General features: G+C 33.2%; 1 protein-coding gene and 1 long non-coding RNA gene across 2 annotated transcripts; both read left to right on the forward strand.

The window, feature by feature from the left end:
* Window positions 1-19145: 19145 nt before the first annotated feature.
* On the forward strand, window positions 19146-19610 carry LOC105776088 (ethylene-responsive transcription factor ERF098). Its single transcript, XM_012598559.2, has one exon. The coding sequence runs from the start codon at window positions 19146-19148 to the stop codon at window positions 19608-19610; it is 465 nt and encodes a 154-aa protein (XP_012454013.1).
* A 20806-nt stretch (window positions 19611-40416) lies between these two features.
* LOC128034133 (uncharacterized) lies at window positions 40417-41267 on the forward strand. The gene is made up of 2 exons (XR_008190243.1): window positions 40417-40561; window positions 40999-41267. It is a non-coding gene; the product is annotated as an uncharacterized LOC128034133 (long non-coding RNA).
* Window positions 41268-72089: the final 30822 nt, after the last annotated feature.

Consider the following 72089-nt stretch of genomic DNA (forward strand, 5'->3'; position numbering starts at 1 on the left):
TCATATACATTCCAAATCAACTCTAAATTCAATTCCAAACATGTAAATTGCTTTACTTTACAATTCAATCCTTTAATATCCATTTCAACATTTATTTCAAATCATGCCAACATACATATATATAATACAAACATAAGTAGTTATCAATTGAAAAGAACCTAATACGAACTTACCTAAATGAGACACCAATAAATAGCACACCTAGGACTACTCTGTAATTTCCCCTTTTTGCAGTTATCAATTGGTTGGTCCGTTTCTTGATCTATATAACAATTTAATTCAATTAACATTTCTAAATACCTTAAAATGATCAAACTTATGCATATGGACCCTTAACAACATTTTAAAATATTTTCCTAAACTTTTACCTTTTATTCAAATTTGTCCCTAAAATAGAAACTTAGACATTTATCACAATTAAGCCAAAACACTTAGGTTGAATTTACCTTTATTCAATTGCAACACATAATTAATGAAAATTTACAATATTTTCATGGTAATTGCAATATATTATCATTTTAGTCCCTAAACCTAAAAGTAACCAAAATCTCTTTACAAAATAATCCTATTTAACAACCAAGCTTTAAAAACTATCATTTAACTTCAAGAAAATTTAAAATTAATTAATGAAAAATTGTATAACCTTTAACAACTTTACGAATTAGTCCCTAAACTAGCTAGATTATGCTACAACGATCTTAAAAACATAAAAAATACTAAAAAGGGGCTTGAAACACCTCTCATGCAAGAAGGTTTAAAGCTTGGTCGATCCTCCCTTAAATCTTCAATGGTGTTTTCAGTTTTACCAAGAAACAAAGAAGAAGATGATAACTTTTTACTTATTTTGTTTATGTTATTTATTATTTAATTACCATTTTGCCCTTATAACAAACATATATTATAAAAAAATGCATATACATAATTTTCCACTTAAACATCTATGGCATAATTTCCATTTAAAATCATTTAATCATGCCTTTATACCTATTTAGCAGTTTTAAATTAATAGAGATTAACTTTTGCAACTTTTACAATTTAGTCTTTTTACCTTAATTAACTATCCAACTGTCAAAATTATTGGACCAAACTTTAACACGACACTTTAATAACCTCTTAAATATTAAATAAATAATATTTAATGACCCACTGGTCAGAATTGTGGTCCCAAAACCACTTTTTTGACACCACCAAAAATGGGCTGTTACAAACCATATACGAGGAACTTCAACGCTGTAACTTCAATTTTTTATTAACTTTTGTTTTGTGAGCTTGTTTTTGCGTGAGCTAGTAGCAATACAAGTGATTGGTTAGGAGCATGTAAATAGGATTCTATGTTTAAACTATAAATTTCACTCGGTAGAAATCGATTTTAGGTTGTTTAATATTAGACTAATTAGTTCATTATGTTGCACTATGAATAGGTGATAATGTGTTAGGTACACCAAATGACAAATAGGTACATAAAAAGTATATGTGTTTGTTTGAATAGAGGTTGTTAGAGTGTTAATATTTAGTTAATTGTAATCCATGAACCGAGACACTTAAGGATGACCTAAGGTATTGTTTCGTAAACAATTCAGAGCAAAAAAGCTGACCCTAATTCAAAATCCCTAGTACCTTAATTTTTTAGCCTAAAACAATTCAGAGCAAAAAAGCTGACCCTAATTTAAAATCCCTAGTACCTTAATTTTTTAGCCTAAATCCCTAATTCTTTCGATCGGGGTATCATCAACTTAAAGTCAAAGAGGCTGATGTACACAAGACAGCGTTTACGACTCGTTATGGTCACTACGAGTTCTTAGTGATTCCATTTTGACTGACGAATGCACTGGCAGCTTTTATGGTCTGATGAACTGAGTGTTCCAACCTTATTTGGATCGGTTCATAGTGGTTTTTATAGATGACATCTTGGTGTATTCAAGAACTGAGGATGAACATGATGCACATCACTAAGTTATTCTGTAGATTCTGAGGGAGAAACAATTATACGCCAAGTTCAGCAAGTGTGAATTCTGGCTACGAGAGGTAACATTTCTGGGCCATGTGGTATCTACTGAAGGGATTAGAGTTGATCCTCAGAAAATTGAAGTTGTTCTAGATTGGAAGCCGCTTAAGACGGTATATGAGATTCGAAGTTTTTTGGGTCTGGCAAGGTATTATAGACGTTTTGTTAAGAGGTTTTCATTGATTGCTGCATCTCTGACTAAACTGTTGCGTAAAGGGGTACCATTTATCTGAACTAGTAAGCAACAAGAGAGTTTTAAAAAAATTAAGAAGGTTCTGACGAAGGCCCATATCTAATACAGCCAGAGTCTGGGAAAGAATTTACTGTCTACAGCGATGCATCACATGTCGATTTGGGATATGTATTGATGCAAGAGGGTAAGGTAGTAGCGTACGGATCTCGTCAGCTTAAAACTCATGAGGTGAATTATCTGACGCATGACTTGGAATTGGCTACAGTAGTATTCGCACTAAAAATCTGGAGGCATTACTTGTACGATGAGAAGTGTATTATTTACACTGATCACAAGAGCCTTAAGCACCCCCTCACTCAGAATGAGCTGAACCTTAGGTAGCGTAGATTGATTGAGCTACTTAAGGACTACAACTGTACTATTGAATACCACTCTGGCAAGGCCAATGTGGTAGCCTACGCACTGAGTCGTAGAGCTAGCCAAACTTTAAGTTAAACCAACGTGGGTAGAGCAAATTAAGGGTAAACAGATAGAGGATGAGTCGTTGGGACTTCGTTTCTGACAAGTTGAGAGTGGAAATACCAAAGATTTTGGACTGAATAGCGAAGGGGTACTCTTTTTTCGTGGGAGAATCTGTGTACCGAAAGAAACTGAATTGAGGCAGTCTATACTGTGAGAGGCGTATAGTAGCCCTTATGCTATGCATCCCAGAAGAAATAAGATGTACCGCGACCTTCGTGAGTTATACTGGTGGCCAGGTCTTAAGCGAGAGTTTACTGAATTTGTGGTTAAGTGTTTGACATGTCAGGAGGTTAATGCTAAGCATTAGTTGCCTTCGGGCTTGTTGTAGCCAGTCAAGATTTCGCTTTGGAAGTGGGAGAGAGTGACTATAGACTTCGTTAATAGGTTACCCCCCACACCTACTAAGAAGGATTCTGTATGGGTTATCGTGGATCGATTGACCAAGTCTGCCCACTTCATACCGGTTCGTACTGAATACTATCTGTAGAAGCTGGCTAAGTTGTATGTGTCTGAGATAGTGAGACTGCATGGGGTACCGATTTCGACAATATCTGATAGGGATCCTTACTTCACGTCACGATTCTAGAAGAAGTTACACGAGGCTTTGGGTACAAGACTGGACTTTAGTACTGCGTTTCACCCCCAGACATATGGTCAATCGAAAAAGGTGATTCAAATACTAGAAGATATGTTAAGGTGTTGTGTAATTGATTTCTGAGGCTCTTGGGAAGACTATTTGCCTTTGGCAGAGTTTTCTTATAACAATAGCTACCAGTCTAGCATACAGGTGGCACCTTACGAGGCATTATATGGTCGTAGCTATCGTACTCTTTTGTGTTGGACAGAGTTAGGCGAGCGGCGTGTTCTGGGCCCTGAATTGGTTTCTGATACTAAGGATAAAGTTAGATTAATTTGGGATCGACTGAAGGCGGCATCTGACAGACAAAAGTTGTATGCAGATTTGAAGCGTAAGGAGATTGAGTATTCTGTGGGGGACTTTGTCTTTCTTAAGGTCTCACCATGGAAGAAGGTACTAAGATTTAGACGAAAGGGCAAGTTGAGCCTAGGTTTATTGGGCCTTATCGCATATTGAAACGTGTGGGACCGGTTTCCTACCAACTTGAGTTACCTCTAGAGTTGGATCGGATTCATGATGTGTTTCACGTCTCTATGCTGAGGCGTTATTGCTCTGATCCCACACACATGATTTCAACTGAGGAGATTGAGGTTAGACTGGACCTAACTTTTGAGGGTAAACTGGTTCAGATTTTAGATCGTGATGTGAAAATTCTGAGGAAGAAGTCTATTCCACTGGTTAAGGTGCTTTAGCACAATCACAGCTCAGAGGAGGCCACGTGGAAACCCGAAGAGGTGATGTGACAACAATACCCTCATTTGTTTTGATCAAGTAAATTTCGAGGCTGAAAATTTCTTTTAGGGGGTAGAGTTGTAACACCCCAAAAATCCAAGTAATTATTTTTGTGTGTTTGTTGCACAAATATCTATTTGTTTCAGTGGTTAAGTGTTTTGGGTGTGTTTGGGAGTGTCTGAAAAGTCCTAGGTTCAAGCCTGGACTTGTGCAAAAAGGTTTGTTTTTAGGGAAAAACCCTTGCCTATAGTTAGTAGGCTTTTAAATTATTGTAGGCAAAACAAGACGCAAAAAGCTTGCTGGTTTAGGGGGTAAGTGGCATGTTAACTATGCCAGAGGACTGAGGTTCGAAGCTTGGTGGAGGCAAGAGAGTATTTATTTTTCTGCTGTGCCGTGGGAGGTGTTGTGGTTTGATTGAAATAGTGAAGTGGTTGAGGGGAGGTGTGATCAGATAGAGAGATTTGAGGAGATATTTTAGGAGAAAATCAAGGGCTGAGGGAAGAGGGAATGTTGTGCCAAAAGTGGACTCTGTGGCACTCAAGAATTCGGCTAGAGGGGTGCTTCTCATTTTCTTCTCGGTTTTTCTTTGTTTGTGTTGTTCCCTCTGTCGAAACCTCTTCTCCTCATTTTAGGGTTTTTTGTATTGTTGTTTTCCTCTCTTTTGCTTGAAGCCAAATGTGGTAACGGTGTTGCACATTCTTTCGTTTCACTCTTTGATAACCTTTCTCTTTGGTCAAATGCACCTTCCTTTTTTTTCATCTCCTCTTCTCTCCCTCTAGTGTTGTGCTATCGATTTCAAGTTTTGACCACTGCCGAAACCATTCCTCTTCTTCTGCCGATTGAATTTGCTCCTTTTTTTTCGGTAAATGAGTATAGCACTCGAAGTTTCAAATTTTGAGTTACTGAAGCGGGGTTTGTTTAACTGTTGTTGACAGCTTTAAATCGAGGGTGACGGGCTTTGCTAGTGTTGAATCCTTCCACTATTCGATTCTCTTGCTCTCTTGCGGTAAGTTCTATAAGCACATCATTATTTCTTTCTTCTTCTGCCTTAAGTGATAACTGATAGCAATTGTATGGCTGTTAAGGAAGGATTCAAGGAATTCCCAATCAATCGCTAAAGACTAGATTTGTGGGAATCACCATGGTTCAATTGAAGGTTGGTGAGTGCTTGAGCGACTGTTCGTGACGAATAGAAACAAGGTGTGTAAACTATGCCCAAAACGTAAACCGACAAAAGCTGAAAATCATGGCAATTGACGCTACACGAGCGTGCGCTCGCTCGTGTGGTAAACCGAACGTAAATAAATATGGGCATTAGACTATTACGGTCACCATGAGCGATTTCATGGTCTTAAGTCGTTTTGGGCCACGATGGGCCGAAATGGGCTGTGTGGGCCCAACAGGCTTGTGGACCCCACAAGAGCGTATGGAGAAAATTGGGCCAAACTGTGTAATTTCATGACCGAGACCAATTTTGGGCTATGTGGGCCACACGAATGTGTGGACCCACATTATGGGCCTTGGGCCCAATTTCATTGTTTGATTGTTAAGGTTGCACGGGTCGCCCGAAACGACTGTGGACCTATTGATGGGTCGGTAAGTAGACCTAGACTCCCAAATTGATATGAAATGACTGTTATGTTATTCCCTATGTTATAAAATGACTGTATCTTTTATGTTATGTATGACTGTATATAAGCATGCCACTGTATATATATATGTTGCATACATGTATGATATGTTGCATAGGAATGAGATTATTATGATTGGCGAAAGTGCACTGTACTGGCAGTTCTGCTGCAAATACTATTTAGTGCCGCAACCGGTGCTAATTTTGGAGTGTAAGAATAGGTGGGTGATATTATCCCCACATAGAGTGCTGGGCTGGACGGAGTGGAGTGTAGAGGCTGGTTGGGTAGGATTTCTGATTGTATTTTTGAACTATTACTGTCACTGTAATGGGCTAAGGCCCACACTAATACTGATATTGTAATAGGCTAAGGCCCAACTGAATTGAACTATTATTGAATTCGGCTTAGGCCTAGAGTGTACTTTCCTAGGGCCTGATTGGCCATTTTGCTTATATGGGGTTACACACTGAGCATTCGTAAACTCACTCTGTTTATCTCACACGTAATCCCCAATCTTAAGGATTGGCGCCGTGAGAGACTCGAAGGTGACCACAGAACCGCACCTGCTTCTATACTGGATTTTTACTGATAATAATTTAACTTGGGTATTTGTTGTAATAAGGCCTCTTTAAATTGTTGACTTTTAATTTGAGATTTTATTTTTTTTAAATCTTACTAATAATAGTAGGACGCAAATTTTTAAAAGATGAATGTTTTTCAAGACACCACATTTTCGTAAAATACTGTAAAAGCTTCCATGTCAAACAGTGTTTTAAATATAGCAACAAACTAATGTAATCAACAGACTGCTAAAAAAAACTTGAGTTTTCAATAACGAGAATTAATATAGAACGGGATATTTTTTTCAATGAAACTATATTTTCGAAAAAAAACACTTCAATGTGACATCGCCAGATACAACCATAATGTCTAGGCTGATTTTGGGGTGTTACATTTAGTGGTATCAGAGCCATGTTCAAAATCCGGCTGTGGTTTTTTGGGTTTCTTCTAAAACTTAGAATTTTCAAAAAGAACTGTTCTAAACGATTTGGAAGTATTTTGAAATATTTATACTGAATGTGTGGTACACCGAGTCTCCAATGTCGATTCTATAAGTTCTCTAAAACTGTTATCTGTTTAAAATTGAAACTACTATAGATAGACCGTACTGAAACACTTAGGTTAGTGTATACTGGTACTGTAGTAAAATCGATAAACACTAAAAGATATTGCGTCATACGAAAATAAACTCTGAACTACTGAAACTGTTTCCATAAAACATCTGCTAGTAACTATTGAACTGTAAACTGATTCATAAAACTTTTAATTCAGATAAGCGCGACTAAACGATGAGCGCATGAAGTACTCGCGGACAGGGTACTAGAGGCCGAGGTAGAGGCCGTAGAGGGGCTCGAGCTGAGTCCTCTTCACTGGACGGTATGCCAAATCTAGACACTAGCGAGACACCGGTGTCGCATTTCATTCAGACTGGGTCACAAGACCGAGCGGCTAGAGATGACGCTCTGTCTCAGGCCATGTTAAGGATTTTAGAGAGGGTCGTTGGGCCAAATACTGGATTTGGATGCCACGGGTCGGTTACGAAGTGACTTCGGTCTAACGGGGCTGAGATTTTTAGGGGTATTGCTGGAGTTGCCCCTAAAATGGCTGAATATTAGATTGAGGCAACAGAGAGGATCATGGATGACCTCGACTGCACCCCGAAAAGAAAGTAAAAGGGGTCGTGTCATTGTTACGAGACGAAGCCTATTAGTGGTGGCTTATAGTTAAAGAGGGTACTCAAGCTAACCAATTGACATAGGAATTCTTCAAAACTGCTTTCCAAGGGAAGTATGTGGGCGCTAGTTAGGTGGATGCCCGGAGAAGGGAGTTTCTGAATCTAACTCAGGGGGATAAATCAGTGGCTGAGTATGAAGTTGAATTTGGGATTGAGCTCCTACCGGGTACAACTCTGGTGTCCATCGCTCCCTATAGAATGGCACCAAAGGAGCTAGTAGAGCATAAGGCTCAGATTCAAGAGTTACTAGATCGAGGGTTCATTCACCCTATTGTGTCTCCATAGGGAGCACCAGTTTTATTTGTGAGAAAGAAGGATGGATTCATGCGTATGTGCATTGACTACCGACAACTGAATAAATTAATTATTAAGAACAAGTACCCTCTGCCGAGGATTGATGATCTATTCGATCAGTTTCGAGGAGCTTTGGTCAATGATGAACCAGAATGGAATCCATGAGCCTTAAAACATAATCTCTTGATCCGATTTTCTTGGTCCCTATACAAACTTAGACATCAGACCATTAATATTCAGGGTTAGGTAGATGCAATATGGTGGTTTCAAAATAAAGAACAATAAGAGTGAACCTAAGGGATAATATTGTATGGTGAGTATAAGAATCTTGCAAACTAGTGCAAAAGTAGAAAATCGAAAAATTATCAAATGTAAAAAATTTAAAAAGGCTAAAATAGACAAGCGAGAAGTTCTCGAGAAAATAAAAAGCAGAATGAGTGAAGAAGAAATAAAAGAAAGAACGAAAAGAAAAAAATACTCATTATTGGACAAAAGCCTCGCTAAGACTATTGTATCCACTAATATTGTATTATACCTTAGGAATCGGAGAGAAGAGGTAGGTGAGAGAAGGGGGTATAGGGAGGGAGCTAAAGGGTCTGATTGAGGTCAATATAATGTGCCGAACTTCTTTCGCGCTTAAACCGTTTTGTTGTTCCTATTCTTTAATTTCAAACATGTAATGACCTAAAAGTCAATAGAGTCGAAAACGGTGGTTTCAGAATATTGTTTCCTGATAATAGGATCAGTGAATATTTTTATTCATATTTACGATAATATTATAGTATTATATTGAAGTTTGGTCTAAAAATTTTGGTTTGTTGAAAGTTAGATGAGGTACAAGTGTATCAGTCTTATAGTCGGTGGTTTCAAAAATTGAGGTATTGGGACCTTGTTTTCGTAAACCAGACACGTAAATATTTTTAATTAAATATTTACAAAGTTAAGCTAGTAGAGAATTAAATTTTTATAGGTAAATTTCATGAATTAGGAGTTATTAAGGTACAGAGACCAAATTGCGTAGGTGTTAAAAGTTGAATTATAGATTGAAAGAAACTAAAAGGGACTAAAGTAACAAGTGAAAGATTATGGTTAAAATCTTTAATTGTTATGTTATTAAATATATATGCTATATAAATTAAGTTAAATAATGATAATAAATAATAGTAATAAACAACAAAACCATCACATGCAAGCATTAAAAAAGAAAGAAAAGAAAAGAAAGAAATAGAAAGGGAGACACACGGCTAAGGGACCTAGAGGTTCAAATCCAAATTGGTTAGTGCAATTTAGTTATTGTCTTGTAATTTTTATGTTTTTGGAATCCCAGTACTTAGAACTACCCGACCCATGTTATATTTTTTGTTATTGTTTAAGATTTTAGATGTTGTCATTGTTGAGTAGTTTAAGTATTAGGGGGTAATTTGATAGATTTTAAAGTTAGAAGTGAAAAAGGACTAAATATTGAAGTTAATAGTTGATTTTGAGTAATAGGGACCAAATTGTGAAAATTTTGAAATTTAAGGGTAGAAATGAGAATTAGGGAATTAAATTCTGCTTAGAGTGAATTTGACATTAAAATTTGGTGTTAAATGTGGAAGTTAAGTTAGTCCCGACTTTAGGGTCTAAATTGAATAAAGTGTAAAAGTTGTATAAATTAGCAATTAAACGTGAAATTGTTTGTGTATAAATGATATGTATGGTTTATTTATTTCCGTAGCTAACGTCAACTCAAATTCCTCAAAAAAGAAGGGAAAAGGCAAGGTCGTCGACGAATAGCTCAAAAATTACGGTTTGTGTTTCTATAATCTGAACTATTTCAATTATTACATTTGTGTGTTACATTGCATGGTAAGTTATAAGGTAAGCTACAAAATTGATTTGGCGAGATATATTCAAATGGTTGGATTGGTTATTTGTGTTATGGACTAAATTGATTAAATGTGGAAATATTGAATATTATTTGAAATGTGAAAGTGATTTTGATATAGAAATGAAATATATGGTTATTTTTATTGAGTATGAAATAAAAGTGAGATGACTTATGTTAAAACTTTTATGAAATTATGAAAGTTACATGTTTCTTTGCATATCTTTTATTGCATTTTAATCTTATATATGAAAATTTCATATTATATTTATATATTTAGATTATAGAAATATCACTAAGTTATACTCAACATACGGTTTTGTTTTCCGTGCGCAGGTTAGGTACTTTTCAAACTATCGTCGATTCATCATCCAAAATCGACCCGAGCTCAAGTGTGGTGATGTTTATTTTTTAATGGCATGTATCTAGGAGGCCTTTTGGTTGATAGTGTGAAGATATTTTGGATTTCAAGTGAATTGTTGTTTATATATATATGATTGAGGTTGAGATTATATTTTGGTATGTAGCCTAGTTTAATGTTTTGATATGAGTTTATTTAACTCAAAGCTTGATAGCCTAAGTATCTAAGTGTTAGTTCAATATTGGAAAATTTGGTAGGGAGGAAAGTATTGATTGGTTGATGCATTATTGATATGTTTGAATATATAAAATGTGGTACCAATGAGGGTACATTGGTTAGGAACTTAAGATGGTTGTTTTGGTATGAATTGAGCATGTTTAATTGTGTTTTGAATAGGTTAAATGGCTGGTGAAATGGTTGCTTAATGTCGCTCTGTCACACGACTGCGTGTTATACACAGGCAACACACACAGGCGTGTGCTCTAGTTGTGTTGTAAAATAGTATAGGTGCAGCTGTCTAAATAGACTGACACATGGTCTGCGACACGGTCGTGTGAAATCATTTCGAGAGGTACATGGCCCAGGCACATGAGCGTGTAGGATAGTCACATGCCCATGTCAAGAGCCACATGGTCTGCGACAAGGCCGTGCAACCCATGTCAGTGAGTTACACATGCAAAAGCATGAGCTGAGACACGACCATGTGTCCCAACTTCAAAAGTCACACGGTCTGGGGCATTCCACACGGCCCTGTGTCCCCTGTTTCTATGTATTTTTTATATTTCCCTAAAACTTTTAAAATTATTCCAAATTAGTCCTTGATTGTTCATAGGCTATTTTTAGGGTCTCGTAAACTCATATTAAGGACTGTAAGAGTCAATTTTACTCTGAATTAGTATGATATACGATGATTCATTATTAAATTGTATAAGACACAATTATGAAAATATTAAATTAGCATACTTTGCTCTAGTATCATAAGATGTTAATATTTAGCTAGCACCATTTCTTGCGATGAAATAAATGTTTTGATTGGTTAGTAATGCCCATAACCTTAATCTGACGATAGAGAGGGGTTAAGGGTGTTACAGAACCAGCCTAGGCCGCAGGAAGTTACAAGCCAAAAAGACCTATGTGAACTAAGTGATACTGTTCGTGGATGAAAATCAACTGAATGTTGACATTTCTAACTACTTATATTCTTTGAGCATAAATGTAAATTTTGTGTACCTATTTCGATGGGTCAATGTACTTTACATTCTTGAATTGTTTACTTTGTAACTTTGTGAACTAATGTGTGTGATATTGAACACCTAGAGTAAATTATATATCATGTTAGAGTTACTTATTTATTCACATTGTTCTGTGTACATAGCTCTGAACTAATATTGTCTTTGTGGCATGCTGAAGCACAGTTTAGTTATTATATTGTTGCTTGAGGACAAGCAACGACTTAAGTGTAGGGAAGTTTGATCAGCCACAATTCGTTGTGGAAAATTAAGGTATTTTCGGCACTTAACAAGCTTGTTTTTCGAGTGTTTTTATATGTTTTTTTATATTGTTTTCGTTTTTATTATATTAAGTTCAATTTATGTAAAATAAGCATTTTTACACAATTTTGAGTAATGTCATGATCTAATGGGCCACTACGGACCTAGGAATGATTTAAAAACTTTATATAGTGTGTAGGACACTGTTTCTGAGCTGAGAAAATGAAGGAAGACTATAGTGTCGTGACACTGAGGAGTGGTGTTGCAACATCTATAACACCCCTCACCCATCTTTATCACCGGATTAGGGTTACAGGAAGTCACAATAATTAACAAAATGAACAAAGATAGTTTCAATTCAAAATTTTACTTTTAAATCAATCCTCATTCAATCAACATTGCATTCAAACTTAAATGGGACTTAAATCGAGCCTACAAAGCATTAAAAGTAATTGAGAAACAACCAAGGATTAAATTGAATCAAAATATTAAAATAGTGTAAAAACTAAAAACAAGGGTCACACAACAGTGTACCCAAACTGTTTGACAGGGCTCAGCCCGTGTGGAGCAGAGACATGGCCGTGTGGCCAAATTGTGTAACAACCTATGCCCATGTAACTCAAGGTCACACGGCCGTGTTGCTAGGCCATGTAACTCTTTGAGACTATGTGAACCTAAAATTACCAAAATTAAACAGAGCACATGATCATGTGCCCCCACACGGCCGTGTGGTAGACCATGTCACAGGCTGTGTGTACCCATAAACACCTTCAAACACATGTCCTTTCACACACCCTTTCTTAGGTTCCAAGCCATGCATTAACCAACATCCAAACCTATACAAAATGTGCTAAAACATGTCAAAATATACCAATTCACAATCAACCCAAGTTCATAACCAATATGCCCTCATTGGCACCTCAATTCAAACATTAACATCAAACATTTAACCCAAAACATAATTAACATGCTAATCTCATTCAATCATTAACTAAGTCCCAAATAATAATTTCAAAATCATCCATTCATACTAACTTACAATGCAACTCAAATCATGTTTAACCAATACCATAATGACCTCTTATTATTGTACTAATTATACAACAAAGATTTCCTAACATTTTCACATATATAATCCACAATACAATAATTCATCAAATCTTAACTAAGCATATAACCAAAATTATATTTCAATGTAAATCATTTCACAAAACAAAATTAATATGAAATTTCCAAATAAATTCAGACATTCATCATATAAACCTACCATGAAAATATTAAACTTCACACTATATAACAACTTTAAACCCATTAGAATTCCAACAAGAGTTTAAAACTCATCAACTCCAAATATTCTATATACATGCCACAAAACCAAAATAACGAATCAAGAAACTACTGAAACAGAAGTTGGATAATGTGAGCCTCGAAGTTGATCCATCCAACCAGTTCTGCAAAACGTTAACTATAGAAAATAATACCTAAATATGAAAATTGTCCAACCTATCACAGTATTTTAGGAAGTGGGCACTTCTTCAGACACATCTTAGTCATTCCATATTTTTCAACATAGTCCATTAATCAATAAAATTTGAAAACCTTTAGAATACTCTAAATCATATGCATGTATATGGTTTCTCCATATGAATAGCTGAAACTGTGGAGTTATGTCTTGTATTTTTTGACTTTTCTTTTCATAGTTAAACTCTATTTTTATTTTTCCACTTAAACTCTGATTACTGTAGGTTATTTTAATATTATTTGACCTACAAATTTAGCCTATAAATAGACCATTTTCCACCCTAGAAAAATAACCTATTACAAATTTTGCTATTAACTTTTACAAGTTTTCAGAGAATTTTGTGTTTACGTTTTAAGGGTTCTTATTTCAAGTTTCGGGGTTTAATTTTATCTCCATCTTTTTTTACTCTTTTTTTGTCATTTTAGTGAAATTATCTTTACCTGTGGTTTTTATCCTCTTTGGAAGGGTTTTTCCATGTTAAATATTTGTGTTCAATCTTTTTAATTTCTTTGTTATTTTACTTGATCGTTGCTTAACCGGGTTTATCCTTGAGAAATTGATATCAAGAGCTAGTTTGATTTTTGCAATCAACCCGTTTAGAGATGGCAGTAACAAGGTTTGATATTGGTAAGTTCGATGGCATCAAAAATTTCAATATATGGCAAGGTCAGATGGTGACAATTCTAATTCAGGGCGATCTTGAGAAGGTCTTTACAGAGAAAAAGCCTACAAATATGGATAAGTCAAAATGAGATAGGTTAGATAAAAGGGCTCTATCCACGATTCAATTACGTTTGACGAATAATGTGGTGCATGAGGTTTTTATGGAGAAAATGATATTCACCTTATAGAAAAGGTTAGAAACCCTTTACGCGACAAAGTCTCTAGCTAACTGATTAGTATAAAAACTACACGTTTCACATGAATGAACGTGGGCACCTTAGAGATTATATCAATCAATTTATTACTCTTTTGAATGATTTAAATAATGTTGAGGTTCAGATTGACGATGAATATCAGACTATGTTATTATTATGCTCTTTACCCCTTTTATATAAGTCTTGCTATCTGTTGAGCAAAGACAAACTCGACAATGATTTTGGTTCAGATAGGTAAGTCTCGATTTTGGTAGCATCAAGGAAATGAGACCATAGATATCGCTATTGTAAGATGTTAAGTCACGTCAAGGCAGATTGTTACAAACTACGAAATAAAAGGGTTGTTGAGAGCAACGGGGAAGATTTAACTGGTGTTGATTTGACCAATGACAAGGGTGGTGATTTCTTGTTGGTGTTAACAAGTGAAAGCTTTGAGTTTATGTCTGAGTGGATCCTAAATTCGGAGTGTTTTTTCCACATGTGTCCTAATAAGGACTGGTTCTCCACATACAGTTCAGTTGAAGGTGGAGTTGTGTGCATGGGGAATGGTTCACCCAGTAAGGTAACCAATATATTGGTACTGTTCAGATCAAGATGCACGATGAGACAATTAGGACATTGTCAGATGTCAGACATGTGCCTGACTTAAAGAAAAATATTATCTCATTGAGAATTTTGAACTCGAAGGGTTGTAGAATTAACTTTCGAGTCAAGTAGAATTAAGGTATCCTGCGGGGCTCTCGTTTTGATGAAAGAAAAGAAGATTTTCAGTCTTTATGTTCTGGAATGATCAACTGTGACCGGTGAAACAAGTTGTCCCTCGTCTGTTAAGGAGTCTAAGTCGACTAGTTTGAAGTAGAGACAACTTGGTCATAGGAGGGAAAAATGTATGATCATTTCGTATAGGAGAGGTTCTCTTTTGGATGCAAGTTTTAGAAAGAAGGCGTTGTGGAAATACGAGTCATGGTGGAGATTTGTGGAGTTATGCCTCATATTTTTCGGCTTTTCTTCTCACAGTTAAACTTTGTTTTTAGTTTCCCACTTAAACTCTGATTAGTGTAGGTTATTTTAATATTATTTGACCTACAAATTTAGACTATAAATAGGTCATTTTTCCACCCTAGAAAAATAACTCATTACACATTTAGGTATTAGTTTTTACAAGCTTTCAGAGAATTTTGTGTTTACGTTTTGAGGGTCCTTATTTCAGGTTTTGGGGTTTAGTTTTATCTCTATTTTTTGTACTTTTCATTTTTTCCATTTTAGTGAAATTATCTTTACCCATGGTTTTTCATTCTCTTTGGAGGGGTTTTCCACGTAAAATATTTATATTCGATTTTTTCAATTTCTTCATTATTTTACTTGTTCGTTTCTTAGCCGGGTTTATCCCAACGCAACTCTGTATGCATGGTGATCTTTCCGCCAATTCCACTTCTAGAAGTATTAATTGGACTCCTTTTGTTGTTTATGATGTTCGTAATGGTCCTGTTTAGGACCTTTTCCTATTTTACAATGAAATAATCTCCTCTAGTGATTAAAAAAATGCACCTCTTTTTTTTTTTAATCGTTTTCGTAAACTGCTTTAATTACCAACTTTTACGAGGTCAAGGAAGCATTATAATAATATGAATTCCACACCAAACTTTGAAAAAGTATGACAAACTTATGAAAATATGATACTCAGGGTCTCTAAAAGCAGATTGCTCTTCGTGGAGCAGTCAAAAATCACATTTTGCCTTTTCAATCATTCAAATTAAATTTGATTACTCTTCTGCGTTCTCTCTCTCCCTCTCTATGTATATATTTCAAATGATTTCAATACAGAAAATGCTATAATTATTAAAAGTAAAATTTTAAAAATGAAGACGTGTTACAACGTTTCATATTCATTATTTAATCATTTAAATTTGTTGAATATATTTTATATTTTTTATCTAACTCTGGTGTAGTTTACAAATTTTATGTCGGTTGTTTTCTCACTTGAAATTGTTAGAACTTGAGACTAATATAAATCTATAATAACTTATTCAGTGTTTTAATTTTATAAAATAAATTATTTTAGTTATTCATTTAATTTTTCATTTTTTAATCTTTAAATTTGTATTGTTTATCAAATTATCTTAAAGTGGATGGAAAAATTAATATATGTTAACTTTGGTGATATGAAATATGTAGATTATCATGTGAATGTTATGCCAACAATTAATTAATTTTTTAATTTAAAAATATCAAAAATAAATTTAAAAATAAAAAATATCTAAAATTATTTAAAATTACAAAATGATAAAAATATTTTTAATATTTTAAAATTTTAAAAAATTAATTAATTACTAATATGACATATATATAGATTGCCACATGGATATCATGTCAGTAAAATTAACACACATTTCATCTATTTTAGAGTAATTTAACAAATAATGCAAGTTTAAAAATTAAAAGTAAATAAATAAATGAAAACTAAAATAACTATTTATTTGTAAAATTAAAAAATCACATAAATATGATAAGCATGGAAAAGCATTGGTCAGAGTAGTCAAGATGAGATCAAAGGTGCTTAAAGACTAGGATGATGTTCGGCCCTACAACTTCAGGGTGTTATTCCACAACTTTAATTGATGACTCTTTCCTCTTTATCAAAGCTGTCAATTAAGAAAAGGATACATTTAGGTGATAAATGACATGGTGAGGCTAAACAAAATAAAAGGGAATTTGAACTTTAAAACTGACTCCATTTTGTAAAATAAACAAAACAAAAAGAGGTTCTGATTCATTGAACACCACTGATTAAGGGGCCAAGGCCACCTGCCTCTTTGGATTCGCCAAATGAGTTAAGTCCTAGTGGAAGTAGTATTTGGTCTCACGTTTCGGATGACCTTAATTGTGAATCCAAAATACACCAAAATTAGTGGTCGAATTATCCAGTGGAAGTCGTATTTGGACTCACACGTTTTCCACCCTCCGGTCCAATCCAGAGTTTGGACTGCTGTTTTTAAAATGCCCTCATAACCCTGTGTACATTAGTCTAGTTTCATTGTTTTTGAGTGATTTTAAAAATTTTGATTTAATATATATATATATATTTAGAAATAACGGCATCACGTGATTAATTTAGTAATTTATTGATAAATTATTCTATCCCTTAAAAATAAATCATGCATTAAATTTGGAGGTTTTTCATAGTAGAGTAATCGTGAGACATCATTAGGAGCATATTTTGTCATTTGGTCGACAACTTCATTTAGAGATTTAGGAACACGACAAAAATAGACTTTTTAGTTTCGGGTTAAGAATTAATGAATTAGGCGCAATTCCATCAAATTTTAATTAAATAATTTGATATTTAGTATTGTTGTCAAAAATATTTTTAAAAATAAATATTCATTTTAGATATAATATTGTGAAGTAAAATATGCATTTAAATAATGTTGTAGGCATGAGAACTTAGGTTCGATCCAAGTAATCCTATTCCTCCCCGCTATAAAGAAAATTGTTAATATTATTATATTTTAGTAAGAATATAAAATAATTTATTATAATTAATTATTAATATTTTGAAATATTTGTAAGAAATTAATATTAATTATTTGTAAAATTTTATTCGAATATATAATCTACATTTTAAATATTATTAAAATATAACCATTACAAATTTAAATATATAAGTTTATATATTTGAAATAAATTTCAATAAGAAAATAATTGTATATCTAATATAAATATTACATATATAAAACGCATTGTATCATAAATAAGGGTTAAAAATGTTGTTGGGCTCCAAAAGTGTTTTTCCCCCAAAAAAATTAAAAAAAAAATTCTTTTGTTTTAGGTTCAAAAGCAACTTTAATATTAAAAGTTGAGTGTTTAGCATTGTTTATGGCTCCAAAAGCACTTTTAACCCCAAAAAGCATGTTTGATTAGCAATGAGAAATGAAGCCTAGGATTAATTCTTAATCCATAAAGTTGATTAAAAATGTTTCGATAGTTACATTAGACTTTAATTATTTTTGGAGTCTATCAAGATCAAACTCTTAAACAGTAGGCAAGCTCTCTTAGCATTGATTTTTCTATTTACAAGATTTAAATCCGAATTATTGAGCTCTTTATCACTCGACCCAAAAATCATTTATCAAGTACTTTTTTATATCATAAATTGTTGGGGTTAGTTAAATTCTAATCCATTCCTTCTGATTATGACTTTCTTTAGTTGAAACTAAAACATGTTATTCGTTCGAATGTATTATTATCAAATTATTTTTGTTTCATGTGAATATGTGATATGATAGTCATAATTTATTGTTTAAGTATAGTATTTTATTCATATGCAAGCAAGTTTCGCTCAATTGGAAGGTTGAAGTTTTTGAAACTTTGTGTGGGTTCTTTTTAAAATTTCTTTCAGTATAATTATAAGTGTCTTTATTCATTTTACAGGCTTGAGCTTATTAATCATGTATTTAGGTAAAACCTCTAATAATATTGAATTCAAAATCGAATTTGGTCTAATACCCGAAGAAAAAATCTACTTCCACTGTTTTCTAACCTCTAGATTTATTAAATAGTTCTAATTAATTAGTTAAATTAACTCTGATAGAAACTATAAAATAAATGGAAAATCATTTGAGAGCTATTAATTTATCAAGTACTGTGCATGGCCGTCAATATTGGATTGAACAATATCGTGAGAAGTCAACGTATAACAGTAAAATAAGGCAAACATATATTATCAATTCGTATTCGATATGGGGTATCAAGACTTGTCTTACAAAACCTATCTTCAGTGTCCTAAAAGTTCCTCAAACAACAGGGAAGATCAAGTTGATAGGGACAAACATTATGGTGCAATATCAAATGTCTATTCATATATTAATATATATTCCGCTCGTACCAAAATGTGTAAGAATCCAAATTACACTTTAAAAATGCTTTTTTATTTTAGCTATAAATGGCTAAGAAAGTTCGTTGCAGAGGAGATATCAATATTCGCAGTCAAACCACGTTCTTCAGGTTCACATCTGTTAGATCCGATTTGGCTGAATACAAAGTTCACCATATAATATATAATATAATATTAATATATGTAATTCCTTAATTCCATGGTGGAATCGTGGATGAGATCATTTTTTCAACTATAAATACCTTTACCAATTGAACCCTAAAACTACACTAAAGTTCATTTCGAGGTTTAGGGTTTTGGTTCAACTTGACAGGGATCTTTAACATGGAGGATCCAAACAAAATTAAGGAAAAGGATGAGAAAGCAAAAGAAGAAGTACGATATAGGGGAGTGAGGAGAAGGCCATGGGGAAAATACGCATCTGAAATTCGAGACCCTACAAGGCAAGGTGCACGTTTATGGCTTGGGACATTTGACACTGCAGAGGAAGCTGCTCGAGCCTACGATCGAGCGGCCTTTAATCTCAGAGGTCATATGGCAATCTTGAACTTCCCCTGTGAGTACTATGCTCAACTTATGCGGGGATCATCATCATCTCCATCTCCATCCCCATATCTATATCCTTATCCTTCTTCTGGTAATGTCCATAAGAGCTTTGACAAAGGAAGTTCATCCTCCGTTGGACAAGAAAAGCAGGTTTTCGAGTTCGAGTATTTGGATGACAAGGTGTTGGAGGAGCTTCTTGAAACTGAAGACGAGAAGATTAAGAAGAAAATGATGAGAGACTGAAACTTCTTACTCATGTTCACTGCATTTTGGTTTGTTTGATTTCTCTTTCATTTCCCCTTATTTTTCAACTAAACTACTAAGCATACAAGTATGAGTTTCCGCACTTTGATTATGATTATGATCATTATGATAAATAAATTTTAAAGTTTATTTATTAATAAAAGATTGAATTGTTTGACCTAATTTAATGCCAACTAATTGAACTTGACAAAAGAAATGCAGTTTTTTAGTGTTGAAATTATCATTATATAGAGGAACCCTAATTCAAGATTTTGAAGGAGCTAGCTAGGACCATGAGTAATGGTTTTAAGGTACGTTATAGTATACTTAGTATATAGGGATTTAATATATAATTTTTCAGAAAACAGAAAAGAAAAATTTGATTGCTAAAACAATGACTTCGTTTAATTATTGTTAGTTGTATATGTTAGAGCAATGCAAACATTAATGTTTTGACCAAATGCAGTTGTTTTAACATAGTGATATATAATTTTAAGTTATATGCTTTCTAGATAACATGCAGATAAATACTATAACAAAAGAGTAAGAGTAAGGGATTTAGATTAGTTTTGGATAGGATGCCTTTGTTAGGGATCTATGTTAAACTGGTTATGTTTTCTAACAATATCATCTGTAATTGGTAAAAATACCTCTCCCCTTCCTCTCAATTTTGAAATTGAGAAAGTTTCTCTAGAAAAATTGGAGTAATTTAATCCTTGCCAATTTTAAATGTGAGCAATTAAGGACAATTAATCACAATGTTAATGTATTTTGTCAACGGTGCATACTTTTGATTCGTATAATAATAAAATTAACCCTTGATATTTACATGTTTTGTTAATTTTGTCTTGATTCTAAAAAATCAACAAATTTAGCCTCTACATTTACACATTTACAAAAATATTGCAGGCTAAATTTGTTAAATCATGACCAATTTGATAGAATGTGTAAATTATGGGAGCTAAATTTATTATTATACCAATCAAATTTATGTAAAAGTTGTCCTCGTTACTCATTTTTGAAACTAATAGGAATTAAATTACTCTAATTTTTTAGAGGACCAACTTGCTAAATATCGAAATTGAGAAAAACTAAAAAAAAGGAACAATTTGGATATGGGTATATATGTGAGGTTTGATTCTTTGAAAACACTCAGCTCCAAATTCAGGATAACATAGAAGAAGATTTGTGTTATAGTAATTAGTTGATAAGAAGCTATTCATTTATCTCAAAATAATATCCTTTTCAGATTGCATTGTCTATTTGTTCCAGTATCCTCTACAAGAGAAGTTGATCTCTGATAATAAAAAAAGAAATATTTTGGTCTATTTAGAATCTTCTTTAAATTAAGCAATCTTTCACGTTATGGAAAATGGTGAAGATGGTGCATGAGATGCAAAGCAAAGACCATGAGAATCAATGGTGGACAGATTACAAAAGAAGGTCTAAAAATATAATCTTGTTTGCTTTGTTAAAAGTTGCTTTTAATGTTTCTAAACAGGCATATTTATCCCATATAATCCGAGTTGAAGGATCTTGATTCCTGAATGAGAGTCTTCTACACAGTGAAATAGCATTGGTGATATATACTTTGGCAATAAAATGGCCCCAAAAGATTTTAGTTTTCATCTTTGCCTTGCATAAGAAAACAAATCTAATTGGATTTGACGTAAAGATAACAAATGGAGATGGTTACACGTGATGTTGTTTTCGTTTAGAAAAGACTTTACATGGAGAAGGGTGAATTGTTCTGCCATTTAAGACCAAGTTAAGCACTCTGCGTAAGGAATCGGCAAATGATTCCAATACACAAGCGTTAACTATTAGATAAGGTCTCATTATGAAAAGTTGAAGGTTTTGATTTGTATTTATTATCTCAAAATAGAAGTAATTTAATACTGTTAACGTAAGTTTCAGTTATTATATAAAATATGAGTTAAATATATATAGATATTCAAGTAATTAATTTATAATTAATGGTTTATAAAATAGAAATTAAGGTTAATGTACAAAAGCTACATATTAAATTTATGTTTCCTAAATTAAAGATAATGTAACTTTTTGACATCTTATTTCTAAAATAAAGAGAAACACATTCACTAAAAGTTGTATGCTAATTTAGAATATTGAAAGCATAAAACTCAAGTATTTCAACATATTGATAAATTTATGTACACATCTAAAACTAGTTTTTATCTTTAATGATCTCACATTATAAATCTTGGTTTATAAAATTTATATCAAATTTATATAATTTTAACAAGTGTCATCAAATTAAATATCACCATGTCAAATAAAATCAGATTAATGAATTGATTTATTGTTATTTTTTAAGGGCTGTATTGATTGGTTTTTTTTGTTTTCTAACCTTTTGGCTAGCTTTGACACTTTCGGGTTCTATTAAAAAACTTTATTCTGACGAGAAAAAAAAAAAAGACACCCGAAAAAAATATGTCGATGTATAAAAATTTAAAAATTCAAGGCATACGCCAATGTAAGCACTAAAAATGTACTAAAGACCAACATTATATATATATATAAAACCTATTGAACCATATTCAAGGAATCATGATTTACACCCATTGAGATATGTAAAATAAACCCAAGAGCAATAGATATCCGAAACACCAGCCCAACCTTTCATGTAACTTATGTAATATTAATATTCATCGGTTTAAAAGAAAGTTAATATTGATCAAAAGTATAGCTTAAGTAAAGGCAATATTACTTAAACTATTGATATTGATAGAGCCAAATCAAGTGATGGATAACCCGTTAGAGATTGAATTAGAAGGGAGGATTTTTCATAATTAAGGGCGCATATTCATTTCTCGTTTAAGATGGAGGTTAGGGAACGATGGGGTGAGGAGGCCAGATCTCAAGACTCCCTAGATGATGGGGGGAGTTGGGTCATTGGAGAGTTTTTTTGTGTGGATCAAAGTGAGGAGAATGGTTACTAATCTTTGGGCAAATTAGGAGATGATATTTTTAGTGAGGTGAATTGGCTAACAAAGATCCAAAATGTAGATTGTTGGAAAAATCAATTAAGAAAATAATGTTGGTAACAAAGTAGATGTTTAAATTTTTTTTTCTTAAAATTAAGCCTTGTGATATTTATAGTAATAAACCTTAGACTAGATTAGTACATCTGCTTTGTACGAGGCGATCTAGGTCGTTTCCTAGCTTTCTTCCAAACGGTCCACTTCATTATTCTCGAACCCTGACTTGCTTAGAGCATGGGCCCTAACTCCACAATCTGATCATGTTGAATGAAAACTTTAATTAATTTTCTGTGAGAAAATTAATTCTCTATGTAGGAAACCAAAACTTTGAGCTTTCAAGAAAATATAATTTATTCTGTAAATAAATTTCCTCTATTTTCTAATAGAGTAACGACACTCAAATATGAATAATTGGTATGTGTTTAGCTCATCCCAAAGTATCTATTTATAGGAAAAAGTACAGGAGTTTTACTTGAACAATAGATAAATAAATAATAATATTTTAATAATAAAAATACAATTTCCTACTTTAGGAAATACTAGGGGCAGCAACATCATCCTATTTGGGACTAGGGTTTACCACCTCACTCATGTAGATGGGCTTATTCGGCCTATGTCTTATATTGGTTACAATTATATGTGTTATCTAGACTTTTAACCAACACATGTAGTTTAACCAACCTAATAATTATTTTTTCTATTTCCCAAAGTGTTAATTAATCCAGTTAAATTATTTTCTCAACTCAATTTCAGTTCCGTTAAAGTCATTATAATTTTACCATATTAGAATCTATGTAGAAATATATTTAATTGCCTTGTTCAATAAAAATGTGATGACTAACTAATTAATTTTAATTTTTAAGTCATCTTTTGAACTTAGCGAAATTACACGTTCACTACAAATAATGACACATGCAATTTATTTCTCTCTATTTTCGTTTTCATTCGTTCCATATTATCGGCTCTACATGCAATTCATTTTGAGTTATGTCGAGCTAGAGGAGAGATCAATTAGACATATATAATAAGGGTTTAAATAATTTGTAATTAAGTTTTGACTCTTCATCTATTAATTATAACATTACTTAATCATAGAGTCATTCCACTAAAATACCATGATTGAATTATATATCATTATGAAATCAACCTTAATAAGTGTTTATCCAAAGACCTTATCATAATCATTTATCTCTTTGGGTTAAATTCGTTCACCCAAATGATCATATTTTATCTCATGGTAGTCATTACATCTTCTGTAACATCCAGCTTTGGTGGGTCCTAAATTTGGCGTGTAAACCGAAAGAAATTTGACTGGCACAGTCCTATTTACCCAATTGATGCCCTTGGCGTATACATTGGGTGAATAGTTAACGTTGGTAGGTAGGGATTTAACACCCCAAAAATGGCTTAAACGCTATGGTCGTGTCTGGCGATATCACATTGAAGCGTTTTTTTCGAAAATATAGTTTCATTAAAAAAATAACCCGTTCTATATTAATTCTCGTTTATTGAAAACTCAAGTTGTTTTTAGCAGTTTGTTGATCATATTAGTTTGTTGCTATATTTAAAACATTGTTTGATGCCAAAGCTTTTACAGTATTTTACAAAAACGTAGTGTCTTGAAAAGCATTCATCTTTTGAAAATCCGCGTCCTACTACTATCAGTAAGATTTAAAAAAAATCCCAAATTAAAAGTTAACAATTTAAAGAGGCTTTATTACAACAAATACCCAAGTTAAATTATTATCAGTAAAAATCCAATATAGAAGTAGGTGTGGTTGTGTGATCACCTCCGAGTCTCTCACAGCACTGGTTCCTAAGACTGAGGATTGCTTGTAAGATAAATAGAGGAGTGAGTTTACGAACACTCAGTGTGTAACCCCATATAAGTAAAATAGCCAATTAGGCCCTAGGCAAATGCTGATGCAGGCCTAAGCCCAATTCAATAATGATTCGATTCGGTTTGGCCTTAGCCTATTACGATGTCGATGATCGATGATCGAGATCGGTGTGGGCCTTAGCCCATTACAATGATAGTAACAGTTCAGACATGCAATTAAATATCCTACCCAACCAACCTCTACACTCCAATCCGTCTATCCCAGCACTCCATGTGGGGATAATATCACCCACCCATCCCTACACTCCAAAATTAGCATCGGTTGCAAAGACTAACAAGATTTGCAGCAGAGTGCCAAGACAAAGACACTTCCTCCAATCATAATAATCCCATTCCCATGCAACATATCATACATGTATGCAACATATATATATTGTGGCATGCTTATATACAGTCATACATAACATAAAACATACAGTCATTTTATAACATAGGGCATAACAGTAATTTCAAATCAGTTTGGGAGTCTAAGTCTACTTACCGACCCATCAATAGGTCCACAGTCATCTCGGGCGACTAGTGCAACCTTATCAGTCAAACAGTGAAATCGGTCCCAAGGCCCATAATGTGGGCCCACACACTCGTGTGGCTCACATAGCCCAGAATTGGTTTCGGTCATGAAATTACTCAGTTTGGCCCAATTTTCTCCACACGCTCGTGTGGTTTACCCGTGTGGGGTCCACAAGCCCGTTGGGCCCATACAGCCCATTTCGACCCATCGTGGCCTAAAACGACCTAAGACCACGAAATCGCTCATGGTGGCTACAACAGTCTAATGCTCATATTTTTTTGTGTTCGATTTACCACACGAGCGAGTGCACTCTTGTAGCATCAATTGCCATAATTTTCAACTTTTGTCGGTTTACGTTTTAGGCAGGGTTTACACACCTTGTTTCTATTCGTCACGAATAGTCGCTCAAGCACTCACGAACCTTCAATCAAACCACGGTGATTCCCATGAATCTAGTCTTTAGCGATTGATTGGGAATTCCTTGAATCCTTCCTTAACTGCCACACAATTGCTATCAGTTATCACTTAAGGCAGAAGAAGAAAGAAATAATGATTCGCTTATAGAACTTATCGCAAGAGACCAAGAAAATCGAATAGTGGAGGGATTCGACACTAGCACAACCCCTCACCCTCGATTTAAAGTTGTCAACAACAATTAAACAAACCCCACTTCAGTAACTCAAAAGTCGAAACTTCGAGTGCTATACTCACTGACCGAAAAGAAATGAGCAAAGTCAATCGGCAAAAAAAGAGGAATGGTTTCAGTAGTGGTCAGAACTGGAAATCGACAGCACAACACTAGAGGGAGAGAAGAGGAGATGAAAAGAAAAGAATGGTGCATTCGGCCAAAGAGAAAGGTTGTCAAAAAGTTAAACGAAAGAATGTGCAACACCCTTACCACATTCGGCTTCAAGCAAAAGAGAGGAAACGACATTACGAAAAACCCAAAAACGAAGAGAAGAGGTTTCGGCTGAGGTAACAACACAAACAAAGCAAAATCGAGAAGAAAATGAGAAGCACCCCTCTATCTGAATTCTTGAGTGCCACAGAGTCCACTTTTGGCACAACATTCCCTCTCCCCTCAACCCTTGATTTTCTCCTGAAATCCCTGCTCAAACCTCTCCATCTGATCACACCTCCCCTCAACCACTCAATTTGAATTCCTCTTAACCACTTCAGTGTTTCAGTCAAACCACAACACCTCTCACGGCACAGCAACAAAATAAATACTCCCTTGCCTCCACCAAGCTATGAACCTCAGTCCTCTAGCATAGGTAACACGTCACTTACCCCCTAAACCAGCAGGCTTTTTGCGTCTTATTTTACCTACAATAATTTAAAAGCCTACTAATTATAGGCAAGGCTTTTTCCCTAAAAACAAAACTTTTTGCACAAGTCTAGGCTTGAACCCAGGACTTCTCAGACACTCCCAGACACACCCAAAACACTTAACCACTGAAACAAATAGATATTTGTGCAACAAAAAAACAAAAATAGTTACTTGGATTTTTGGGGCATTACAGGGATTGTTATCTGAAGGTGTATAGATGCGAAGAAGAAGAATCTTGGCAAGAGTATCAAAGGTTTCTGGAAATAGGTATCGCCAAAGAAATAGTACGTCAAGTTTACTTAATTACTATGTCGGTTAAGTTCTAACAACATGGTCAAGAGCGAATGAAAAGATGAACTAAATATACTAAAAGGTAGATTCTTGCATACGTTTCTCTACAATTGCAAACCATTTATTGGGCAGATTAAAAAGGGATTGTGACACGTATGTGGTCATCCTATGAGAACGTGAGATTTTATATATTGATAAGGGCTTAATAATTAAAACTGAGAGAGTTATCTTTTTCCTTCCATTCTAAGATATTAGGATTAATTTGCTTGGAGCTAAGGATGGATCTTCCTTGTTAAGCTGGAGCTCAGGATCAAAGTTCTAAAAGGAAGTTATTTCACATCTTGGGTAAGTGTTAACTTTTGTAATGATAAGTTGTTAAGAGGGTGAATAGGAAAATGGTAAAGCAAAGCTTTGCATGAGGATTTTCTAGGTATGAGATGATGATAAAGATAATATGAATGAGTTTTAATATTATTCTTATAACTTGCAAGAAGTGGATTGTTGAGGTTTTTGGATGGATGTTGAGATCTGGAAATTAAGCTGTTGTTCATGAGTATCAGGTGAGTCCCTAAGCTGACTCATGTCTATGTATACTAGTTTATTCTATATATTGGTTTATTCTATATACTTTTGTGAAGAACTATATGCACTATAAACTAAGATTAGAAAAGGATGGTATGATGAATATGTTGATATATGAATGTTGGATAAGATTTGCATGTATTGTTTGTATGAATCTTCCAAGTAGAGAGTATGTGATAAGAAATTTGGAGTTGGAAATATGATTGTAAGAGCATGTCTAAAATGTATGTTAAGTTTGGTGCTAATGCATGAAAGGTATGTCATGTGAGTTTGTGTTTGTTTATTGTGGTGAGGTCTAAAAAGGGTCTGTCGGGATTTTAAACATGATCTCTAGAAGGAAAAGTCCATGGCCATGATACCATATTGTGTAAGACCATAGTTGGGCTATAACATCATATAGAAAGAACTAAAGGAAGGTGATTACCTAAAGAGGGTTCTCTATGTGACCTAGGATGATGAGGGAGAAACCTCACGATATGTGAATCTAGGTGAATCCCTAACGCAAACACGCTAGAAAAAAGAAGCCTTTGTGGTGATCTATGAAATGGAAGCCTGTGTGGTGGATCACAAAATGAAAGCCCTTGTGGCAATAATTTGAATGAAACACCTCCATGGTGAACTTTGAGAAGATTCCAATGTAACGCACTCTGAAGTAATAGTACCCATAACGAACTCGGAAAGGAAATGCTTGGCGTGTAAGGATGAGACTTTCAGTGGCAAACTTTGTATCAAATGGTTTTGGCGCGACTAGTACGATTCACAAGTGCAATTGGATATATAGAGGAAAACGGGGACTTTAAAAAGGATTCAAATTGAATAATTGAAAGAGGTATCTATCACTTGTGTATGTCAATCATGAATTATTGAAGGAGCAAAGACTTGAGTATGTATACAAGAATAACAGTGGCTGTCTGTATGGACCTTTGGAAAGGAAATGGGCAAGCAATCGTGAAAGTTCATCACAAGGAACATGAGTGATGTATTGAAGACGAGAAGAGTAAAACATGATTTCAGAGTAGGATACAGTAACTATGGTATAAAGAATGGAACTCTAGAAAAGTATTCGTTAAAAGACAAGCTAAAAGATAAACATAAAATATGGTTATTTGAATTACCAAATGAGATGTGCAACATGAACCAGGTCATTGATGTTTATCTCTCTAAGTTCTTATAAACTTACCTTCGTGTATTACGTTGCAGGTAAGTTGCGATGGGTCCATGCCAGGAGGGGCAATGCCAAGACTATGCCAAAAGAGTGGTGTATTGGGCTATTATGCATATAGAACAAGTTGGCAGCATAAATGCAATCAACATTTTTGCATAAAAGTCTATGTATTGAAATGTTGTAAATAAGTTATGAGATTAGTTAGAATTTCCTTATAAGTAAATTACCAAGTACTACAATTATTATTATCTAGTGTATAATCACCTGTATTTTAGTTCAGGAGGTATGTAAGTAAGTTGTGTTCATTGAAATTTGTATAAGTAGATTAAGCCTACATTTGTATTGGAATGGTAACAACCGAGATTCAGATTTGGTTTTATCAGATCGAGTTTGGGGTGTTACAGCTTCCTTTTTAGTTTATCATGTAATGCCAATAAGAGGATACCATTAACTCTCTATTGGACTCTAAATTCCACTATTGTAAATGTAGTTATGTCCTACAAAATTCATATACCCAACATACTATTAAATCTTTGTATTTTACTAATGTCACTCTTTTATGGTGAGTCATAAGTCTACAGATGAAAAGCAAGGCGGAATCGCTATTGGGATTTTGAAAGAGTTCCAAAAAAGTTCCAGAGACAGTTTACCTAGTGTATGTCGAGAATTAGACTCGGGCTAAGTTGCATTGGCTTTTGTAACAAGGTACAATTAAGGAGTATGTGAAGGAGTAGGGGAGACTACTCGATCGAATCAAGTGAAAAAATTTCAAGCTGATCAAGTTGACGAGTCCTATTTTATAATCCAAACTCGATTTGAAATTTTTCGAATCAAGTTGACTGAAATAAAATTCGAGTCGAGTCGAATCGAGTGAAATTGTTCGAATTAAATTAAAAAAATTAAACATGTCAAATTAAAATACTGATACCATATAATTAATTACATGTTAAAGCACATAAATTTGAAACCATATGTATTTGAAAACTTTTCCAAAGAAAAATAATAAAAATAATAAGATACTTTAGTATGATAAACTTGAATCATTATTTAACTTATTTAGGTCCCCAAAATTATAATTTTAGAAAATTTTAAAATTTTAACTTTCATTATATATATATTTTAAAATTTTCTATATTTTAAAAAAATTTGGAATTTTACAAATATTTTGAATTTTAAAATTATTTTGAATATTTGAAAATTATTGTAAATTATTTTGTAATTTTTGTTGAGAGAGAGACTAATTTGCTTATTTTCAAAATTGACAGGGGCTAAAGGAGTATTTATACCAATCCGTTATTCGAATTGTACAATTCAACTTGACCCGAACTCAAAAATCGAATTACTTATTTGAAGTTACTCAAATAACTTGATTTGATTAACTCAAAATTCATTTTTTTATTTTTTCGAATCGAATCGAGTTTTGCTTACCCCTATGTAGGAGTTCTAACAGCATCTTGACGTGAGTCCATCAACACAAAAAAAATTAATAATCTAGCGGTGAACTGCATGTGTGACAGGTCGAGCTGCAATATTTTCAGTGTTACAATGGAACACTCGAGTGTTCCAAGGATAGAATCCAAGAGAGTTCGAGGACTAAGTGGTTCTTAACTAACAAGCATGGAACAAGGAAGTCTAGCTAACTACTCGTTAAGTTCTATATTATGATAATTCACGATCAGGGTTAATTAAGCTAAGTAACTATCTAACACTAACAAGGACCAAATTGTAAAATCGTAAAACAACGAAATTAACAATCGAATAAAATAAAATGGTTGGTTGACTTTTATTTTACTGATTAATCTTTAGATTAGGGATCTAAAAAGCCTAAAATTCTAATTGACTCAATTTTACCTTTTAGTCATCATTTTACCAAATTAGATGATTTGGTCCAGTTTATCTCTTGACCTGACCAAACTAACTCGAGATAAACAAAATCTTAGTCTCACCTATCTATTGTTCCCTTAAAGGTGTCAATTCTATGTTTTAAATTTTATTAAATTTAGTCTAAATTTTACAATTTAGTCCCTGTACCAAAAACTAACAATCAACATTTTAATCAACCAACCACCATAAATTTAATTACCCAACATCATTTCCATACGAACAACAGCTCAATAAACATTCAAAGCGTATACTAGATTAAGCACAAAAAGTAGGGATAAAAAAAGCTTAGTAATTTTTTTATGGATGCTTGAGGGAGAAGATGCAGGCAACAATAGAGGTGAAAAAATTATTAGCAAAGATCATATTTTTAAGCTTTTAAAATGAAAATGAAGCTGAGATATATTAAAACTCTCGGATGAAATTGAAAATACAAGCTAAAGTTTGAGTACTAAAATGTAAATAATAGTTAGCTACAATAACAACTAACTAACAACTAAAAACCGTAAAAGTGATAAACTAAAACCCTAAAAAGATGAAGAAGAAATAACTACTTAGTTAAAAATTGATAAAAAAAAAAGTGTGTGGAATAATGTTAAAGGTGATTCCTTTAAAGCTATCAGCCAACAATTGAATACAACCCAAAATTTTTGGATAAAAGTGTCTTAAGACGTTGAATTTTGATTAGGGTTGGTGTTGGACAAAAACTACCCATGTAGCCAATTTTTTCCTCATCCAGTAGTGGTATTGCGACACCTAGGGTTCGGTGTCACGATACCCATCCTCGGTGTCGCGATATCACTAGAGTTGGCCTCAATTTTCTTCACTTTAGCAGCTTCAGGGGTATGACGACTTCAATGGCCTTAGTATCGTGATAGCCACACTGAATGATAATTTCCTCGAGCTCAGGTCATTGTCAACTTCCTACACTGACTCAATCACGTCGTTACGTCCCCCGTGGCACCATTTGGCTAATTTGAGTATCAAAAGGGCATAAAACTAATAAAAATAATTTGTTAATAACAAAAGCTAAAAATCAACAGAAGTAAAGGAAAGACACCTAAATTGCTTGAGAATAAGCTCCTCTAGTGTAATGGAGAGCTTAATTTGACGTATCAAATTACGGTAGATCAAGTTCAGTGAACTAATGTTCTAGATTTCCAATTTGAGTGATAATGAGACATTCTTTTGGTTCATGGATGAGTTGAAGTTGTGGGCCAAGCAAGAAGTGGAACATTAAGGGCTCCAAGAACTGGCCAAAGCCATGATCGTAGTAGAGTCATTAATCATGTTTGGTCTGAGGAAAGACAAGTTCGAGTCTTCCAAGCCCAAGGAGATAAGCAATGGAGGGTGAGATAAAGAACAAGTTAAAAATGACAATGGTGGTAATAGTGGCAATGGGAAACCACAAAATTGAAATGGAAAGCCCAACAATAAACCCAATGAAAAGAAGAATGAGAAGGAGTCAATGTAGTGATTTTTATGTTGGGGAGTTATTATAAAATTCTAATATATTAATTATTATTAAAATTAATTATGTTCATTAGTTATTATTTTGAATATTGTTAATTTATATTAATTGTATAAAGTAAAACTATATCATATGTTGAGTATGCTAAAATGCTTTAATTATGATTTAAATTTTTATTATTATGATATTTGAATATATAAGCTAATATCTTTTAATCATATTCAATAATTCAAATAAAAATATTATTTACATTAATTACTATAATTAAAAATAAAATATTTAAAAATTAATTCAATATCGATACATAAAATAAAATCTAAATTAAAAATTAATCTTAGTTTAAAATATGAACTCTATAGAGATTAAAGTAAATGCTCGAGAGTCCCCTATAAATGAGCTCATAATATTTTCATAGAAAAATAAAAGAAAATATAAATTGATTTGACTTTATCAAAGTTGGCTATCATTCATTTTCACTTATTATATAATAATATTATTACTCTTAATCACTACTTTGTTGTGTCTGGAGTTTGCTCCACGAAAGGTTTAATCCCTAAGAAAGTCCGTTTTAGGGATAAAGATGAGAGTGTCAATATGGAGTTAGATGTAGATAAAACTAAGAAACCAAAAACCTCTTGGAAAGACAAATTAGTTGGTTCTTCTTCTAACTCTGTTGGGATTGACCTAAAGAAAAAAAAAGGATTTTGAATTGTTGGAAAAAAATGTACTAAAGTCATTCATCAATGGTATTTCTTTAATCAAATTCTCAAACATAATTCAACATATTCTTATTCAAGATATGGATAACATTGATATTAAACTTTTGGGACGTAATATTGGTTTATCGGTTTTACAGAACAAAATTTACAATTTAAGGAAGCCTTTGTCGCCGTTCCATCTAATGGACATCGAGAACGGCTACTTCTTGCCCAAATTCAATAATAAGCTTGGCTACAAAAAGGTGCTCTCGAAAGGTTCGTGGATTACTTTTGGTCAATACCTGAGTATGCAACCATGGACGGTGTCATTCGATCCAACATAAACATTCTCGAGCATGGTTATGTCGTGGATCAAACTTGTAGGGTTGTCGGGATATATGTATAAAAACAAGATCTTAGTGGAAATAGAAGGCTTGGTGGGTAAAGTTGCCAACTTGGTTTGAATACAAATAAAAGAATAAGAGGAGGATTTGTTTGCATGGCAGTGTACGTTAATCTAGATAAACCTTTGGTGTCTGAAATCCTAATCAATGGTAAAATACAAAAAGATGAAGTTATACCAATGGTTTGTTTTCACTGTGGTAGATATGGACATATGAAGGATGTTTGCCCCTTTAGAGTCTTTGAACCCAGATCTGGAAAGCATCCAACGCCGTCTAAAACATTACTAGAGGTTGAGAGTATTAACATTAATGACTTGGAGGAGACTAGCGAGATTTATGGGCCATGAATGCTTGTTGAGAAGAAATCTAGGAGGAAACCAAGGGATTCACTAAAAGAGGTTGTCGGAATCATGACGAAAAAAATGAAGGGTCTCATTTTAGAGCTTTAACCAAAATGGTAAATAATTTTTGAAGTAAACCTGGTGATAAAGATGATAGTCTGGCTAATCGGAGCAATAAGGGGAAGAAAACCTTGACGAGAGTTATTAAAGGGACTGAAGCCCCTACATAAATGGAGGCCAACTGGATTTTAGGGCTCAGTATAAAGACCCTCCCAATGAGTTAGACTTCAAAAACTTGGTTGGCCCTTCAAAACTAAAACAAACTGTTTAGGGACCAAAAGTTGGGCTTTTTTGGTCCAGAAAACAAACTAATAGTCCAAGGCCCTTGGATTATGGGTCTTTCTTGAACCTTAGGGAGAATAATTTGGTGTTGGGTATCAAGCTGAGTCAGGAGATCGGATCATCTACTGGGTTAATGGTAAGTGAGGATCTGCCTATTCATTATTTGGCAGTGGAAAAATTTGGTCGACAACAACAATCGGTAGCAGCGATTACTGGAAGCGAAATAAAGGTTTGGACTAGCGATGGTGGGTCTGTAGATTCGGAATTAATCATTCTTAACGGAGGAAATAGTTGTGCCCTCGAATCTTTAGCTCGGCTAAGTTCAACGTTGCAGGGACTTGCCGAAGTTCCAATCGCTGATTCCAACGGTGGCCTCAACCCTAACAGACATACAACCATAACCTTTAAGGAAGTTAAAAATTCAAACGACGGCGTATCGACGGAGGGGGGCACTATTTCAATTTTGGGGGTTGAAAACTTTAAGACGCTAGGGAAGATTTTGGGGGAGAAAGTTGGGGGGAGCATGGGTTTCTAAAATAGTTAATAAAATTATACCTGAGAGAGGGCGAAGGTTTAAGGTCAATAGTGTCTCTAAACATTTACTGCGTGATACAATGACTCCTTTGGCAGAATCTATTTCGACAAGGTTTATCGAGGAATTGGGCCAAGGTGATCCAAATCTAGTTAAAGAACCTCTGTCCTAAAGTGTATTTTTTGGACAGTACGATTTCAATTTATTTTTCGTTAATTTATTTTATATGAATTTAAATCTAACTATATTTTCTTGGAACTTGGAAGGCTGAACTAGCAGCAAAATTCTTCACGTTTTTCGCGAGTTTAATGTTGAGCATAATCCAGATATTGTGTTTGTTTGAACTGAGAGTAAGCGGTAAAAAAATTCAATTATTGATAAGTTTGGTTTTAATTCTTCTTATCGAATTGAAGCTATTGGATTTTTATAGGGCATTTGGGTGGGCTGGAAGGATTTTGTACATATTAGTATCATTCATAACCACCTACAATTCATCCTACTTTGTATTTTTAGCAATGTTCCCTTTAACTTTTTATATATACATTTGTTTATGGTAGCCTAGATAGGGGAAGAAGAAAGTCTTTAAGGGATGACTTGGTAGCTGTGCTGCCCCAAGATCCTATTACGTGGATGATTATGGGTGACTTTAATGCTATTCTATCACCTAATGACAAGAAAAGTGATCGTGGAAAAAGTAAGAGGTGTACTTTTTTAGTAATTTTGTTGATTCTTGTAATTTGCAAGATCTGGGGTTCATTGGGCTTGCCTTTACTTGGAAAAGAGGTAACAAATATGAGAGGCTTGACTGAGCACTAGCCAATGACACTTGGGTTTCATCTTTTCCACACTGCATTGTGTATCATCTCCCGGTTATTAAGTCTGATCATAGGCCTATCCTTTCGAGAACTAAATTGATATTAGTACACCTAAAGGAAGACCATTTTAGTTTCTCGTAGGATAGACGAAACACGCTAACTTTTCCACTTTGGTCAAAGATAACTGGAATTATTTAGGTAATATGGCTAACTCTCTAACTGATTTTACCTCACATGTTATAGAATGGAATAGGTCTGTGTATGGATTTATAAGCACTCACAAAAGAAACCTTCTGAGATCGCTTGTGAATATTCAAAAGGCGATAGATCATTTGGCCTCTAATTGGTTACTCAAATTAGAAATGGATTTTTGAGATGAGTTGGAAAATTTACTTAATCATGAAGAATTATTATGGAGACAAAAGATTATGTGTGATTGGATCCAACTTGAGGATCATAATAAAAAGTTTTTCCACAATTGTACTATCTAAAGAAGGAAATTCAATCGTATCATGGCTTTGCACATTAAGAATGGTGAATGGTGTTCTGACCAAAATATCCTTAAAAAAACGGTAGTTGGTTTTTTCGAGAGACTTTATGGAAAAGCCCTACTCCCATGAATGATTTTCTCTCCAATATCTTCCCACGTCTTAAGGACCAATATATTGCTTTTTTGGAGAAGTCGGTTGTGAATAAAAAGATTAAAGAAGCCTTATTTGACATGGCTCCACTAAAGGCTCCAGAAATTGATGGATTTCGTGCTCACTTTTTTCAGGGTCAATGGGATTTTGTTGGATCTGCAGTTTGTGAATGGGTTCAAGGAATTTTTACTAGTAACAAAATTGACTCTAAACTCAATAATACTCTAATTGTGCTTATTCCGAAGAAAGATACACCAAAGGGCTTCAGTCAATTTTGGCCCATCAATGTCTCCTCGGTGATGTACAAATTGATGATGAAACTTATTGCAAATAGATTTAAATTGGTTTTTTCTAACTTCATCTCGGAGGAACAAGTTGAATTTATCGTTGTTCAGAATATTTTTGATAATATTATTATAGCACAGGAAGTCATTCATTCTATGTGTAGTAAGAGGATTGGCAGGAATGGGATGGTGATCAAACTGGAATTGGAGAAGGCTTATGACAGAGTAAGTTGGGATTTCATTAGTGTGTGTCTCTTAGCTGTCGGGATTCCCAAGTTAAGAGTAAGTTGGGATTTTATTGGTGTGTCTTTCCAAGCTGTCGGGATTCCTGAGTTACTCATAACTATGATCATGGCAGCCTTATCTTCTCCTTCTATATAGATCATATGGAATGGAGTTCCCACCCAAAAGTTTAAATCAGTTAGAGGGATCAGACAGGGTTGTCCATTATTGCCTTATCTCTTTGTTCTTTGTATGGAATGTTTAGGATATATTATTCGTGTGGAAATAGATGCTGATAAGTGGAATCCAATTTGTCTCTTAAGATTGGGAGGCTTTATCTCATATATTTTTTGCGGATGACCTGGTCATTTTTTACAAAGCGGAGATAGAGTAAGCTTATCTGTTAAAGGGGATTTTGCCACACTTTTGTGAATTTTCTAAACATATGATTAGTGCAAGGAAAAAGTAATATGTATTTTTCCAAAGGAGTTGAGTCTGATTTATATGCTTAGATTAGCCAATTATTTAGATTTCAGAAAGTTTATAATCTTAGGGGGGTGCCCCTCCTTCATGATCAGGTCATCAAAAATACCCTGAATTTTGTTGTGGAAAAAGTGAGATGCAAACTACAAAGTTGGGAAGCAAGGAAGCTATCCATTGCGAGAAGAGTCACTTTAGCTCAATCAGTTTTTCTGGCTATCCCAAACTACTTCATGTAGTCTATGCTTATCCTGAAAGGCATTTGCACAAAGACTGAGCAAATAGTAAGGCAGTTTATATGGGGTTGTTCTTGTGGACATTCAAAAATTACCTTGGTCGGGTGAGATTCCATTTGTTGGCCAATATCTTGAGGTGGCATTAGGTTTTGACATCTTTAGGATCAACATAATTTCTTTTCTTATGAAGGTTGGTTTTAATTTGGTCACTATGGAGGATGCTTTTTGGGTATGGGTCCTTCGTGCAAAATATGGCTGGAAGGATCAGATCCCAGATTCCATTGCCAGAAGTTAACGTTCACACCTATGGCGCTCCCTCTCTAAGGTATGGCCCCTTTTCTGTGAAAAGTTAATTTGGTCAATTGGTAATGGCTCTAGTATTTGCTGTTGGAAGGATCCTTGGATCTCAAGAGTCGGTCTTTTACTCTCGCATGATCCCGCTCATGCAAGATTAGATTTGGACTGCACCCTGGGAGATAGGTCATGCTTGATGGATCTTGGAATTTGGATTTGGATTTGTTTTGTATTTGGTTGTCTGAAGAGGTGATTAAACGTATAGTGAACATTACCCCCTCACACCCTACCGGTGGGGCAAATAGGTCATCTGGGTTCGTTTAGGGTAAATATCTTTTTTTTTGTTTGCAGTGCTTATTAGGCCTTAAAAGAAGATTCTTATAACCCTAAAGAAGATTGTTGGAAGAATACTTGGAAATATTAAGGTCTCCAAAGAGTCATTTTTTCCTTTAGCTAGTTTTTAAGTAGAGACTTTTTACTAATGCGGAGCGCACTCGGAGAGGAATTGACCATATCAATTCTTGTCATTTATGTGGATAACACAGGTTCTTTTCTAATCCTTTTTAGATATTTGGTTTTCTTCTAATCTTTGTTGTCATGTTAAGATGCATGATTGGGAAGTTATTTGGTGGTGCTTGTTTGGCCTAATTGCTTGGCGAATTTGGAAGAACAGGAATTTATTCATCTTCTAGAACATTACTTGGCCAGCCTACAAAATTATCAAAGCTTCTCTAAGTTGGGTACAATAATTTGAACCTTCTATTAACAGTTACAAGGTCAATCCACTTAATTCGGTGGTTCATTCAAACTCTGAAGGCAATTAGGTTCATTTATTCTTTGATGGAGCAGTGACTAAAGATTCCGGGAATGCTTCCGCTGAAGGGGTGGTTCGTGATCTGTTTGGGAAATGGATATTAGGATTTAATCGGTATCTTGGCAAATGCTCACCTTTTGAGGCAACACTTTGGGGTATTCTGGACAGACTTATCATTTTATTAAATAAGGGATACAAATGTGTCATAATTCGGACAAACAACCTAGAGGTGGTTAAAGCCTTGTATATGAAATGGTCGGTAGACTCAGAAATAATTTGCTTAAAAGGATCCAACGACTTATAAGTTTTAAAGGATAATGGGAGATCAGAATTGTATCCAAGGATTGCAATTTAATAGCGGATTTACTGGTGAAGCTCAGTTTAACATGACAGACAAGCCTACAGATTTTTGAAATACCTCCTGATGTTGTGTCTATGGCTCTTCAACAAAACAAAATGTTTAACGTTTTTTAGCGTTTAATTTGATATAACTTTATTCTATTTTTCACCAAAAAAATAAATAAATTAATAAGCCATGAAATTCTTAATCTTAAGCCAATCTTCTATACATATATACTAAAATTTATCATGACGTGGGTTATTCAATAATAAATTAAATAAAATGGTAATAAATTTATATTTTAATATTATTAAATACTTAATCAATTTTTGAATTTTTGAATTTATAGTTTTAATTATTTTATTTAAAGATAATATATAAATATGAAAACATAAAAGTGCTATAATAATATTTTATAATTTTAAAAATAAATATTTTTGTTTTGTAATTTCATATCTAAAATTGTCATCCATTAAGGATAACACAAACTCAATGAAATTCTTAAATATAAATATTATATATATATATATATATATATATATATATATATATTTCTATATTTCGCAAAACTAGTTTTGGTATTAACTTTTAACTACCACTAGTCAATTATATTTGGTTATACTAGCTCAACTAATCATTCACTTAATAATAAGTTATATTTATTGGATGACAGAAATATTTATGCCTCACACTTATTTTATAAAAGAAATATAAATATACATATAAACTTTTTATTATCGGTGATATTATTTATTTTATTTGAGTGCTTTTTAATGGAGTGTATAATTATTTTAAAAATTAGTAAAGTTTTAAGTATGAAGTTGCTTTAAAAAAAAAAGATCATGAAATATATTTAAAATATCATTTTTCCAAGTTAGTATTTAACTGTTTTTTTTGTTAGAAATGATACTTAAATTATATTTTGTTACTATAGTGATAATTAAATTATACATTTTGTCCTAAGTTTATACATTTTTTCCGGAGTTGATAAGTAAATTCTTTTTATCACAAGTGGTATTTACTTCTTTACCTAAATTGCCCGCCTTTAAAAATGCCTCTTAACCAATCATCTTGTGATACATGACACATTTAAATTAAAATTAAATTAAAATATTAGAATTAAATTAACTTATAAAATTAATTTTAATTTAATTAAAACTTTTCAATTTTGCCGATTGAGTCTTAGCTCAATTGGCATGAGTATTATTGTCAATGTAGGAGGATGTAGGTTTGAATGTGGTGAAACTCATTATCTTTTTATTTATGGGTCGGGGATGAGATATGGATTATTATAGGCATTGTGTTAAAAAGAGCAGATATGATTAGAATTTAGATTTCATACTTTATTTGAGAATTTTAATTATTATTATAGAAGTTCACTCAACATTAACTATTTTATTTTTTTTATTCACCAAAAAAACATTAACTATTTTATGCAAAATATATAGAAAAAGGAAGGGAGAAACTTATTTTTAAGAAAAACAATATATAGGTTTTGAATCAGAGTGATAAAGGAATCAAAATCTAGGTTTAAAAAGGAAAAGGAACTCCTGGAAATCTAGGTTTTGTCACCAAAATAGAGTTTGAATGAGTTTTTTGACGAGTTCTCAAAATTTTCATCAATAGAGTTCTTAGGTGAAGAAAAAAGAGATGAGTATGTTTATAATTTAAAAAAAAAAGATTAAGGAAATAATCTTTCACTTTCTTGATTATTTTAGTAAAAAAATTACCAAGTGGAACAGAATGATTAGCTAAGAGATTTTTTTTAACACTGAGGTAATTTGGACAACATAGTATAGTTTAGGAACTACTTTGGGTAGTTGAATATAATTTAAGTAGAAAAGAATAGTTTAGGTACCAGCTTGGGAAAAATGTATAGTTTAGATCATGGCAGTTTGTTTCATACTAATTCCGGTTGTATTGGTCAATGCGCACCATTCTAGTGTTAAAGCGAAACAAGAAACAATCTTTTTCACATTGTTAAAAATTTCAGTCCGATTAATCATATCAACTTGTTCCAACTAATTCTAATCATACCGATTAAAACATATGCATCAACCAATATATAAATTTTTAATTATTTACTATTATACTAAAAACATTTATTGAAATGTACTTACGAATAATAAAAAACTACACTAGAAAGTAAACTTGGCATAGATATACAAACGAAATCAGCACTTTAAAAAAATTATAATTTTATATTATTTTAATTATGTGAAAAACGGGTCTTTGAGTGAAAGTCTAGGATTCTTGGAATTATGATATTTTCTTTTCATTTTTGTCCCTAGGTCCTGCCACAAGTTTGCATGTTATTTTTTCTTTATCACTCATCTTTGGATAATCTTGCTTTCCGTTCTTTTCCCAATCAAAAGGTTAGTATCATGTCTTACCATTTCTGTTGTAGCTTTCAGATTTTTTTTTTTACTGAAATTTCAAAAATTGCATTACCTTTGCTCATAATTACTAAGATATTGCGTATAAAGTAAATTAATGTGTTTTTGTAGATATGAAGTATTAAAATTTAAAAATTGGTGGTGGAAATTGGTTTGTTCTACTTTATTGCATCTTAAGTATTAGAAATTAGAAGTTTAACCTCCTTTTGTTCAAACTTTAAAATAATCGCACTAATTTAGAGATTTATTCATGACCGCTACCTTAAAGCTTTTCCTGCATATTTCATGCTTCTGTTCTTCTCCATTTTTGTGTTATGAATTTATTAGTTTGTTTTTCACCTATTTTTGATCTCTTCATTTTTTTCAGTAAATGTAATTTAGGTGATTTCTTATATTTTATTTCATTCTATTTACAGGATTCTCAATCATTTTCTTATTTCAACCATCAATTGCAGATAAGGTTATCTTATTTTCGAGTATCTGAATCTGTTAAGAAGGTTTTATGTGTTTTATTGTATATCACATTTACATAGATTCTAAAAAGGTAGATTTTTACAGGAATTTTATTTTATTTTCGTATTTCAATATTGCCGGTTAATAATATCTATTTGCTAAAATTGAAAGTTGTTTTGTGTTGCTCTCTTTTTTTCTTTCAAAATTTAAACAATGGATGTTCACTCCCAAATTAGATTAGAAGGTTGGAGAGTTTAAGGTCAAATAGAAAAAGAAATTATCCAATTTGTGTTCAAATTAATCCTTTTCAATCTAGAATAAACAAAAAGTAGAGGAAGAACTATAGATGTTATAGGATTTGGGGCATCAAATAATAATGTTAACCGAGAAGGGCTTCCAAATACTGATGATAACCTTTCTACATGTCCTATTTTTACTGAACAAACTATGCCCCATGTAAATGTCCTTTCTACAGTAGCTGATAATGGCGAGTTCGAAACACTGTCTACAGAAATTACATCTATCGTAAGACAAGATTCATGTTTTCATTCTACAAAAAGAAGAAAGTGGTTAACAGGTTCTGATGTTCCATCAAGCTCTATGACCTCTCTGAACTCATCACAACATAAGCATTCAGCTAATGACCTTTCTCTTTACGCTCCACCAACAATTACAACATTAGAAGAAACCTACACAACAAAAGATAACGGTAGTTATACTATCTTATTCACATTTATTAGTTTTACTATAATATTAAAAACATGTGTTTGATAAATATTATTGATTTGAAACATATCAAGGTATTCTTCGTCTTGCAAATATTGATTTTGGAAATGAAGATGACTCCTCTTTAACATCAAACCAAACAAAGAATGGTTCTCATATGAGTGAGTGAAATGAACCTAATAATATTTTAGGTTTTTATATATTTATATACACAATAAGAACATTTCTTGGGTGTTTTTTTTTTTTTTTGTCATTTAGGAACATGTTATGAACCTTTTAGGTTTGGTCCTCTTAGATTCTTTTCCTTTTTGCTATACTCTAATTTGGTATGAAGACAGAGTGAATACATCAAGGAATAGCCCAAATTCTTTTCACTTTGCTGCCAAGAAGGTATGATATAGTTAGATTGCCTCCTCCAAAGCCAACACCGATGTTTTTGGATAATCTGCTTGATTATAGAGGAGGCAATAAAGCTACTAATTTTAGAGAAAACATTCAAACTTACAATTCCATGTTTCAATTTACAAGTATGGGAGGAAAGGTCAATAATTCTGTGAACAACAGGTCCGATCCGTATATTTTCAAAATAAACGGACAAAACCATCATAGAATGATCTTTGTTTCCAGTTCCAGGAAATAGACCTAAATTTGTGCAGCTTTACGTTTATGACACTGAGAATGAGACTTCAAACAGATTGGGAATTTTTAATCAAGATAGAGACAATGAGAGTCTAGATAGCACAATTATTGAAGGTTTAACAAAAATGTTGGATGAAAACAATCTGATTGTTAAAGCTTTCAGAACTGCAAGAGAGAGATTTAGATCTTCAGGCTGCATCCCAATTTGACTCAGGTTGATAGGAAGTAGAACTAGAAAAAACATAACATATGCTCATCCAACTTGTTCTGAAGTAGCTGCATTAATTGTTGGTGATATTGGTGAATCTGATACACGTGATATCATAGTTCAGCATATAGCTGAGGGTTTAAAACATGTTTCATGGCAGTGCAGTACCATCTTCTTTTTCCTTATGGGGAGGATGGATATACTGTAGATATTTCTCACGCTTTCTCATCTAGAAAAGAAAGAAGCAAAAGATAACAGGTCACAATGAGAGAATTTTTTGCTTATACAATTCAGATGAGATTTGTAGAACATAATACATTGTTAAGAGGGGGTAACAATTTATTGTTGATGCATACTCTACTATTAAAGAAGCACAACTTCGGTACATCAAAGATAATCAGAAAAGTCTAAGGTCTGAAATTTACAAGGTCTTGAGAGATGCAATGAACAATGGAGACACTCAAGGAAACTCAGTAGGAAAGAGAATAATTCTACCTGCTACATTCACAGGGGGTCCACGGTATCTACTTTAGAATTATGAGGATGCAATGCAATTTGTAGGTACTACGGATATCCTGATTTGTTTATCACATTTACCTAAAATGCGAAATGGGCTGAGATAGAAGAGGCTTTGAGATTATACCAAGACAATGACCTGAGGATAGACCAGATATAGTGTCAAGGGCTTTCAGACTAAAACTGCGGCTCTTCATGCAAGACATAACAAAGAAGAAACATTTTGGATAAGTTTTAGCTTGTAATTTGCAAAACTTATGAAACTTCCTTTTTTTCTATCAACATCTTTTTCTAGAATTCCATGTTTGCATATTATTTGTAGTTATCTTCAATTTTTGACAACTACAAATACAATCGCATTCTAAAAACTTGGGCCTCCACATGCACATTTACTGTTTTTGCTGCATCTGGATAACAAATGCAAGACTGCAGCTTTTATTGATAAAATCATATCAGCTGAAATTCCAGATCAATATAGTGACAAAATTAGTCATCATGCAGTGAAAGAATTTATGATCCATGGACCATGTGGTGCTGCATATGCAACATCTCCCTGCATGTGTAAAGGGAGATGTTCCAAATTTTATCCGAAGTCTTTCCAGTCTAAAACAATCATTAACGATGATGGTTTTTTTATTTATAGAAGGTGGGACAACGGGCATATGGTAATCAAGAATGGAATTGAGCTAGATAATAGATTTGTTACCCCTCATGATGTGGATTTGTTGGTCAAGTCTGAAGCTCACACTAATGTAGAAATTTGTAGTTGGACTAAAGATATCAAAATATTTCTTCAAATACATTAAAAAAGGACCAGACAGAGCCAAAGCTATTCTGGAAGCAAAAAGTAGTACTGCAATACAAAACAACTTGAGTCAAGATGCTGAAGTTGATGAAATCAGAACATACCTAGATTGTAGATATCTCTCGACATATGAAACGTGTTGGAGGTTATTTGCATGTGATATTCACTTTAGGGAACCATCAGTGGAGAGATTGACTATTCAGTTACCAGATGAACAGAATATCTGTTTTGCGGATAGAGAAAGGTTGTCAATAGTGATGCGTAGACAAATATATATATAAAAAATGTTCATTGAGTGTATGCATGCAAATCAAATGCACGAAGATGCTAGACAATTGCCTTATGCAGATTTTCCAACTCAGTAGGTTTGGTCAGTTAAACAAACAATGTGGACAAGAAGGATGAAAGGGAAGTCAATAGGTAGAATCACTTATATTCATCCAGCAGCAGGTGAATTATATTTCATGCGAATGATTGTCACCATAATCAAAGGGGCAACATGTTATGAAGATTTGATGACTGTTAACGGTGTTATCTACCCAACTTTCCAACAAGCATGTCAAGCTCTTGGTTTCCAGGCTTCAGAATGGACTTCGAGTTACCAGTTGCGCCAACTTTTTGCCACCATAATCATGTTTTGTGAGGTAAGTAATCTAGAAGCATTATGGCACAATGTTTGGCGATTTGATATTCAGCATAAACTACACAATGCATTCGGACATATTGAATATGAAATACTAGAAAATGAATTAAAGAATTATGTATTGGTATCTCTTGAACAGATTTATATGGACGCTTTTATTGCAATAGGAATTTTAGTTTTATTTATTTATTATATCAGGTTTTATTAAGAGTTTTAGTTATACTTATATCCTCTATTATATTAGGTTTTATTTCCTTCATAAACTCTAGGTTAGAAATTCTATTAGAACTCTTTTCTTTGTTCTTAACAGTCTATGAAAGGCATTCAATATGAAATAAAGAGATAAGTAATTACTCTATAAAAAAAAGTTATTTTGAGAGGGGGTTCAGTCAAGGACGAATCTACCTTTTGAGTAACCATAGGTCGAAGAAAGAATCTTTTCTCGTCTAGACCTGTGACTAGATCCTACGCTAAGGCGCATAACAACTTGGTATCCGAGCCAGTTGTCAAGGGTGACAAAAATACTTTGACAGCCAAGCTAGAAGCTTTCATGGAACAAATGGATATAAGGCAACAAGCATTAGAGGAGCAGGTGGCAATATTATCTCTTTTGGTCCAAAAGATAATGAATGGGGATTTAGAGAAAAATAATGAAGAACAGGGCAGCAACGGAGGCAAGAAAAGGAACTCAGACTCGCAACACGGTGGGTGCATGGTGCCACGATACTCTAAGATGGAATTTCTCACTTATGATGGTGTTGAAGATCCTTTAGGGTGGCTGAAAAGATTTGAAATTTTTTTTTGGCAATCAACGAACTAACTAAGAAGACAAAGTAGGCTTAGTTTCATTCCATCTCTTAGAAGAGGCACAATTGTAGTTTGATCAAATGGAAGAAGAGGAGACAAATCTTGATTGGGGGTGCTTCAAAGAGTGTTGTCATGTAAGGTTTGGGCCACCTATGAGTAATAACCCCTTGGGGGAACTTACCAACTTGAGACAAACTGGGACTGTAGGGGAATATCAACACCAATTTCAATCACTATTGGCTAGGATTGCTGATCTTAAACCTCGACAACAAGTAAACCTCTTTACTGCCGATTTGGTAGAGGAACTTAGAATTGATATTGAGATACAACAACTGAAAAACCTTGGAGTTGCAATGAATATGGCTCGAACACTGGAATGTGAACAAAATGTCTCTTCCAAACTGTCATCTTGAGCCATCCTGAAATGGCCAACATCCCAAACCACTAGCAGCAATTCAATCATTTCAATTCAGTGCATTGTAAAGAGAGGGGGACAAACAACAAAACTAACAGGGAACAACGACAAAATAGGTTCTTCTACACCATTTATTAAGAGATTAACACAGATAGAAATGGCGAAAAGAAGGGTTAAGGGGCTATGTTATAATTATGACGGAAGATTCCATGGGACACAAATGTAAAAGGTTATTTTGGATAGAAGTACCAGATGTTGAAGGCACGCCAGATAATGATGAGATAGATGATTTTGGATAAGTTCTGAAGTTTATTCTGAATTTGAGCTTGAGGACAAGCTCAACTCCGAGAAGGGGGTAATGATACGGATGCTTTTATTGCAATAGGAATTTTAGTTTTATTTATTTATTATATCAGGTTTTATTAAGAGTTTTAGTTTTACTTATTTTCTCTATTATATTAGGTTTTTATTTCCTTCATAAACTCTAGGTTAGAAATTCTATTAGAACTCTTTTCTTTGTTATTAACAGTCTATAAAAGATTATCAATATGAAATAAAGAGATAAGCAATTATTCTATAAAAAAACGTTATTTTGAGAAGGAGTTCAGTCAAGGAGGAATTTGCCTTTTGAGTAACCATAGGTCGAAGCAAGAATTCTTTCTCGCCTAAACCTGTGACTAGATCCTACGCCAAGGAGCATAACATAGATATTCAATAGAAATTGTAGTTCTCTTTCGGAACATAAACTCCCAATCCCAACTCAAGAATCTTTGTATTTGTCAGAGAATAGATTGATTCATGAAGAAATGAATTACAATTTAGCAGAATTACATCAATATTATGTAGATTGTTTATCAAAGCTTAATCAAGAGCTGTTGCAAGTGTATCACGCAGTAAAACAATCTGTTGACAATAATGAAGTGATGTTCTTTGTTTATGGCCATGGTGGTATAGGAAAGACATTTCAGGGGTAAGATCAACATCAAAGATAGTTCTTGTTGTAGCTTCTTCAATGGTTGCATCTTTGTTGCTACTAGGAGAGAGAACAACCCACTCAAGATTCAAAATTCCTTTGAACATATCTGATTGCTCTATATGTCAAATTAAAAAAATTGATACAAAATAGCAGCTTAATAGTATGGGATGAAGCTTTGATGGTACACAACAATTGCTTTGAAGCTTTAGATAGAACATTGAGAGATATAATGAACACTCTCTTGGAGCTATGGACAAACCATTTGGCGGCAAAACAATACTTTTGGGAGGCAATTTTAGGCAAATTTGGCCAGTTGTTGAAGGTAGTTCAAAAACAGAAACTATAAATGCAACAATTACTCAATCTTCATTGTGGAAATATTGCAAGATTTATACCTTGAAAAGTGACATAAGACTTTTGAGAAATGATATTGATACATGTAGTCAATCTGAAATAGAAAGAGTTGGACAATGGTTGCTAGATATTGGAGATGGAAAAATTAAAACCATTACATATGAAAATCAAGAAGAAGCAACTTGGATTTGATCCCAAATCCACAGTTTTTTATTACTTGATTTAGTCACAATTTTCAATTTAATTTATTTTTGCTATTGAATTTAGCTTATGTTGTGTATAATTTTAATTATATATTAATTCTAGATTCAATTTATTATATATTTATTTAATTTTATTATATTTAAATGATTAGTTTTAATTTTGCTTTGTGTTGAATTTTTTTTGAAATCTGTTTTGTGTTGAATATTAAATGATATGATTTTTCGCCCATATTAGTTTATTTGCTTTAATGTTGACTTTGTGTATTTTTTCTTAAGTATGTTTGTGGAAAAATAATTGATTTTAAGTGTTTTTGAGTCTCTTGACTAATAGATGTTGATTAAAATTTTAATTAGGTTGGATATATAATAAGGCCTTTATTAAAAGAGGAAAAAAGCCTTAGATAGTATGTTTTTCTCACTATTTTTTTCCATTGTAATATTTTAATTTTGATTTTTTTACAATTTACTATATTTATTTAATCTTTATATTTTAATTTTATATAATTTAGATATCTATTTTTACAATGACATTAATCAATTCAAATATTTATTATACTCGATTATTTCAATTAAAAGGCTTACCTATACTATTCTTAAGAACTCCTTTTAACACATAAAAAATTTATGTTGGTATAATAAGTCGATTGTATAATAATAGTTAAATTTCAATTTCAGTTCTTATATTATACTCAAATTTAATCTTTACACTTTAATATTTATATAATTTGGTATTTTTACATGACATAAGTCTAAGTCCTTTTTTATATTATAAAATAATACTAAATTTCAAACTTGACCTTTCTATTACATCATATTTTAAATATTAATTTATCTCATATTTTTATAATTTATCTTAATTTATTTTCATAAAATAATATTTTAATTGATTTTATTTAGTATAATTAAAATTTTATTTTAAATTAATTATTTAAATCCCCAACGTAGTGGGCTATACAATCAAGTGAATTGTTTAAATCACAATATGATGTTAATGCTTTTGGAGTATTGAATCACTAATAATTGTGATATAATTCATGTAAAGCTTGTAAGTCTATTTTTGTGTTTAGAGTTTACAAAATAGGCTTAACCCCAAAAGCTCATCTATATCAATTCGAGCCCATAATGATTTAAATTTGAGAAAATTTGAATTCATAACGATTCAAACTTGAGAAAATTTAGCCTGAAATCTAATCCCAAGAAAAATCCAAACTTGAGAAAAGCGAAAATAATTTGTGCCACACATTAATCTAAGCCTAAGATAGAATTGATGCAAAATCCAAAAAAACCCTCTAAATTTATAGCTAAATATATATTAATAATAAATATAATTATATAATAAATATAAATTTAATTCCTTAGCCATCCACACGTTCTAATAATCATGTAACGTTTGGTTATCATTCTAACTTAAGTAAAGCTCTGTTGGGAGTTACTTAACTAAAAGATCTTGAGTGTATAACCATCAACTTAACATCTACCACACCATGCATCACAAATGAGTCATCATGGGACAATCTTACCGAGTAGCATGCTTTGACTAGTTGTCCTCTTTTAAAGATAAAATTTTTGACCTGTCGCATGATAATGTTTACCACAAGGGCCAGTCCAATTATCATTTGATCACAAGAGAATTCTTCCTACTTTCAAGAAATCTCCTCAGTGAAATCCACATAGCAATCCTATCGTGGGGTAGTGCACTTGTCATGCCATCACAAGAGACCATTGATGGAGGCCGTAAGTCTTATTTAGGGGCCTTCCCCCACTAAGTATTTTAAAAACATGCAAGGTTTTTATAATTTCCAGTTTCAATCATGTATGATCCATATATGCATGACAAGTACATGTTACATTCTTTCCTAAACTATATGGCATGCTTATCTCATATATGCATGACAGGCAATGGGAATTTTATAATATTCACATTCAATTATTCACAAGAGTCAATCAAATAATTTTGATTCTCTAAAATTTTTTTCTTTTAAGTGAAAAACCAAATAAGTGAATATGAATCGTGCACCAGGTAGGTTCCTAGGAAAGGGAGGCGAGTCATATTTGACCACTTAAAAACCAAAGCTTTCCTTACTAGATCTAATCCTATACATCCACCAGCTTATTACCACACTTCTCACAGTAATCGAATAACCTAAAGAAGTGAATGGAACAATACAATACATGTATTTTCTCATTACCACACTTCTTATCTTTAATAGATCAACTATGGATCATCTCATACATATATATCACAATCATATCATAAATCATTATTAAACAAATATATAAAGAGATGAGTAATAAAAAAATTGGCAACCAAGGTTTTCATGGTTTTATTTCTAGAAAATAAATGAAACAAAATATAGTTTTTCACAACATGGCATTCCTTGTGTCTTCTACCATCATTGCTCCATCTTCTCCTCTTCATGGACTCATTTTTGAAAAAATTACATTTATATCCTATGTCCGTTTCCAACTCAGAAGAATTCTATAAATAAAAAAAAGTCCTACGTGGAGATGATAGTCCACAGTCTATTTCCTAAGAACCACAACCTTGGTAAAAAAAATAATTATATAATATTGCATTCATTCACATACATTCCTCTAAACATGCAAATAATTGCAAGAATGCCACATCTTATCAAATATTAATGAAACAAGATGAAGAGAGAGATTCAGTCTCAATTTACACCATAAACATAGCACAACCTGACGCTCTGATAACAATTGTTGAAAAAATCCTAGTTTGAAAATGGTTTTCTTGCACAGCGAAAAAATAAAATTTTGAAAATCGACCCAATTTGTAATATTTATAACAATAAACATTAACCAAATTCGTACTTGTGTTTCTAGCTTAGCGAATGTTTGTTGTTCCTAGCTTTCAACCAAACGATCTTCTCTGATATTCTCGTACCACAAATTACTTTGAGTGTGGGCTCGAACCAATTGAATCGAAACACAGAAGTAGAAAAAAAGTTCTCTTGTTTGGGGTAAAAACAAAAATTCTCTCTTCTTAATAGAAACTAGTAGAATTGTTATTCTGGAAAAATATATGTAATAGTTGAGAATAAATTCTCTCTAATTTTTGGCAGAATAACAATCTCTCAAAGTTGTGTTAATAACTCTATCGGTGTCATTTGTTTGTAGGAAGAGAAGGTAGAATCCTTGTTGAGTTGTAGTGGTTTATTTCAAATAGAAAAACAACATCCTACTAAAAATAGGTTTAGGATGTACAACACATCCCAGTATTCCTACTAGGGTTGCCGTCCCCTTCATGTCCATAAAGGATTTTGGGCCTTTCTCATATTGGGTCTAATTACAAGTACTTCCTGGGCCTTTTTGACCCAGTACTCTATAATGTGATCCAACCCGATTCAATTTTTCTATTTCCCAAAATAAACTTTAATATTTATATATAAAAAAAATTTCTCATCCCTATTTTACCCTCAAGAAAATTTTGATAATTTTACCCCTGGTAAAATTTTGAGAAAATATGTTCACTATTTCACAACTCAACATGTTCACTATGACCGAATGATTTATTTTCATTTTCGGGCTTCTAATATAGGATTGCAAATGGATAATTTCTATTTTCATTTCCATTTCCATTTTTGGAAACCTACATTCATTTCCAAATTATTCCATTTCGCCATTTCAGAGAAAACCATAATCATTCCTGAATGTTTCCCATTTCTCTTTTCCTATTTGTTTCATTCATTTCTATTCAAACACGCAATTCATTTTTTGTTTCAATGAGCTAACGAAGGGACCGATTGGACATATGTAGTTAAGACTCAAATGATTTATAATTAAGTTCTAGATTTTCAGTTATTAATTCTAAACTCATGTAGTCAGAAGTCATTCCACTATAGTATCGTGACTAAACTCTTTCCAACGACATAACATTACGAAAGCAACTACTAGTGCTCGTCCAATAACCCTGTCATAAGTGTGTTACCCTCATAGGATATCCTTGGTCTCTTTGAAATAATAATATTCGTTCTCCCAATATGATCCTATTTTATCTCATGGTAACCATTACATCTTCCTTCATGAAAAGTTAATCACTATTAAATAGTGATAAAGTCATCCATCACAAAGACAGACGACCTGTGGTCACATTTTCTTTTCATCAACTATGTAATGCCAATGAGAAGATATCATTTACCCATGTTTTGGGATATGAATTCCACTGTTGTGAATGACGCTACATACTATGCAAGTCGTACACCCAACACACTAGCTTTCGGTTCCTTATCTATTTCAACTCAGGCTTTTACTTACATCAAAGTGTATGAGTCACGCATACATAGTTCGCCATCCACTCAGGATCTAGGTATGCTACACTATGAACGTCACAAGTGAGTAAATCCATAAACAAATTTTGGATCTATTTTGCTTTGGTTTTGTTCGATTTACTGTTAGTCTATTCAGTCACATCTATATCTATATCTTTTGGGAGTCATCCGCTCTAATGTCCAAGACAAGACATCTCCTCAATTGGACTTGATAGACGGCATATATAGTATTTTAATCAATTTGCTTATTTCTGATTAGGCTAAGGACATATTTAGGTTCGTCTACTAATACAAGTTGTCTTTTCGTACTGCGATTCGACCATGTAATACTATTTAGTATTAGTTAAACATTTAGACAACCAATGAGTAACATTTGCTTCCATTTTTCTTTACGTGCAAAAATCATGTGAGGAAAATTATTCAAAGTATATTAATGTAATCAATGAATTTGTTTTATTAATCAATCTATTCAAAAAAAATTACAAATTTACAAATGAATATACTACACTGAGGCACCAGATCTAACAAAATTATAAAATAGAGGACACACGGCCGTGTGAGATTCTATAGATCGTATGGAGGGGTTACATGATCGTGTGGCCAGGCTGTGTAATAGATTGTGACTATGTGGAAATTACAAAACTAAGTTACAAGGGAGACACGGCCGTGTGGAGGGTTCTTGGTTGTGTGAGATTTGAATTAGCCTAGGGTTTCAGAGGCACATGGCTGTGTGGGGGACCATGTGGTCCACATGCCCCTGTGGCCCCAATTCTAGGCACGATTTGCTCGATTCGCTTGTAAGAGAACACACACCTTTCACTGAGAGCTCGAACGACATTCCTTGTGATCAAATCTGGTTTAGTTCACCTAAATCGGTCCTTCAATGATAAATTCAGATGAATTAACAATTGATTTCAAGATTCGTTAAGATTATCGAAAGATTCATGGAAAATTGAGAAAAATCATTTAAGCAATCGTAAGATTATTGTTAGACATACATTTTATAGGGATTTGAGATCAAACATCAGGATTGAGACGTACTTATTGATTCTTGGAAAGGATTAAGAATGTTTCTAATGGAAATTGCAATTTAGGTAGAAAAACAACTTGAATCGGGAATAATATTTTATTCAGGAAACAAAAATAAATTCAAAAATGAAGAGAAAACATATTTCAAAGAAGAAGATGAAAAAAAATAAGAAGAAATAGGGAGAAAAAGACAAAAATTCTAATTGGGGTTTGAAGAGAAAACAAAATCCTTGTTTAATTAGGAAAAATTGAATTAAATAGCTAGGGTTTTCAAAGTTTTATGGGTTGCATGGTAAATTTACCCCTAATGCTGAAATAAAAGGAAATGGAATTGAGTAAGGGGTGACTTAACCCTAAATATGCAAGGGGGAAAAGTAGATGTTTAACCATTGTGCTACTACCCATTTCTTGTTTAATGTTTAATCCAAATAATATTTATGTTAGTGGGATTTTCATCCTAGTTTGCTGAAAATAAAAAAAAGAAAAGAAATGTGAAATGAGAGGCTTGAACCTAGAATCTCTAATAAGGGCACTAGCTATTTGAATATCAAGTCTATTCATTTACTTAATTATTTATTACAATTAATGCCCTATATTTTGGGGCGTGTCAACTTAAAATTTTTATTTATATGCCATTATATTTTATTTAAATATTATTTAAGTTAAATAATTTTTACCTTCTAAAATATCATGTCTTAAATGGTAATTTTAACTTCCAAATATATTTTTACAACAATTTCCAACACTTGAAATTATTAAACCATGCTTTTTCATGGCACTTTTAGAAAGCATTTTCCAGGAGTAATTTTTCAATTGCAAGAACTAAGGAAAACTAAGCCTAAGTCAGTTTTAAATGACTTTTGCTCACCTATAGAAGCATATTCAAGAGGCTTATGGTTTAGGGCTTATAAATTTAATAAAATATTTTTAATATTCAAAACTTAATTTTTGAGTCAAAATAATGATGCTTTCTAGTAGAGAATCAACAATACTAGAAGTAGTGCTTAGAGCAGTTCCAATTGTTTTAGGCATCAACAATGAAAAATACAAAATAATGATGAACACACAATATGTTAACATATTTTTGCTTCCCTAAATTTGAGGGGTTTTTCACAAGTGTTTTGAAGCTCTAACACTTACTAATTCAGAATTATCACTTTGTACTTAAGATCTAGACACCTTGTAATGCCCCAAAAATTTTAATATAGTAAATGACACTATTCTAGGAACTACTACAATAAATTTTTGAGAAACATTGAAATTAAGTTCAACAAAGAGAATTTTTAAAGGAATTATAAGGACTTATTGATAGATATCATTAAAATAAATTTTGGATGCGACATTGCAAAAAGGGACTAAATTGTAAAATAGGAAATGTATTTAAGTTCAACAAAGAGAATTTTTAAAGGAATTATAAGGACTTATTGATGTATATCAATAAAGTCAATTTTGGATGACATTGCAAAAAAGGGACTAAATTGTAAAATAAGAACTATATGAGGACTATAGTGTAAAATGACCAATTTGAGAAATTATGGATTGATAATTATTTTTGATATTAGGATGACATGGAATATGTATTAGTAACAAGAAAATTTATTTTGGACTAAATTGAATGAAATGAAAAGTACAAGGATTAAATTGTAAATTTCTCATTTTATTGGGAAATGGATAAGAGATTGTAATTTCCATCATTTATGGATTTATATTAAGTGACATATTTGAATTATGATATTTAGATTGGATAAGTAGTTATTGTTGTGAAGAAATTGTACAAAGAGACAAAAAGGTGGCAAAATGGTAATGTTTACGTAAAAGAGTATTTTGGTCATTTCTCAAGTATTCTATGATGTAAAGTCGATGATATATTTGACGTATGGAAATTAATTTGGACCTTTATGATGTTATGTAAAATTAAATGTGCTAAATGTCACATTTGAAATTAAATAAAGTGAAGTAGACTAAAAGTGCAATTTATCCATAGATATTTTGGACTTTTCAAAAGTTTGTAACCTTAGACTAAAATGTGATTGTGGAACTTAATGTTCCATAATAAGAAATTGAGACAAAGTTTGACTTGAATAATGATAATTACAATTTTTATGAAAATTACTAAATTGTGAATAGATGAATAAATTATGGCATTAAATGGACTATTAATGTAATGCCCTCCACTGACCCAATTCATCGGGTTTGGATTCGGGTGTTACCAAACAAAGCTCACATAGTAACAATGATAGTTTAGAATTACCTATTTCTTTAAACTTGTACTGTGACATTTTTAATAAAAACTTATTACAAGAAAGCAAGGGAAGTGTGTAAAATATATTTAATTACAACAGACTCGAATTAAATCATTACAAAATGAAAATGTATTTATTACAAACTCGAAGGGTTTATTCCTAGACTGCACCACAACTCCAATGCATGCATAATAGCCCACTTTGCCACAACCTTGGCATGCTTCTAGCATTATCCCTCCAAGCGAAGTTTCTTTTCAATTACCTAAAAAGAAATAACAAATCTTGTAAATCCAAGAGTACTTAGTGATCTCTTGAACCATACCCTGATGGATGCTTTGAAATTTTGTAGGAGTTAGTATGAGTCAACCACTACTTTGCATCATTTACTTTGGCTGATACCATAAGGTCTTATCACTCCCATATACGCCAATTATCATACTTTTGTTATACTTAATCTTTCATATCTAATTAATTGGAGAATCCTTCCAATCATTTCATAGATCTCTTGTCCTATAATACTTTCTTAACAAAATATACTTTTAAAAAACACTTCCAACAATCCATGCCTTAACCAATATTCTTATTTCAAACAGTTGTTCATTGACATTTATCATGGGGAGATACTCATATATGTTCGGCAAATACTTATGTAGAATATAATACTATAAATTTATACTCGGTCATATCCCGAATTAGTACCACATATATCCTCACCGATAAATCATTACATAGACCACTCGATGAATTCCATGATATGATATATCAAAATCCCATAATTCAAGATAACATTAACTCTGGTTTAGAATAATTTTAGAAGAAAATACAATATTCCTGACTTTCCATATTTACAGATCATCATAAAAAATACCCTTCTTGACATACAAATATGCATCTCTTTTTCATGGAAAACCCTTAAGACTTAGTCCCTTATAATCCAGAACAGATCAATACTTCACCTTAGCTTTACTCATTACAGAACTAAAAGAATTTACTCATACGTTACAATAGTGATAGACATTCAGATTCAATTATTACCAGACATCCTTGACAATTTACGCCATATAGGCATAACAAAACATGCCACATAAGTAATCATGTAGAGTACGCCTCCAAGGCATTTGATAACTCTTGAAAAGAGTTATATTTTATGCCTTTAGACTTGATTAACTTCTTGTACTTAAGTAAGTTTAGTTGTATTTTAGGATTTTCCATTAGTGTTCTTAGGAAATTGCATTAAAAGGCTTGGACTGTGTTTAAATGTTATTACATGTTACTTTTAATTATTTGTGGGAATGATTTGTTTATTAAGTGGCAGGTGTAGAATGAGGAAAAGAAATAAATAAGTGAAGGTTTGTCATGGAAAAAGGTTGGACAATTTTCCAACACGAATGTCGTGGCAATGCTAGGAAGCGGCTCAGTCAACACTTAACCGTTATCAGCTCTACTGTACATGTACCAAAAAAATCAGCCTAAAAAAGAGGAAAATGATCATGGGATCATAGGATGATGGATCTACCCTAAAGGAGGAGATATAAAAATCAAAAATAAAAACTGAAAAGGGGGAGAGACGGTTAGACAGACAATTGGGAAGAACATCCTTGGACGAAAGTAGAGGATAACGATTGAGAAGAAGGCATAGTCGGAAAGGGAGAAGAAGACGACAGTCCCTTTAGGCAATCATAAGATATCATGTTGCCGGAGTTGTGGGCTGAATAAGCGAAAGCTATGTAGCATCTCTTACCCGAGACCATTGTCGGAGTTGAGCATGGGTCGTTACTTAACTTAACTTATTAGTTCGGGGCATAAAAATTTACTTTTAAAATTTATTTCACTATTCACCATAATGCTGTGCATCTGCGCAGCAGTCACTAATTTAACTATAACTCAAGTTACAAAACTAGAAATTTAGATCCGTAAATTTTCCCTGAAACTAGACTCATATATTATCTTACCAAATAAATTTTAGAATTTTGGTTCAGCCAATTAGTACAGTTTATTCATTAAAGTCTCCCCTGTTTCACTGACTGACGGTTTTGACCATTATTCACTAAAAATAAATTTTCTCATCGTATGATTTTCATATGGTGTTCTCACTTATTTCTATAGAAAACAGACTGAATAAGGAATCTAGACATAAATTATATCTCGTAATTATTTTTGTACAATTTTTAATGATTTTCTAAATTCAGAACAGGGGACTCCAAAAACCATTTTGACCCTGTCTAACCAAAATTCAAATATCTCGGAATATAAAATTTCTTTACCCACACCGTTATTTTTATGTGAAAATAGACTCGATAAGATTTAATTCTATATATAATTTTCTCTAATTCATTTTATACTATTCTTGGTGATTTTTCAAAGTCACATCACTGCTGCTGTCCCAAAACTGTTTCATTGCAAATTTTTACTCTTTCATAATTTCTAGGTATAAACTATCACCTAGGCATTCATAATACCAAACATATTCTTACTTAGCCATTTTAATAGCTAAAAATTATCACATATTTACACATCATCCTTTAGCAATATCATAAGGACATACATTCAAAATGACTAAGTCCCTATACATGCCATAGCTCAAACATTAATCATCATAAAATACCGACGTCTTTAAGATCCCCGAATTAGCTTTGGAATACTATAAAAGAAGGAAAAGTAAGCATAAAGCTTAGTAAGTTAACAAGAAAATAAATAACAACATTTAACACAAACAAATATACTCAAGTGTCATGATCTCTAATTTCCTCTTTACTTAATCTCTTACTCGTTCACTTACTTGTTTACTTAGATAACTCATGATTATAACTTACTCTTCTCTTGCTGAAATGTTGGTTCTCAATTGATAACATAATATGTTCTTAACTCTTATAACTCACCTGAATTTTCTATTTATGCTTTTACCTGAACTTTCATGGAACATAATTTGTTTACTAGCCCGTTGAGCCACATTGGAATAATAAGGATTCTTGGGTCTCTTTTCTGATAATAACATGCCAAAGCCATGTCCCAGACATGGTCTTACATGGGATGTTTTCTATACTGTCAATGCCATATCCCAGATATGGTCTTACATGGGAGTTCTCATATCGGTGCCCATGCCATGTCCCAGACATGGTCTTACGAGGGACCTCTCATCTCGGTGCCAACGCCATGTCCCAAACATGGTCTTACATGGGACCTCTTATCTCGATGCCAACGCCATGTCCTAGACATGGTCTTACATGGGACCTCTTTACCCAAATGTCATGACATTTGTATCCGATACATTTCTTATGTTTCAACGGGACTTTTTAACACTAATTCTCTGTCATCTCATACTTGAGTCAATATTAAATAAATTCATGAAATAAATATATAATTGCTGGAACATAACAACATTAATAATAATTATTAAAATATTGCATTTATTTACCGTAAACTTACCTCGGTACAAAATATGGCCAAATTTATCAACTTAGTCTTCAACCTTTTTCTTTCCTCGGTCTAACTCTGAATTTCGTTCTTCTTAATCTATAATAGCAAATTTATCTTATGTAATACTCACATTCATCAAAACAATCATTGACTCAAACTTTGGAAAAATTATAATTTTGCCCCTAAACTTTTGTATAATTACACTTTTTCCCCAAAGCTCAGAAATTAAAATTCATCCCTTGTTCTTATGTTTTATTACATGCTAAACATTTTTCTCTTCTATGGCAGCATCAAATTCTCACTGTAACACTTATGAACATTAGGTATTTTTACCGATTATGTCGTTTTACTCGTTTTCACTTAAAATCGCTTTAGCAAAAGTTGTTTAACATAATTCCAAGCTTCTTATTATACCATAAAATATCAAAATAAACACATTTTACCTATGGATATTTTTCCAAATATGAACCCTAGGTTAAATTATTGCTATAATAAGCTAAATCAAGTTACTAGGGCTTCAAAAACGTAAAGAACATTAAAAACGGGGCTTGGAATCACTTACTATGGAGCTTGGAAGCTTGAAAACCCTAACTATGGCTTCTCCCTTGCTAATTTCGGCCAAATGAAGAAGATGATCACAATTTGCCATCTTTTTCCCTTTTAATTCATTTTAATTATTAAATTACCAAAATGCCCCCAACTTAAAAATTTCCTATTTCACTTATCTCATGTCCATTTTTGTCCATAACTTAAGCAATGTTCTAATTACAATATAAAGACCTCCAATTTAAAATTTCATAACAATTGGACACCTCTACATATAAAACTCAACTTTTGCACTTTTTACAATTTAGTCCTTTTGACTAAATTGAGTGCCCAAACGTCGAAATTTTTGAACAAAATTTTCACGAAATCATTCCGTGAAATTGTAGGCCATAAAAATATAGTAAAAATAAATTTTTCCTCATCAGATTTGTGGTCCTGAAACCACTGTTCCAACTAGGCCCAAAATCATGATGTTGCAAGCTATCTTCCCTAAGTTCTTCAATTTCTTCTTTATTTGTTTCTTTCTGATCTTAATTGATGAAAATGATGTTGAATGTTATTTTGAATTTGGATGTCATTTACCAACCCATGAGTTAATCTCATAGGGTTGGGACTGCTTGGTGAAACCTTTATTTCTTTTAATGGCTAAAGCCCAGATTAGTTTAATTTACTGTTTCATTCAAAGGTATTTATGAATTGCATGTGTATAATCTCTAGATATAGATGAATGTGTGACATGTTTATGAATTAATCTAATACTATCACGGTTAGGTTAGTTATATCGAAATTGAATGATATGAGCAAGTATTCGACTAAATAGTTATAGTAGTCTCTAGACATAGAGCAACGTTACATACGGAAAAAAAAATAGTGCTGGGCACCTTGCTAAAGGCCTATAGTCATATATCATTTTAGGCAAGGTAACTTGAGGTCTTGCTCTCAAAAGAAGCAGGCCATTTTAGATCTCTTCCGAGCAATAGAATAAGATTGATTTTACCAAGGAATTATTGGTTAACAAGGGTAGATTCTCAGTAATCCCAACCTTACAATTCAAAATCATAGATCTTTTAACCTTTGCTGTAGCATCTCTATTTTCAGATCCTTAGTTGTTACTTGTTTGCATATTATTCACATAATCATTCTCATAATTGCCATTGCATTCTTACTCTTGTCTTGCCATAACCTTTTCATTTATTTGTTAGAATTCACATATTACACACATTATTATTTCTTAATTATCATTGCATTCTTAATATTGTTTTTGCCATAGCATTAATCACACTATTTTATAATAACTTGACCAATTTAAACCTAATTGATCCCTGTAGCGACGATCTCACTTATCACTTTATTACTTGATCTGACATATATACTTGCACAATTTGCATAACACATTCACACGCGACAAGTTTTTGGCATCGTTGTTGGAGATCGACAATTTGGTGAAATTTGGTTTTGTTATTTTCTTATCTCATTCCATTAGTTTTATTTAACTTAGTTACTTTTAATTTCTATAGGTTTGTCATCAATGCATGAATAGAAGTATTCCTGCTAACGAAGAGTCCTCTTGACCCATAGATCGAGTGAACTTTACAAAGAAGGAGAAGAGAAATGCGTAAAATGGATAGGGACAAGAATAATCCTGGTTTGAATGATCCATTAAATCCAAATGGTTAGGATGTTGATCTTCCTATTAATCGTGTGATAGATGACCAAGACAGGTCAATTCATGAACATGTTGTTCCAATTTTGGATGATTTAAATCCAGGGATAGTTAGACCACACATTCAAGCTCAACAATTTGAATTGAAACCGGTGATGTTTCAGATGTTGCAAACAGTGGGATAGTTCAGTGGGTTGCCTACTAAAGATCTATGATTGCATTTAAGACCTTTTCTAGAAGTTAGTGACTCGTTTATAAAGTGTTGGGTTAAAAAAGTACAAGAAGCACATATAATAGAACCTAATATAAGAGTGAACCGAATCCCCATCATAATACATGTGAGGGGGGACACACCAATTTTTCGCCCTCTATCCTAGTTCAACAAGGGGATTGGTATTTTTTTATTAAATAAACATTAAATGAATTCTACTAATTTAACTACGGTTTCACTTCCTCTCTCTATAAATAGAAGACATCGGTAGAGCTAAAATTACAATAAGTTACAAAACTTTTGAGATATTATTATTCTGCTGAAAATAGTGAGAATTTATTTCTAAGTATAAATTCTATTTTCCTAGAATAATAATTCCATCAGTTTCTATAATAGAGAGAGATTAACTTTCCTACTAAAAGTAAGAAAATTATTTTTTGTTTTGTGTTTGATTCAAAATTGTTCGAGCCGACACTCGAAGTAGTTCATGGTACGAGAATAGCAGAGAAAGCTATTTGATTGAAATAGGGAACGTCTAGGATCTATCTCGCTCAAAGAACATGTATTATTTTGAGAAAAAAATTTATTGCTATAAATATCACAAACAGCTCGATTTTTATATTTTTATTTTTTCGTTGTGCAAGAAAACTATTTTCAAGCTGAAAATTACCAACACTTGAAACTATATTCCTATTGGTGTGTTAGGAGGGATGTGATATGAAACTTAGCATTATGTGCATTTTGGTGTGGTGGAGGATTCTCTTGTATTTGAGTTTTTGTAACACCCTCAACCCGACTAGATTTGTCGAATTCGGGTCTTGAGTATTACCATACAAAGACATACAACCACTTAATCTACTTACACAATTTATAATTTATTTCAACTTAAAAGCACACAGATACAAACTAAATTACATATATATGTACAATAGGCAATTACAACTTTAGTACTTGAGAATTTTAATTACCATGATATACAAACTCAAATTCTAGACTAATACAACTATCCCAATAGATGTATTTTTATGAAACATTTCTGACTTTGAACAACCACCAAGCTTGTTCTATATGCATAATAATTTGAAACACCAATCCAATTAGTTTATTCATGGCATCGTCCCTCTTGGTGCAGGTTTACATTGTTTCACCTGTCACACAGCACACACAAAATAAGTTCGTTAGAACTTAGTGAGAGAAACATCAATTACCTGGGTACTAGTTACTCATTGCAAGTAGTGAATCCTAATGACAATCTTAACGTTCTTAGATTTTGATTTGTTCTCCGTTGAGAACTTCCTCAAATTCTACTCACAGGTACATGTTCGATAACATGCTTTACCCTGAACTCATATCTAGTTCCCATTAATGACTTAAACTCTTCACCTACGTCCTTCAAACTTGACCATCATATATGTGCACCTAAGCCAATTACCTTTCCAGAGTTCAAAATATCATTTCATGCTCATACTTATTCTAGAACCGTTGAGCCATTACAATCCATGAATGAACACATCCTCAGTTGACAACCACCTTCTTTGAACCTCCTTACTTGCATCGTTCTTCAAAATCAATGCTCAATACTTCTCTATAACTCTTTGAGTCATTATTTATCTTCAATCTGTTCATGACCCCTTTCTATTCTAATTTATTGTGTACCTTATGAACCTTATAGATCACATCATAGAACTTCCTTCAGATTACGCCAAAGGTCATTCTTTTCTAATAAGCTACAAATGTTATTCTGTCATAGTTCACCACAAAGGTATTCTTTTCTGTCATGTTTACGATATGGATTTACCTAGACTCACATTTTGTGAGGTTTTCCCATCATCGTCCTGGGACACGCAGAAAACGCCATTAGGTAATCATCATTCATAATTCCTTTCCAGATGGTACCATACATGTAATGTAACACCTCGAATTTTGGGCCTAGAAGAAATAGGTTTTGAACAAGGGAACAATTAGGAGACTACACATAAATATTTAGTTGTGCAAGGAAGTGACATAAATGAATGTCTGCTTCAGTGGTTAAGTGATTTAGGAGTGTTTGGAAGTGTCTGAGAAGTCAGGGGTTCAAGCCTTGGCTTATGCAAAATTTTTATTAAAATCCTTGGATCTAGATAGTAGGTTCTTAAATTATTATAGTTAAAATATGATACAAAGGAGTTGTTGGTCTAGTGGTAAGGGGCATGTGGAGTGTACATGGGGTCTAAGGTTCGAGTGGTGGCGCATCAAAAAGGGAGTATTTATTTTGTTGCCTAATTCGTGTGGATGGTAGAGTTGGACTGAAATACTGCTAAATGGAGTTTGCACTGGTCATAGAGAGAATTGAGGGGGGATATATTGAGAGATTTGAGGAGAGAATATTGGGATTTGGGGAGGTTGTTGTTTTGGAGAGATAATAGTAGGAAATTAAGGGATAGGAAGTGGATGGAGAGTGTGTAGCTGAAATGGAGGAGGGATTTTTGGGGATTAGGGGTTGTTGTCGATTTGGTGAGAATTAGAATTCGGGTTTCATTCATTTTCTTTAAACCTTGGCCGAATACAGCTTTTCTCCTCCCTCACCATTTTTCTGTTCAGTTTTCTGTCCTAGTCGATTCTCCCTTCTTGTTTTTTTTAAGCTTTACTGAATAGCTTTCGGCTTTAGTAAGGGTTCATTAATCAATTGGGAGCGCACGATTTTTCTCTTCCTCTCCCTCAGTGCTCTACATTAACCGAAATACCCTTATAGGGTAAAATGATCGAAATACCCTCATAGGGTAAAATGATCGAAATACCCTTATAGGTAAAATGACCGAAATACCCCCATAAGGTAGAATGACTGAAATACCCCCATAGGGTACAATGATTGAAATACCCCCATAGGGTAAAATGAACGAAATACCACCATAGGGTAAAATGACTGTTATACCCTTAGGAGATGAAATGACTGTTATGGCCTTATGTTATGTATGATTGATTTGCTCTATGGTATGTATGACTATGATTGAACATGACATTTTGCATACACGTATGATATTATGTCATGATATATTGCATGGGGATGGGTTGTTATATTTGGAGGAAGTGTACCGTACTGATAAGGTTGCACGGGTCGCCAAAGACGACTGTGGACCTACTGATGGCTATATGCCATTTATTTTACTGGCAGCTTTGTTGTAATACTGTTTAGCGTCGCAACCGGTGCTAATCTTGGTATGTCTGGCTAGGTGGGTTGATTTTATCCCCACATGGTGTGTTTGGTGGGACCGAGTAGTTTGTAGAGGGTGGATTAGGTAGGATTTCTAAGCGCATATCAAGACCGATTAATGATTTTGTCTTTATCGCATCGATTAATGATATTACATCTTTATTCTTTGCATGACCGATATCATTATTGTTATGGGCCAAGGCCCCACTGATACTATTACTGAAATTGGGTAAAGGCCCTACTGATTACTGGCATTGTGATGGGCTCAAGCCCAATCGTTTATTGTTACGGGAAAGGGCTTAGGCCCACACTGAACTGAACTGTTACTGTAACGGGCTCAGGCCCAAACTGCATTTATCTACTTTTTAATTGACTGTTTACTTGTTAGAGGATTACACACTGAGTTTTCGTAAACTCACCCCTGTATTTAATTGTACAGGTAATCTCCAGTTGTAGGCGGGTCAGTGCTGCGAGCGACTCGATGATGGCCACACAAGTTCGAGTGGTGGCGCATCAAAAAGGGAGTATTTATTTTGCTGCCTAATTCGTGTGGATGGTAGAGTTGGACTGAAATACTGCTAAATAGAGTTTGCACTGGTCATAGAGATAATTGAGGGGGGATATTTTGAGAGATTTGAGGAGAGAATATTGGGATTTGGGGAGGTTGTTGTTTTGGAGAGATAATAGTAGGAAATTAAGGGATAGGAAGTGGATGGAGAGTGTGTAGCTGAAATGGAGGAGGGATTTTTGGGGATTTGGGGCTGTTGTCGATTTGGTGAGAATTAGAATTCGGGTTTCATTCATTTTCTTTCAACCTTGGCGGAATACAACTTTTCTCCTCCCTCACCATTTTTCTGTTCGGTTTTATGTCCTAGTCGATTCTCCCTTCTTTTTTTTTTAAGCTTTACTAAATAGCTCTCGGCTTTAGTAAGGGTTCATTAATCAATTGGGAGCGCACGGTTTTTCTCTTCCTCTCCCTCAGTGCTCTACATTAACCAAAATACCCTTATAGGGTAAAATGATCGAAATACCCTCATAGGGTAAAATGATCGAAATACCCTTATAGGTAAAATGACTGAAATACCCCCATAAGGTAGAATGACTGAAATACCCCCATAGGGTAAAATGATTGAAATACCCCCATAGGGTAAAATGAACGAAATACCACCATAGGGTAAAATGACTGTTATACCCTTAGGAGATGAAATGACTGTTATGGCCTTATGTTATGTATGATTGATTTGCTCTATGATATGTATGACTATTATTGAACATGACATTTTGCATACACGTATGATATTATGTCATGATATATTGCATGGGGATGGGTTGTTATATTTGGAGGAAGTGTACCGTACTGATAAGGTTGCACGGGTTGCCAAAGACGACTGTGGACCTACTGATGGCTATATGCCATTTATTTTACTGGCAGCTTTGTTGCAATACTGTTTAGTGTTGCAACCGGTGCTAATCTTGGTATGTCTGGCTAGGTGGGTTGATTTTATCCCCACATGGTGTGTTTGGTGGGACCGAGTAGTTTGTAGAGGGTGGATTAGGTAGGATTTCTAACTGCATATCAACACTGATTAATGATTTTGTACTGTTACTGCATCGATTAATGATATTACATATTGTTCACTGCATGACTGATATCTGTTACTGTTATGGGCCAAGGCCCCACTGATACTATTACTGAAATTGGGTAAAGGCCCTACTGATTACTGGTATTGTGATGGGCTCAAGCCCAATCGTTTATTGTTACGGGAAAGGGCTTAGGCCCACACCGAATCGAATCTTATCAGAACTCGCTCAGCCCAAACTGCATTTATCTACTGTTTAATTGACTGTTTACTTGTTAGGGGATTACACACTGAGTTTTCGTAAACTCACCCCTGTATTTAATTGTACAGGTAATCTCCAGTTGTAGGCGGGTCGGTGCTGCGAGGGACTCGATGATGGCCACACAACTGCATCAGCTTTCGTTTTTAGCCTTTGATTTATATAAGTAACTGAATTTGGGTATTTTTATGTAATTGGGGTTTTTATTTATTTAGTTTAATATAAACTGCTAGTTGTAGGAAAAGATGGGTTTTCAAAAGGCAATTGTTTTCAAAGACACCACAGTTTTGCAACATTTCAAAAACAAAAAAATTCTGCAATAAATGAGATTTTGGAAAATTTATAATGTTTTAAAAGTGATTAGCTTTTAATGATACACGCTTGGAAATGAACAAACCATTTTGGAATCACCGTTTAATAACAAAATGATTAATTGGTTTTAAAGATTTCAACGACAACAAGTTTTATGCTAAACACCTCAATGTGACACCGCTAGATTCGGCCATAACTCCTAGGCCGAGTTTGGGGTGTTACATGTAAGGTTACTAGTCTAGTCTAAACCTTTTAAAACGACAACAGATTAGCAATCCAGGCTAAATCTGTGTCACATGTATCTTCGAGTCTGTAACAAATGCTGGAGTTCAGTTTCTAACCAGATTCACTTCCTACAATGCAACAAACTAGCACAATCATCTTAGGTTACTAACAACCAATCAATATAACACACATCTCATATTATACATTCTAGACATACTATTACAACCATACCTCAATGTTTTAATACTAATACAATAATTGTTGCTTGCCTGAACTATTAAATTCAATGTTAGAAACACATATTATGCTCAACAAACATTGATACGACCCTGCCCCGAGCACCTCCTTGGACCAGCTCTTTAAATGTTGCTCGCAATCATTTGCAAGTTGAATTAGCTTAATTCCAAGTGGTTGAGCTCAAATCAGCTCATTTTAAACTCATTTTAGCTTGCATTTATTTTGCTGGAATATATTTAATTTGTCATTTGTTAAATTAGTTGAGTTAAATAATTGAATTTAAATTCTGGTCAAATAATCATTAAGTGTTTTAATTATGTCTAAATTCATTACTTAATTAATTTGGTGTCTTACATATGTCCTAAAGTTCTTACAAATAATTATTGAGTTCACCGAATTTTATGTGCAGGTTGATACATTCATTTACTGCCAAGTTTAATTTGTTTGATACATGATTAATTGCTCCTTTGTTTTGATTCAGGAATATAGTGTTACTTGCTGCCAAATTAATGTGTCTAAAATACATCTAATTTATTGAATGTATTTGCTGTAGGGACATGCAATGGACAGCAATGAAGATGCTTGAATGATGGTGCATTGTGACCGATCACATGGAAGCTCAAATTCATTTCATGTACGTTCCTTAAAGGTGAAGATTGTGGCTGTTCAATTCTGCTGATACATGAATTAATCAAGAGGAACGAATCTGTCCATTTATGCATTCCAAAGGGAATTGTACGGGATTTAATGTCATGCCTTGAATCTCCAAGATACATGCTCCAAGTTCATAACTAATAAGTTCATTAATTCAGCCCATGTACCGGCACATACATGCATCAAAAGAAGGGGCTGAATTAGTTAAATGCCAATTGCCCATCTATGTGCTCAAGACGCCATTATGATTCAATTAAAGCATATGCATGGCACTTTCACCTTCAAGAACGTCCAAAGGGGGATTAAAGGGCAATTAAAGGCTGGACATTCATGTACTTAAGGATTCTTCATGGCTAAGTATGCATGCACATACCAATGGGGAAGAGACTGTCCATTCAGCTAATGCATGAATCTACCGAATTCGTGAACCATCTTTAATGTTTTAATGTGAACCCTTTTAATTGTTGTGTGAACACATTAGTAGCCGAATTTCAATAGGCATTAGAGAGCCTATAAATAGTTTGCTATTTCATTTTGTAAAGGACTTTTTGTCAAATTTTTGAATGAACTATTGTTCTTGTGAGGTTTCTCCCTCTCATATTTCGTGTGAGTCTCGATTTGGCTTATCTAGCGTGCTAGTGGCGTCAATCAAACTCTTTTCGAACTTATCACCAATCCTGGTGTGGTGTTCATCCATTTCAATATACCTTCGATTCCTACTTTGCTAATTAACGGGTCGAGGTCCATCCTTCTATTTACATCGATCACCTTAAGTCATATAAGTCCCGGGGCGATATTCACTATAGTATCGAATCGAACGTGACGCTTAAGTTTCCTTTTACATTTCAATCAATTATCCAATTACCTTTTCCTTATTTTATTCTTAAACCTAACCTACTACATTTTACTAACCCTACCATTCATCTCCAAAACCCTTTATAAGCTTCCGCATCATTAGCCTGAATCACCCATTTTCGACCTCTCTAACTACTCCTCGTCGACGATCGGGCAAACTACGAGAAACGACTCGATTCACCCGGGCCGATTCGCATCAAACATTCATACTATCATAGATATAATTCATCATCTCAAATACCCATCTACTCAAGTTCGTCTAACTTTTCATCAAATTACAAGTGTAACGCCCCAAATTCGATCCTTAAGGAGGACCCATGATTGGCGCGTCACTACTTTAAAATGTTTCCTTTTAAATTTGTACAGGCATGGTCTTCAAAAAATATAGTTCAAATAATTATGAAGTGTAAATCCTTTGTAAAATCAAAGATAAATATAATTATACATTGCAAATTAAAATGGAAAACATAGAAGTTCTTAAAAAAAATTGGCATAAACCTATTTATAACTACCACGTCGTATTCATATATATATAATTAGGCAAACATTAATATTTCAAGCTAAATAATTTGGTATTTTGCAAAAGCATAGTCACCTCTGAGGTTTCTTTGAATTAATGATTTCAAAAGAATAATTTTAAATTACAAAATTCATTCTTCAGAATGACACCATCTTAACACCACCTTGACATCACCCCCATGCCATGCATAATACAAAATACTTAGAAATCTCACATCCATGTTGACTAACTCATTTCCTTAGCCAAACTATAGTTCAATACATATTTCAACCATATCAACAAGGTCACATTTCACAGTATACATTCCAAACGAACACATACATAGTCATGATTAAATGTCACATTACTCATGCACAATTCATCACATACTAGACTCATTGGATTCTTTATCAAATGTTCTTAGTATCCTCAATGATCATTCATGCACTCATTCATTATTTCTGGAACTTAGATTATAAATAACTTATCCGAAAGATTCATAGAAGCACATATAAGATAATTCACATTCGACTAGACTACTTATTCCTTAACTTAGTACTCATTCCTTCACGAATTTAGAATCATCGGGCCTCATATCCAATACACATACCATCAAATTCAGTCACTCAAGTACAATTTTAGTCCTAACATAGCTTCATCCCAATAGTCGTATAAGTGTCATTTCTATACTATCCATGATTTTAGATTCATAGTTTGATCAATTTCATATAAATATATTTCTATATGAAAAAATATATGCAATGGTCAGTGCAGAAACTCAGTCGACCCTCACCTAAAGCAGATGGCACACCAGATCCAACCATTTGACTTGCAATCACTGCTCAAGGAATATAGAAACATCATAAAACCCATTCATGTACATTTAACCATTTTTTCAAATAGTAACAACCCTGTAAAAAACCCTTTTTTCTTTAATCCTATTGTTCAACCGAAATCAATAAACTTACTCTTCAGGATTCCACCTAAATAATCGAAATACTCATCGAAATACAAAGTAATCTTCTACTTTAGATCTGATCTCTAGTTCTAGTTCAAGGGTAGCAAACCTTATATGGCTTCCAAAGAAAGCCACAACAGCATTTCAAAGGAAAGAAAAAGATGAAACGTCTCTCTCTCTCCAGCCCATTTCACTAATATTTATTTACAGATAGGACCCATGTTCCCATAGAAACTTGACACGTGTCACACCCTTTCAAAATATATTTGTTAATGGTCTATAACTTTAAATGAAAATCCAATATTTTATTTACCTAAGTATTCATCTCATTGATTCTTAACCAACTTACATTGTAACTTAACTTGTACATTACTTTGGAAAAGTAAGACGCACTACACCTCCGACATGCACTCATTCTGTACTCTCTTGACTAACATCTTATTCCAACTTACATAGAAGTCTAACATTGAACCACCTACAACTCACACATGTACTGGAATGCGCCTATCATGAGTGCCAAAAGAAATACTTTGGCGAATACTACCTCGCTAAATATACTATTTAGATCCACGCGCCAAAACCTTAAATTAGTAAAAGTGAGGTGTTACAGTTTTCTTCTACTAGTGTTTACTAAGGGTTCAATGCCATGAAAAGAATTATAATGTAAAGTATGAGAATAATGAATGGAATATGAATCATATAATGAATTCTAAAGGTCACATATTGTAAGAGACTAAAATAAAAATATATAAGAATATCGAATCAAATATGAAACATTATATGAAATCTAGATGTTAAGAGTGGCTTGATGGAATGCCATTTGAAACATGTTATAAGTCAATATTGAAGTATGAGGCCATATAAAAGTAAGCAAATGAAGAATGAATTTTATAGGCTAAACTAACAAAAAAAAAAGAATATCAATTATGTTCATTATAATTTTTGTATAGCCCTTAAGGTAAGTTAAGTACCTTCATTGTAGATTGTCACCTTGTAGAATGCGTTAAGCCGGATCGTTCAAATCTCACACTATCCTATCATCAAATCAATAGATATTTGATTATTTTCAGTTAAGGGTGGAGGCATGTATATAGGTGTCTCAGTATTTACTAAAATATATAAAAGTCTTGATAGGTTGGTATCTCGTGACAAATATGGTACATGATAATGATTTTGAATGTTGGACATAGTATGTTTGATCTTCATACTTGAGATATGTGTTAATGAATGGTTGTTTTAGTTCATGGATTAAAGTCCTAGAAAGTTTTGATTTTGAATTGTGTATGAATGCAAATGCGAGTTAGGTTAAACTTCATAGACATTGTTAAATGGAATACTTGGGACCAAATATTTTTCAAATGATGATTGAGGAAGTAATATGGTTTAATTTGGATGGTTGTTGGTTACGTAGAGGCTTATAAATCATAGATGTGCTTAATGTTCCAAAGTATGTGTAATGAATGTAAAATAATATGTATTGATAAATTTTTGCATATGTAATATTAAGAAATTGAATGAATTTGATTAGTATCCTGAAATGGTATTTAAATGCTTAAGATTAATTGGTGAAAGTGAATTGAATATCTTGTAAAGAAGAATTGAGTGTTTAAACTTTTTTGGTACATTTTTGGGTATGTTTTTGGACCAATTGAATGTGATATTTGGTGCATATGTTGTAGTTTTGTTTGGAAGAATTGAAATAGGTACCAAAGTGGTTCATTTTCTCCAAATACAAGGTCTTTGTCTCGACGAGCAACTTTCCTCGTCATAACTTCGACTGGTAATGAGTTACATCGTGGCGTCAAGTGGCTTAAGGTCATGATGTGACATACTATTTTAGCGATGTCACGACGTGAAGGAGATGACTTCACGACATTGGCCATGAACTTTTAAAACTTTGTAATTTGGTCCTATTTCATGCTCAGGTTGATAAAAGAGCTTTCGTAAGCTCGATTAAAACTTGGATTTGATTGTTTAACATGAAATGAGTTGATTAACAATGAATTACATGTGAGTAACAATATTTTACTGTAAATTGACTTTAGTTGTTTCGGTAACCAATGTAGCATCTTGTAGCTCGGACCCGACGATCAGGTCGGGTAAGGGGTGTTACATGTGAAACTTTACTCATCTACTTTACTAAGGTAGGTGGGAGACTGTTGGATCTGGTGCCCTAAGTGTAGTTTTTTCGTCTATGTACACTTGTAATTTTTTTGAACGAATTGGTTAATAAAATAATTCATGGATTACATTAATATATTTTGTATAATGTCCTTATGTGGTTTTTGCAAGCAAAGAAAAATAGAAGCAAATGTTGACTCACTAATTGTCTAAAGTTTAAACTAATACTAAGCAGTATTACGTGGTCTATTTGTAGTACAGAATTACAACTTATATTAGTAGATGAACCTAAACATGTTTGTAGTTTAATTAGAAATGAGAAACCAACTAAAAGACTAATATGACCTGTATCAAGTCCAACTAGGGAAATGCTTTGTATTATGCATTGGAGCGGATGACTCCGAGAAGATACAAACATAGATGTAACTAACTGGACTAGTAGTACACTGAACTGGACCTAAGAAGAATAGATTC

This window comes from Gossypium raimondii, chromosome 10 (genome assembly GCF_025698545.1).
Source record: "Gossypium raimondii isolate GPD5lz chromosome 10, ASM2569854v1, whole genome shotgun sequence".
NCBI lineage: Eukaryota > Viridiplantae > Streptophyta > Magnoliopsida > Malvales > Malvaceae > Gossypium > Gossypium raimondii.

Excerpts from the sequence above, each read along its gene's own strand:
- LOC105776088 (XM_012598559.2), top strand. The coding sequence starts at position 19,146 with ATGGAGGATCCAAACAAAATTAAGGAAAAGGATGAGAAAGCAAAAGAA.